Source organism: Prionailurus bengalensis, chromosome B2 (genome assembly GCF_016509475.1).
Source record: "Prionailurus bengalensis isolate Pbe53 chromosome B2, Fcat_Pben_1.1_paternal_pri, whole genome shotgun sequence".
Taxonomy (NCBI): Eukaryota; Metazoa; Chordata; class Mammalia; order Carnivora; family Felidae; genus Prionailurus; species Prionailurus bengalensis.
Genome location: NC_057349.1, coordinates 89894877 through 89966965, shown reverse-complemented (window position 1 = coordinate 89966965; position 72089 = coordinate 89894877). Strand labels below are relative to the sequence as shown.

General features: G+C 39.1%; 1 protein-coding gene and 1 non-coding gene across 2 annotated transcripts; one reads left to right on the top strand and one right to left on the bottom strand.

The window, feature by feature from the left end:
- Window positions 1-17373: 17373 nt before the first annotated feature.
- LOC122490739 lies at window positions 17374-17513 on the bottom strand. The gene has a single exon (XR_006299253.1). It is a non-coding gene; the product is annotated as a U4 spliceosomal RNA (small nuclear RNA).
- A 15048-nt stretch (window positions 17514-32561) lies between these two features.
- Window positions 32562-58397, top strand: MCHR2 (melanin concentrating hormone receptor 2). The gene is given in 6 exon segments (XM_043590522.1): window positions 32562-32763; window positions 41811-42020; window positions 49341-49535; window positions 51928-51955; window positions 51957-52048; window positions 58008-58397. Coding segments are annotated over 6 exon segments (1023 nt in total). The 5' UTR covers window positions 32562-32581; the 3' UTR covers window positions 58324-58397.
- The last annotated feature ends 13692 nt before the right edge of the window (window positions 58398-72089 follow it).

Below are 72089 nucleotides of genomic sequence, written 5' to 3'. Positions count from 1 at the left end.
AGCCAAAGACCAAGCTGACAGCAAGTGGATTATGGAGAGAAGTGACATCCCAGTCCCGGCCAGGGTCCTCAGAAGAAAGCCATGGCAGGTCGGTACAGAGACATCCCTGAACATTCCCTTAATGAGGAAGAATAGACACCAGGATGCACTGCATGCCCTTGCCACCCACAGGGCATGCCCTTGCCACATCTGTGCACGTATGTGGACCACAACAGACCTCGTTCACATCAGCAGGTATGGTCAGTCATCTCATTCATTCCTTTTGTTGCTTTTATAAGACCAGAATCAATGAACCCTACCAAAAATTCTTGAACGAGACGAAAGTTTATCTGATAAGCACAGTCAGAAATCTGTGTCCAGTGTGAGAAAAACCAGGCCAGCAGAAGCTTCCCCCCCACACACCAGTAACACGGAAGTAGCTTGTCTCACCCTTGCCCTCCCCCCAGTCCAGTTTCCAGCTGAGAGAAAAGGGCACAGATGTTTCAGAGATTGGGCTTTAACTCTGAATTCTAGCTCCCCTGGTGCTCCCTAAAGCAGGTGACATCTTCGAAAGAACTCATGATTTAGGGTAAGAACTGGATGGGATTCTGTTCCTGGATTATGCCTCTACCCCACTGCCTGTTGTTTATCCCCACTCTGACCTCAGCTTTGTATCATTGAAATTGGATTAAAATCATCCTATACATCTTCCAAAGTTGTTATAAGCATGTGATGACACTTTTTAAAGTATATATAAAAGTGCCACCACAATAGGAGAGGAGGCAACATATCCTCCCTCAATGTCTATGAAAACTGTCAAACACAGACAAGGATGCAATTCGATCTCATCTGGTGACATTTTCCTGAATAGTGATCTCTAGCACAGGCCTTTCCACTACCTATGCCTAGGTGACACACAATGCAACATGCTGGAGTTAGGAACACAAAAACTGGTTTCTTCACTTTTACAATATGGCAACAACAAAAAGAGATTTATTCAGCCCTCCTGTAGCGTGTACACAAGTAGATAGGATTTGACTGTTGTCATCATTCTCAGTCACTGGAACAAAGGATTGAAGTGGCAAAAATTATTACTGCAGAGAGCCCTGCCTTCTTTAAATGGATGCCTCCAAGGTAAGAACGGCAAGACAAGCTCCCCCTTGAATTTACTTGGAAAAGACTGAAAATCTGGTCTGGGATAATAATGTTAAAAGCTTCAAGAATTTAATCTGGAGAACACATAAGATGTATGAACTCAGTAGACTGTGTTGTTATATTAACAGAGAAATAGTAAAGGCTTTGAGACAAGGGCATTGTAGTGGAAGTTTCCATAACAGGTAAGAATCAGACTAAGAGACAGGTGGGGTGGGATTTTTTTTCCTCTTTCCTCAAAGGTGCTGTGATAAAATCTCAGGTATCACATTTGCTAATAATCACACACCCTTCTAGGATCTTGGCTGCGAAGTCTCCCACCCTGCACTCCCTTTAAGTTCTCTTTAAATTTCATTTCCCATACTCATCCTCTCGGCTTTTGTGCAAAAGATTTTATAGCACACACTCATTTAGAGGCAGTATCTTTTTGCATAAATACTAAGGTAACTTCCAGTTCTAAACTTTATGATCAATGACTCCATACTTGCTTTTAAAAATGCTGGTCTGTTGAATTTTTTAATCTTTCAAGGTTTCTTAATTTTTCTAAAATGTAAATACATGACATTCACCACTGCACACTCACCACTCAGGTTATAGAAGGAAGGGGGATTCAGAAAGGTGCTGTAATCACCATTAATTATCATTGGGACTATTTATTCAACACTTACTACCTGCCAGGCATGGTTTAAGTACTTTGCATTTGCCATCACAATGAAGCCTCCCAGCATGCCTAGGAGGGAGGTACTTACAACCCTCATTCTACCCAAGGGGCAACTGAGGATTGACGACATTAACAAATCTGCCCAAGGTCATATGCCTAATAGTCAATGATAAGGCTGGGACAGAATCAGGGCTCTCTCTTCATGACCCTGTGTGACTCTCTTGGGGAAGAAGTGATCCAGGTCCAGCTGTATAAATGTCACCTTATTTGCTAAGTAGCAACTGGTCAGATTTGATCAATAGGAAAGCATGATGTTCCTGGTTACTATCAAGCAGCTTTGTTGGGTTGGGTTTACAGTTTGGGGGATACCAGATTTAATCAGGCTAAGCCAAAGTTCCTGAAAAGAAACTAGCTCCTTGGTGATATTGTAGGTTTCTTCTCCCTCCTTCCCTCTGAATCTTTGGGACATCAATAAACATTGTTGAAATACAAAGAAAGTCAGAATTCTATTCTTTCACTCCTTAGCTGAAAACACCTACAAATGTTCACAGGAACCTATGTGATTACCGGTCACTAGAAACAACAACAGCTCCGTGAAGAGCAGAGGCGTTTTAACTTTGTTAGGGCCTCCCAAGCTCCTATAAGCTCTCAAGGCACACCAAAGGTGCTCAGTAAAGGTGCTGATTGAATAAAATGGCATTAAGTGGTAAAGGAAACCCCCGTTTGGGGCTGCGGCTGTTTTTCTCCTGACACGCCGTTTGGAAGTAGAGGTGGGTTTGGCTCCAGACCTGTCTTAGACCGCGCTCCCTCCCACTCCTCCCCACCTTCCCCCAGCTGGACCGCTGGCTGCTGGCGGCTTTGCATCAAGGACTTGTCTGCGAGGTCTCCAGTCCCGCACAGAAGGGCACTCGGGCCGCTTGACGGCTTGTCACTCCATGGGGAGGACAGTGAGCACTCAGGTGACGTTTCAGCTGGCCGGAGCTCGAAGGCACAGGTGCGGAAACTGGGAGCGCCCAGGGTGCAGCCGTCTGCGTCGGGGGTGGGGGGCGGTCCCTGCCGGCTCCACCCACCCACTGCTCCTCCCAAGGGGAGGGTTCACCTACAGGTGTCGGATCTCTGTGAGCATCTTCTCTCCGCGGAAGGTACAGAGTGTGCTTCTACGGAGGCATCTGCGGGACAGAGGGGGAGGGCGGCGACTAGTTTCATACTCGGTAAAGAAAATGGAAACAAAAATGGGAAAAGAAATGCAGTATGGCTTTCAGGGAAGCGTCAGACTCAGCTCAGAGGGATGGAGTGCAAGGAATTTGTGCACCTGCCTTTCTGGCAGTAAAAAGGATGGAATAGAGTGGCGACGGTGAGGAATTGATCACTGGGTTGTTTTCCTAACCAGGAGTTCAGGCATGCCTTTTCTGAACTAGAAAAGCCAAGTACAATTCCACACCCTTGGTAGATCTCCCTCTCTCCCTCTGTGTCCATGTTCACTCGCCCCTTTGGGCAGCCTTCTGTGAAGTCCCCGCCTCACTTGGTTAACTTTATATTACTCATTGGTCACATGAGGCATGCAGGGTCATCTGAACTCCTCTGATGGCCTCCCAGTTATCAGGGAACTGGGGTGAGAGGGAAGGAGGTAGCGTGGACTTTTGCACATCAGCCTGGGGCTTCTTAGAGCCGTTGAGAAATTCTTTCTGAAAGTTCTTTCTTTAGCAATTGAGAGAGCTATGTGCTTTCTTATGCTTCTTAATAAGGTTTTGCCCCAAAGTCTGGTATCTTCATGTGTAGTGGAATCTTATTAAAATGCCCCTGAAACTACTAGTAAAGAATCTGACATAAACATGAAATTGTTTTCACTTGAGGTATGCACAGAAATTTCACTGAATTTAGCCCAGCATAGATTTGGGGGTGGGGTGTTTTCTACCTAAATATGTTTGTTAGTATAATATAGTGGGTAGAGATGTGGGGAGGGGGGCGCTGACTGGCTGGTTATGACTGGGTTGGGTTGGTAACCCATTATTTGTATTTCATTTGGATCATGACATCTGTTTAAATGTCACAATTGAAACGGCCTTTTGCAGAGCAGACATGCCCTCATCTATTGTCTCATGCCATGACAAGATAATTACAAAGGCAATATTGTTTGACTCTTAGCCTGGCACTGGTTGTTAAACTGCCCAGAGCAATCTCATTCCAAGAAAAGAGTTTTTCTAGCCTAGGGAATAAAGTACCATCGACACACAGGCCACCTAATGTTTCTAGAATGTTAATGTAGGTTGTTAAACAAAGATCAAGTTGGGAAGGTAAACCACCAGGCAGTTTAAAGAGAAGCCAGGAATAGTTCTGTAGGTCCAAGAGGCTATGACAGAACAGATTTCATTTTTAGTATCAGCTCGGCTTTTCCCAAACACCAGAAATGGATTTGGGGAGGTCTACTGCAGTATAGTGCTGAGTACAGGCTCAATCAAGAAGTGAGCCTATAGCACTTAACACAAGTGATGAGCTAAATGCATAAGGTGCAGCAATGGTCCTCTCAGACACCCCAAACTCCCCAGCCTACTATGTTAGTCATAGGGTAGGACACAAGGCTTTCCCTAGACAGGACTTTTGGAAGCACATTAGATCTCATGGATGGGGCAGAGGCCATAGGTGCCTTGGGAAGGACGGCATCCACGGCACCCACTCCACAAAGGACAGAAGATGGAAAATGGTCCTGTGCCCTGAAGACACCCTACCTTTCACCATGACAGCCTCTCCAGCACTGTAACACTCCCTTCTGCAGCCCACAGGGAAGGAACCAGAGGCTGTCACTTATCTTCTGTCTCATACGTACTCACCCCCAAAGCTTTGCACACTTATTTTTAACATTCTGATCCTCAGAAGTGAAATGTTATACATATAGGTGGGGAAAACTGAGGAAAGCTGGAGATGGTGAAAGATCACGATGGGACAGGGTGGGAAGCCTTCTTAGTACTTCAGGGGAGGAAAAAAGAAAAGAACTTTTGTCAAGAGCCAACTTTGTGTTAAACAATGTCTGGATACTTCATTTCATTAAATCTTCACAAGAACTGTGTAAGATAGAGAGTATCCCTGTTTCACCAATGGGGAAACCATCATTGGGAAAAAATGAGGTTTGGAGAGGGTGGTGACTAGTGGGAGTTACACAGGTAGGAAGTGATAGGACTAAACTGGGCCCTAATCTGCCTGATTCCTCCAGAAAGGTGAGCATGTGAGGGCTGGTGAGAAAAACCCAAGTGGCTCTGTTCTCCTGGCTTATGCATCTCCCAGCTTTCTCCAAGAGGAAGAGTTATGCCCCAGGGACATGTATGGACACAGGGTCTCTCACAGAGGTAGTGGACCCCAGAGGCTGCTCTACTCACCTCCCTTCCCCCATCCTTTATCTCCATCACTGTGCTCATTCCTCTTGCCCCAAACTGTCAAATGCGTTGGCACATACCCTCTCTCTCCCTGTTGTACCACGTTCTCACCCCGTGAGAGGTTTCTTCTTTCTGTCCCACACCAAAATATGGGGATGTCATAAAGATCCCTATAATAAAGCAGGAGATGTACATTTAAGGGCCCAAACGAGGCACAGCTTCAAGATCTGCAGAATCCAGGGCCTGGCATTTCCAAGCAGCTGGATCCCTGGATGAGGATGGGAAGGGGGAGGGAATGATGAGTGGGAATGCTGAATTGGGGGTCAGAACTGGGGGACCCTTCACCTTAGGAAAGGGCAGTAGAAAAAGCAAAAGGAGACAGAGAAGAAGGGAGAGAATGATTCTTATCCAGGGAAAATTGTATGATCATAGAGAAGCTTTTAGAAACTAGATTTGACTGTGTAAAATTAGTGCTGACAAAAAATTCATGCTGGCAAAATGACAGTCATTTTAAAATTTCTTATGACTTGCAGCTAATTACCATGCAGCACAGTAACAATTGTGTATTGCGTTAAGTACACATCAAAGTAACTTTGGTACATTTTATTTCATTAAAATAATAAAATTCTTAACTCTCTCTATACTCAAGTATTTTTTATGTTTTCATTTAAATTCCAGTTAGTTAACACACAGTGTAATATTAGTGAAGGGTGTAGAGTACAGTGATTCAACAATTGTGCATATTACTCAGTGCTCATCAAGACAAGTGTGCTCTTCATCCCCATCACATATCTCCCCCATCCCCCCCCCCAACCTCCCCTCTGGGAAGCATCAGTTTGTTTTCTGGAGTTCAGAGTCTGTTCCTTGGTTTGCCCTCTCTTCCCGCCCCCCCCTTTGCTCATTTGTTTTGCTTCTTAAATTCCACATGAGCAAAACCATATGGTATTTGTCTTTCTCTGACTGACTTATTTCACTTAGCATAATATGCTGTAGTTCCATCCATGTCATGGCAAATGGCAAGATTTCATTCTTTGTTATGGCTGAGCAATATTCTATTGTATACATATACACCACTTCTTCTTCATTCATTCATCTATTGATGGGCAGTTGGACTGTTTCCATAATTTAGCTATTGTAAATAATGCTTCTATAAACATCAGGCTACTTTTATCCCTTTGAATTAGTATTTTTGTATTCCTTGGGTAAATAGCTAGAAGTGTGACTGCTGGATGGTAGGGTAGTTCTATTTTTAACTTTTGAGGAAACTCCATACTGTTGTCCAGAGTGGCTATGCCAGTCTGCATTCCTAGTAATGGAGGGAGAGTTCACCAATATCTGTTGTCTATTGCATTTTTGATTTTAGGCATTCTGACAGGTATAAGGTCATATCTCATGGTAGCTTTCATTTGCATTTCCCTGGTGATGAGTGATGTTGAGCATTTTTTATGTGTCTGCCAGCCATCTGTATATCTTACTTGGAGAAACATCTATTCACCTCTTCTGCCCACTTTTTAATTGGATTATTCATTTTTTGAGTGTTGAGTTTTATAAGTTCTTTATATATTTTGGATACTAACCCTTTATCAGATATGTCATTTGCAAATATCATCTCCCATTCATAGGTTGCTTTTTAGTATTATTGATTCTTTATTTTTTATTTTGATGAAGTCCCAATAGTTTATTTTTGCTTTTGTTTCTCTTGCATCAGAAGACATATCTAGAAAGAAGTTTCTATGGCCAATGTCAAAGAAGTTACTGTGTAACACAGAAGTTACTGTGCCTGTGTGCTCTTCTAGGATTTTTATGGTTTCATGTATCACACTTAGGTCTTTAATCCATTTTGAATTTATTTTTGTGTATGGTGTAATCAAGTGGCCCAGTTTCATTATTTTGCATGTTGCTGTCCAGTTTTCCCAACACAATTTGTTGAAGAGACTGTCTTTTTCCCACTGGATATTCCTTCCTGTTTCATCAAAGGTTAATTGACCATGTAGTTGTGGGTTCATTTCTGGGCTTTCTATTTGGTTCCTTTGATCTGTGTCCATCTTTGTGCCAGTACCATACTGTTTTGATTGTTACAGCTTTGTAATATAACTTGAAGTCTGGTATTGTGATGTTTCCAACTTTGCTTTTCTATTTCAAGTTTGCTTTGGCTATTCAGGGTTTTTTGTGGTTCTAGACAAATTTTAGGATTATTTGTTCTAGTTCTGTGAAAAATGCTGGTGATCTATATATTCAAGTCTAAGAGAATTGCTCACGAATCCAAATATTTGGCATGATCATCCATTACAATAAATTTACACATATGATAGTGTGTTTATTTTGTGACTCTAACATTCTGAGAGACCTAGATGGAAATCATGCTTCCTAAGAAGTTTTATCCTTAGGGATTTATATAAAGCATGTAAAACACTGGCAAAGCTTTTGCTTAGAGTATGTGAACTCTAGTCACATACATTTAGCAGCTCATTGCCATAATTTTAAAGCATGTAATGTGAGTACTATTGGGTTGCAAAGCCATCAAATACAGGAAGTCTCATCAACTAGTTCCCACTTTGTCCTAAATGTACCTGATGTCCCAAGCCTTCTAAAAAGGTTGAGCTACGGGGCGCCTGAGTGGCGCAGTCAGTTAAGCGTCCGACTTCAGCCAGGTCACGATCTCGCGGTCCGTGAGTTCCAGCCCCGTGTCAGGCTCTGGGCTGATGGCTCAGAGCCTGGAGTCTGTTTCCGATTCTGTGTCTCCCTCTCTCTCTCTGCCCCTCCCCCGTTCATGCTCTGTCTCTCTCTGTCCCAAAAAAAAATAAACGTTGAAAAAAAAAATTAAAAAAAAAAAAAGTTGAGCTACTCATTTTACAATCCTCTGATCACTCAAGTTCATTAAGATGGTAGTTTGGGGTTTTTTAAGCCTATGAACTTGCAAATAAACTGGCATAAAAATGCCTTTTAATCTTAATTTTTTAAAATAAATTCATGTATTGAAGCTCTTTTTAAAGTCCAGGTGAATATTTTCCTCCAACAAAATTATTCATAAATTTAAAAGAAAGGCTGCACTCTTTGGTGGAGATTATTTCATAGAACACATATGAAAACAACATCTTTTCAAATAGAAAATGGCATAAAATTATTTACTACTAAAGCATTTCATTGTATAAATTTTACCTAAAATATTTTATATTTTCAAAATCTAGAAGGGAATTTATACAGTTTGTTCTTTATATAGAGCTTCTATAGGAGATATGTGTAATTTTCTCAAAGTGTTTCTTGATTCTTTTCAAGCAGCAATGATCATGATAAGCTATTAACCCAGTGTCCCAGAGGCTCTTGGGAGCAGTTTGGGCTCCTAACAAGAAGGGAACATTTCAGGGGAAGTGTGTCTATTGTTCACCATCTTTTCAGTAGACGTCAAAGACCAACCACACAGCTTTGGAAGCCAACAGAAATAGGTTTAATTTTTGGCCCTACCACTCATTATCAGGGTGAACTGAGTAATGTCCTTGTCCTCTTAGTGTCAGTAGTCCCATTTGCAAAATGAAGGTAATAGTAGTATCTGCCATGAATGTGACTATAAGAATTAAGTAAGATAATATATGTAAGGAGCTAAGTACAATATCTGGCACATTATACATATTCTATACATTTGCTTATTATTATAATTGACACTTTACTTCTCTGTGTTCGTTTTCATGAAAATCTAGGCAGTAATTTTAAATTTGGGGTATATTTCTGTACATACGATATTGGACCCTCTTCAGCCATTGGAAATGCTTGTTTTTAACATGTACCTTATATTTATTTTTTCTCACTGGAGTCATAGGTATGTTTGTAGATATGACTACACATATGTGTATTTGTAAATATCCATTTAGATCATGCAGATACTAAGCTTGGTCTCTTCACTGACTCATAAATACCTTGATAATTTCACATTAGGGGTGCCTGGGTGGCCCAGTTGGTTGAGTATCCAACTCTTGATTTCGGCTCAGGTTGTGATCTCACAGTTCATCACTTTCAGCCCCATGTCAGCTTTTGTGCTGACAGCACAGAGCCTACTTGGGATTCTCTGTCTCCCTCTCTCTCTGCCCCTCCCCCACATGCTCATGCAAGCCCGCGCTCGCTCGCTCGCTCTCTCTCTCTCTCTCTCTCTCCCTCCCTCCCAAGATAAATAAACATTAAAAAAAGAATTTCACATTAGTCATGGGTAAATATTTATTATGGCCATTCTTGGAAACAAATCAGTATGTCATTCATTATATTAAAAAATTATAGAATTATAGACCTAATAATAGGAACTTGTGCCCCAATCAGCTGTTGCAAGCAAAAAAAAAACAAAACAAAAAAAAACATGAAGTTGTATGTCTTCACCCAGCCCATCCTGATCCTCACTGGTACTTGAGAGTCAAAAATGAGAGGCAGACAGGTCAAAAGGAAAGGGGAAAGTCTTTCTAGTGTTTCTACCTATGACAAATGCTGTTGGTTGATTATGCTCTTCTCCTTGCATTGGGTTTGCATGGCTGTGTGCTTCTGGTGAGTTTATGTCCATCCCTAGACCCAGGGTGGACAGAGGGAAGTCTAGATTATTTTAGACCAATCACTGTAATTGGACTCCTCTTACTGTGTATGAGTTTATCAATGAGCAAATGGCACATTTCCAGCCATTGATACTTGTGGGGAAGTCTGCAGGAGAGGTTGCTTGGAAAGGACTGCACATTCACCAACATGTCCACAAAAAAGACATGGTTTCTTTTCTGGTCTTTGTGGTTATGTGAGGATATGGTGTTTGGAGATGCTGCCTCCTTCTTGTATCCCTGAAGGGACCAGCCTTGGAGAAAAGCTCACCTGATGAGGGGGCTGCAGGGGAGAAAGATGGAAAGGACCTAGAACCTGATGTCAAATGAGATAAAATAGGTTAAATACTTGGCTAGAGTCTATAGCTGCCTTTGTTCAAGGAATGTAGATTACCTCTAATGATTTTTAACCTATTTTAATGCCTTTAAAAATATTAACCCTCTCTAGGCTTATTAATCTCTTGTTTGATTTGATTTTACTTTATTATTGGCTTGTGAATATCTTATCAAAATATATATATATATATATAATCATGTGTACCCACATATAATTTGTAATAATTTTTATTTTTACATGTTTTATGCCAGTGAAGTGAATTTTAATCTCTTTCATATATCTATTTCTATTTTATCATGTTTCTTTTTTATCTGTTTATATTTTTGCTTACTTTTCCCATGTACTATGTTGATCTCTTTTGCTTTCAGTATAGTTTATCCTTTATTTTTTTATTGTGTGCTTATTTTTTGAGAGAGACAGAGTGTGAGCACGGGAGGGGCAGAGAAAGAGGGAGAAACAGAATCTGAAGAAGGCTCCAGGCTCCTAGTTGCCAGCACAGAGCCCAACACGGGGATCGAACTCAGGAACCACAAGATCATGACCTGAGCTGATGTTGGACGCTTAACCAATTGAGCCACCCAAGCACCCCTGTTTATCTTTTAAATATATGTTTCTCTTTTCAAAAGAAGTGGGATGTAGTAGGAAAAAAAAACACAAAAATTTGTGTCAAACTTTGGTTTAAATACTAGCCCTGCCATCTACTTTTTGTAGGGCTCTTGGCAAATTCCTCACCTACAGCAAAGGAATGGCAGGAGGCCCAGAATGTGTTAAACTGTAGAACCAATCCTAAAGTTGAGTATAAGGATTAGAATGGCACACTGTATGGCCTGAAAATTTTTAATTGCACACCTATCAAAAATTGGAAGAGGAAGGGGGAGAGAAAATGGGAGGTTTCACATGTGATACATGTGAGTCAAAGGGTAATATACTCAAGTGGGACAAAATGAGAATCCAAAGGGGGCGCCTGGGTGGCGCAGTCGGTTAAGCGTCCGACTTCAGCCAGGTCACGATCTCGCGGTCCGTGAGTTTGAGCCCCGCGTCGGGCTCTGGGCTGATGGCTCAGAGCCTGGAGCCTGTTTCCGATTCTGTGTCTCCCTCCCTCTCTGCTCCTCCACCGTTCATGCTCTGTCTCTCTCTGTCCCAAAAATAAATAAACGTTGAAAAAAAAAATTAAAAAAAAATGAGAATCCAAAGTATAAAAACACTAAAAATGTACAAAGCTAAAAACTAAGAGTATAATATGTGGACCAAAACGGAGTAAAGAGGAGAGGCCAGATACTTAAAGGCAAAGGGAAGGGAGAGTGTCAAGAGACAAAGATGAAGCCGTTTGTGGAAGGCTCCAGGAACTGCACAAACACTGTGTGAGGAACAGGTGCACACGCTGAGGCAGAAGAGAGAAGCACATGTGTGTCATGTAGCCACACTGAGGTGGTAAGTCTCTGGCCTGCAGTCAGCGTGGAGGCACTGAAGGGTATTTAAGCAAAGCGTATCATCTGTTTAGTACCGGCTGCAGAGGGAGCAAGACAAGAAGCAGGGAGATCAGTTATGAAGCTATTACAGTGACATAGACGAAAGTAGCATCAATCAAGGTAGTAGCAATGAAGCTAGAAAAACATGGTTGGATCTGGGGAAAGGAAGAGAATGGAGAGAATCTGCTGTCTGATTAAAGAGCAGGTGAGAATGAAGGCAAAGAGAAGGCCGGCTGTGCAGCTCGGCCAAATGGGGGGAATTGGTGCCATCCTTGACATAGGGGACACAAGAGCAGGAGCAGTACGTGCAGGATGGTAAGTTTAGTTCTTAATATATATTACTTATTTGAGGTGCCTGGGTGAAATCCAAGAGTGATATTCTGGAATAAGGACAGAAGCGTAAAACTGAAAGAGGCAGTGCAGGGTACTGAATAACAGCGCATGATCCAAGGCCAGACGGTTTGGTCAGCTCCTAACTCTGCACTTACCTGTAAAACAGGATTAATAATCATTCTACCTCATAGTCTTACTGTGATGATTAAATGACTTCATGCAAACGAAATCCTTAAAGTGCATATAATAAGAACTCAGTACATATCATCTTCATCAACACCATGATTATCATTTGGGCAGCAACACAGACACAAACGCACACAGTCACTGACATCAGGAAGAGATAAGACCTTGCAGGGGATGAGGAGGGCTAAGAGGTAGTGGCTTAGGACCCAACATTAGGGAGTGTCAACAATTCAAGGACTGGCAAGCAAAGAGAAACCAGCAAAGGAGACTGAGCAGGACATTCAGCCAGTAAAAAGAGAACTAAGTGATATTAAGAAAGTCAAGAGCAAAAATTGTTTTAAGGAGGAACTATGCAATGATGCTAGCTATTGCCTGGAACTCAACTAAAATAAGAATTCACTGTATTTAGCCAACCATCAGATCATGTAAGCCTGACAAGCATGGTTTCATTGGAGTGATGACGCAAAAGCTAGAACGAGGATCTCAAATTCTCTTTTTGGAACAACCAGGAGAAGGCTTGCTTCTAGAAGTACAGAGTAGCAGACACAGCTGTGTAATAAAAGAGGAGAGGGTCCTAATTACAGGAAGGATGGGTGCCATGCATATTCTGCTGGCTCAGATGGTGCTTTGAGACATAATTCTCTACTCATGACATCCTCTATGAACAACATCTAAGCATGAGGACCCAGGAGCGAGAGAAATCCTTTTACCAAGCAGGGTTGCTAACATCTACATAATGCTACATACACCTTGAGAAGGACCACTGTCACCACAAAGCACCTTTTGAGATGTCACATTTGTAATATGCATTGGTACTGTTACATTTCTAGACAGCCATCCTGAGTACAGTTGAAGAAAGATGAGTTGGGGTGAGTCAGAAACTAAGACTTAACTTAGGAGGCAGCCTTGACATGGACTATGAAAGACTGAGGAGGGATTCTGCTGAGGTGGCTCCGAGGAAGCTGCCCTAACTGAAGGAAGCAGTGGGGCTATGAGAAAGAGAACCCAAAGAAGGCCCATCTGAATAGAACACAAAGATGGGCGGGGAGCTAGGGGTCTCAGGGGCCATGAAATTAAGAGTCCAGAATATGAAAATAGATGCAAGGTATATGGGAAGTGGTCAGGAGGAATAAGGGTTGGAGAGAGAAACTGTTAATTCAGTAAAGGGTGGATGTTGAACATATGCCATGTGTTTACAGTAACTTACAGTTTGGGGGGGGGGGGACATGTGAACACAGCACTAAAAATCATGAGCACGTACAAAACCTGACAGCATGGAGGCAGGTGAGACTCACAGCACTGGAAAAAAAATCAGAGGATAGTTCTCCAAGAAGGTGAGCCATTCCTAAAAAGAAGAGTCCTCCACATCATCCAGGAGGAAAAGGTACATTCATGCAGAGAGAACATGAGCAAAGGCATAGGTAGAGAATTAATAGTAACAACAGCAAGAACCAGCACTTATTTCACGGTTACTGTATGCCAGGTGCTTCATCTGTACATCTCATTTTCTCAAAACAATCTGATAAGATGGGCTGTATTATTCTCATTGAACAGGTAGGAATCTAAAATTAAAAGGAGTTAAGTAATTTGCCCATGTTCTCACTCCTGGCAGGGCAGAACCTGGATTCAGTCCCAGCATCCCCAGTCTTATACCCCCAGCCACTGGCCAGGTCCCATCGAGGACAAGGATTTTTCCAGAGGCCAGACCACAGTTTTGAGGAAAACCACTCCAGTCACAGGCTAACACCCAGCATTAAAACATCTTTTCTTTATGGCCACCCTCTTCTTTGTTCTTGAAACTCTTACCTCTGCAGGCGAGTGTTTAGCAGAAAAATACCAATCAATTTCATCTCAACTCTAGTAAATAAAACAACTATCAAACCTCCTAAATGTCATTCCCCAGCAATTTCCTAGATACACAGAAGAAGGAATTACAGAAGATGGTGATGGGGCAGGAGATGCTTATTTAATTGACTAGTCCCTTTTTGCCCTCTGAAATCTTAAAGCAACACAGTGTACTTGTGTAGGGGCAAGTGTGACTGAGTAAGAGAGGAGGCAGTGATGGTGACAGCAAAAGGAAGGCAGAACCCCAAAGTTTGGAGAAAAGAGGGGGCCACTATGACAACAGATATCTTCACATCATTGGAAATGCAGCAGATTAAGAACATGTTACGGAAATATATTAAAGAAACAAATAGTTGTCAATTTCATTTTCTGCACAAATACTTTAAAGACTTGGGCATAAAGCAGTGAGAAGAATTAAATTATAGTTAATATTCATGAGCACTTACTCTACATCTGGCATGGGGCTTTAAATGCATTATTTCACTCAATTCTCGAAACAACCCTTATGAGGTAGGTACTATTATTATTCCCCAACTTACAGATGAAAATTCTGAGGCATAGAAAAGTAAAATGACCTGTCCAAGGTCACAGATAGTGTCAGAGTCAGGTTCAGTCTCAGGCATTCAGGCTCCAGAACTTTTAATCATGACACAAGACTCTAAATCCTCTTATCCTTTATGAAATTATTTTAATAGGTCAGTGGCTTCAGGCTACAGAAATGTTTCCTAGGCTGTGACTAGGTTCATATCAGGAATTCTTTCCCATAAACACCCCTTATCAGGGGGCACCATTCAACTCACTCTAGAGAGAGTAGGGTCCAAGTCTTAAAAAGCGGGGATGAAAATCAAGTGTGTGCTAAACAACAACAACAACAACAACAACCACTATGTTCATATGAATCTACTTAAATAATGCTAGCAGATTTTTAGCAACAAGCAACTTTTTTTTTCTTTCCAGGATGAGGGCTCAGGTGCCTGAGATGGGGAGGTTAGGTGCTCATGGTTATTATTTTATTGTTAAATAAAATATCTTTGTTTTCTGCCTTCAATATAGAATAATGAGTGATAGATATATGAACTGCTACCTTTTTATTTGGACCACAGCTTAGGGAAGTCTGTACTTTTGAAATTAAAAATAATAACAATAATAAAAATAAACAAGCAGATGAAGCATTATCTTTGATGACCAAGTAAGGATCAGCAGTTAGGAAGACCCTTGTTTTTACTGTAGTAGATTTCCGATTGTCAGACTAAAATGTCTCTTCTTCTATGAGCACTTGACCTATTTGAAAGAAGTGTAAATTTTTTTTAATATATGAAATTTATTGTCAAATTGGTTTCCATACAACACCCAGTGCTCGTCCCAAAAGATGCCCTCTTCAATGCCCATCACCTACCCTCCCTTCCCTCCCACCCCCCATCAACCCTCAGTTTGTTCTCAGTTTTTAAGAGTCTCTTATGGTTTGGCTCTCTCCCACTCTAACCTTTTTTTTTCCTTCCCCTCCCCCATGGGTTCCTGTTAAGTTTCTCAGGATCCACATAAGAGTGAAAACATATGGTATCTGTCTTTCTCTGTGTGGCTTATTTCACTTAGCATAACACTCTCCAGTTCCATCCAAGTTGCTACAAAGGGCCGTATTTCATTCTTTCTCATTTCCACGTAGTACTCCATTGTGTATATAAACCACAATGAAAGAAGTGTAAATTATCTAAGGGTTTCTTTTGTTAAATTCACAACCCCATCTTAACATCTACTCAAATACGTAATAACTTTTTATCCTAAAACCTAAAGCAGAAACGAATACTAAATATTTCATGCATCCCTTCTGGGATTGTACCATCTGAATGAACCTATCTTTTCTTTGATGTTTTGGAAATTAGTGTTAGGTGAGCAGTACCTATATGTGGAACACTGAATACTGACACAATAAAGAATTCTTCTACATTGTCATTTCTGCTACACACCTCACTCCCAATTTTTAGGACAAGCCAGGGTTTGATTCAATCCTGAAAGTCCCAATATAGATGATGTTTTATTGGTGCTAATAGATAGTCCTTAGAAAGATTATATCAGAAAGTTCTCTTTCTCTCCCTCTCTCCCTCTCCCTCTCTTCTGTTTTCCTCATCCAGTTCCTCTCTCTCTCTCTCTCTCTCTCTCTCTCTCTCTCTCTCTCTCTCACACACACACACACACACATACACACACACACACACACACACACACACACACACACACACACACAAACTTCCACACAAAAGCAGCTTCAATCTCAGCCTGACCTGGCCTGGCCTGGCCTGGCAACCAGATACTCCCAGGCAAGGTTATCTCTACTTAGCATGAGACCAGTCCAGATTCAATGGAGTATATTGACGTTCCTTTGGTCCATCTCACTCATGCCCTTAGGAAAAGCAGTGGTGCTGAGGAAAAGTCACATATCTAGAAGCTACTATTGAGCAAAGATCCCTAGTTGGTTGAGTAAAGCTGGCTAGTATGCTTTTACAATGCTTACTTTCTCATCTTATAGATAAACTACAAAACAAACTATTACAAAATAATACAACTGTAAAACCATAATCAGTATATAAATTGAAGCGATCAAATTAAACAAAAATCTTATACCAAACATGAGTCACTATGTTCATATGAGGCTACCTAAATAACGCTAGCAGATTTTCAGGAACAAACAACACTCTTCTCCAAATAAAAGCTTGTAATTATCTGGGCAAAGTGCCAAGCCATAAAAAAAATGATTTTTTTTCCTTTTCAACTTAACATCTTTGCCATGAAGAAACATACATTTTTCAGAAATGTTCTTCTTTAACCCTGTTTAAGATTATGCCTCATGTAACTCTTAAAAATAATATGAAGTGGATCAGAAAACTATTAACTAAAGGGTACTAAATTGGAGATAATGTAAATGATTATTGTATAAATTATTACCAAGGATTTTTTTTCTAGTCAGCCTTCTAAGGCAGAGCTCTGTACAGCAGAAACATGAGCCACCAACGCAAGCCACATATGTAACTTAAGTTTCTTGTAGCCACATTTAACAATCTTTTTATTTTTTAGAGAAACAGAGCACACAAGTACACACACAGGAGGTAAGGGGGGGTAAGAGAGCAAGAGTGAGAGAGCAAGAGGGCGAGAGAGCGAGACAGAGAATCTCAAGCAGTCTCCACGCCTAGCACAGAGCCAACATGGGGCTTGATCCCAGTGCACTGGGTTCACAACCTAAGCGGAAATCAAGAGTCTGATGCTCAACGGACTGAGCCACCCAGGTGCCCCTCTAGTAGGCACATTTAAAAACTAAAAATAAACAGGTGAAATTAATTTTAATATATTTCATTTAACCCATTATATTAAAAATTATCATTCCCATGTATTTTCAATATAAACTTGTCATTGAGGAACTATTTTATATTTTTCACACTTTGTCTTAAAAATCCAGCGTGTTTTACACATACAGTGTATCTCCATCCAAACAAGCCATATTTCAAATGCTCAACAGTCACATTTGGCTGATGACTACAATGGTTCTTGGGAAAGTTCAATTTCAATTAGCAATAATCACGCCTCGGATAGACCTCATTGGCTACAATACTGCCACTGCACAAAGCTTGGGGAAAGTTCAATTTCGTCGGTAAACTGTGCTCCTATATTATGTGATAGGAAAAAAATCATGGGGGCGGGGAACAAAACAAAACAGGACTCCTGTCCTCAATGAGAACAAAATGCAGGAATTTTTTCAAGCTAAGGAACTTCCTGAAGGGGTACAAGGATACTAAACAAAATGTGCCTTTCTGCAATTTAGAGACTCTCTTCTTCCCATCTGTCAGAAAATGGACAAAATATGCCAATTTAATTAAAACAAAGTACTCTACTACCATAAGCCAGAAAACTGTTTTAATAAATACACAAACTTATGATGTCTACAAATAAATAAACCGCCCTCCCTTAGATGTGGCACCCTTGAGCTGTGCACAACCTGCACAATTGTACCAGGAGCCCTGCTGGTTCTCTTGGCCTAATTTTAGTCATGGCACCTTCTCGTCTCCACAGTCCTATCCCAGTCTACACTCCAACCAACATCAAAAGACCAGGACTCCCTAACACTGCTTTAGAAAGTCCACTGCCCTCTTACTCTGATTATAGTATCAGTTGTGAAGAAGGGTACTTTTCCCCCTTTGTATCTTCCCCATCCCACCCCCACCACGCTATCTTCTTCCTTCAGGGAAGGCCAGTGGATGACCTATGCTTCTAACGAACCATCTTGAGCTCCCATAGCCTCTTCTAGATTCTAAAAGCTAGGCAAAACCAGAACATTTCCCCTCAACACAACCTGCTTTCAGAGAAAGTTCAGGTGGCGATCTTTAATTCTGCATCATGCATTTAGTACAATACTTCATTTTCTCAGGAGTTTTCACATTATAAGCAATATTTTAACTATGGATTTGAAAGTCTGCATTCTCAGTTAAATTAGTTTCCAGCATCATCAAGCAACTAGGTGGAGGGTCATCTTCCTGAGGCTGCTGAAACGTTGCCTTTGGTTGTGGCTCATCAGACAGGCTGTCCCATTGCTCTTTCGTCCTTCACAAATCTCCATACCTTTGTCACATAACACTGGAATCTGCTGAAGTTGATTCTCAGAGTGTGTTTTTTTCCCTGCCCACTCAATTTTTGGCTCTAATTATTGAGTTCACCACATATTAGAAGTGTTTACATTCAGTTTATATTTATTTCCAGAAATAAACCTATGATATGGCCCAAGACTGAATGTTAGCATTATAAATTACACTCATCATCTAGTAAGCTTCATGGTGGCTCCATGGACTGGTTATAGCCTTGCTTTTAAGTGAGTCGTCTTCATTCAAAGCTGAGGGAATAGCATGACATTTTGAGTTTCTAAGTCAATACTTTGTTGTATTTTTTTTAAATATAAAGATAAGTAGAAATGACTCATCCATTAGGCACAGAAGCCACAATGCCCAGGGCCTACAAAACTTTTACAGGCCAATGAAAATGTTTTTATTTCTTATAAATTCAAAAGGGAAAAATAAATAGAATCCAAACTGGATTATATTTGTATTTATACCAATACAATTATAAGGTATAATTTTAAGTTTTTATGGAGGAAGGGGCTCATGAAAGCAAAACTAGGTCCCATGAAAGTATTGACAGAGCCCTATTCTGGCTGATCCCACGCCACAACTGCCAACAATGTCATAGATACTCTGTTCTTCCTAAGCAAAGAGTAAATTTCCTTCAAAATGTATTTCCAACAATTGTTTAAAAAAAAAGAAAAGAAAAGAAAATCTTCTCTGGCAAAATGATAAACTGGAGTTTTCCAAAGAATCTAAAGAGTTTATAAAACGAAGGGCTAGAATGTAAGAGTCTGGACTTTCTAACCTGTTTTGAAATCTGCAAAGAACATTCCCTTCCAGCTAATATAGTTCAAGGTCAAAGGAGATTGTGAACGTGCTAATTAAAATGTTAGATAATGCTTGAGCAGAGGAAGACTAATTTTTATTCACACATTTGGAGAGTGATTCATGAATGAGTGGGATAACATGTCAGAATGCATCCCAGACCTTAATCACTTATCAAAAGTTAAGCATTTACTTACATCAAACCAAGTTCACTAAATGTAACTCCATAATAAAAGTGAAATTAAACTTCAAATCAGTAAGTCAGTAAATGATTAGCATTATGGTCTCTATAAGCCTAAGATCGCTTTTGATATGGAATATGTGAGTAGCTGACAAAGAAATGTGTGTGGCAAGGGGCCAACAAGTGTATGAGGCGAGAACACTAGCAAAGAAAGCAAATCCCTTAAATTAAAGGTAAAACAAATTTGAGCAGCAGGCCTTGGATCCCAGCCAGCACTCCTTACCTTGGCCAGGCTTGAGCAGTCCAGATGCAGAGACTGAAAGGTGCCGGTGCAAAAGAAGCTGCCAGAAAGTGAGCTCAGGTAGGACCCAGGAGCTTGAAGGCAGCTGGAGGTCAGGTAGGGGCATCGGTAAACATGAGGTAGGTGGGGAGTGCTGTCAAAGAGTTACAGGTGATGCTTCATGAAAGATGAAAGCCTTGGCTGGCTTGTAGCAGCCACACCTGGGGTAGTGTTTTGGAACAAAAGCATGAGCAGGTGCTGGTTTGAAGGACTGAGCTGTGGAGCAGCTGGGCTACACGAGCAGCACCTCTAGAAGCCAGCCTCCCACACGCCAGTCACCACCATTAGTGGCTGCATCTCCTAGAGCCCCGAGGCCAACCAGAGATGCCCCAAATCCGTGCACAGTTGGTGCCCACCAGATGATAACTGGTTTTTCCTTAGGCTGAAAAAAAACATCAGACAGGGGTGCTGGGGTGGCTAAATTGGTTTAGCATCCAACTCTCAATTTCGTTTCAGGTCATGATCTCGTGGTTTTGTGGGTTCGAGCCTTGCATCAGGCGCTGTGCTGACGGTGCAAAGCCTGCTTGGGATTCTCTCTCTCTCCTTCTCTCTCTCTCTCTCTCTCTCTCTCTCTCTCTCTCTCTCTCTGTCCCCCCCCCAACTCACACTAGGTCTCTCTCTCTTTAAGTAAATAAATAAACTTAAAAAAAACTCAGACATAAAAAGTTGAGGCTTATGCAAAATCACATAGTTTCCTAAGGCTATAGATTTCGAACTGTGACACAGATGATATTTAATATGTGTTGTCATTTGAAGAGATAATTAAAGATTATGCAACCAAAACATGTAGGAGAAAAGTACTTGTTAGGCAATTAATAAAATATTATGTTATTTTCCTGGATTTTGTGTTTAGGGTATTTTTAGCTTTTTAACATTTGTAATGTGTCGTGTCTTTTCTCATTCTAAAGAAACATTTGCACTGAAATTTGTATTTGTGGCTTGTTTTTTTCTTAAAGAGCACCCCTCCCCACTGTATAAGCTAATGGACCCACAAATCTGCATCTGCTCCTGACTGTCAGACCACTAGATGTGAGATCCAATTCCTTCATCATTCCAATGAAGAGAAGCTTCTCTCTGGTTACTTAGAAAAAGAATTCAGATGAAAGATGGCATGAATGTTTGAGATAAAAAGTGAAATGCCTTTGTATCATTCAACTTTGAACATAAAGTTCAGTTGTTTAGGCTACGCTGATTACAGTGTTCAGCTCTACTTATTCAAAGTAGATGAGAGGCAGAAATATAGAGGCAGGTATGTTTAAAACACACCCTCAGCCTATCTGACCATAATTTTTCATCATCAACACCAACTCATGGTATATTCATTAGGATAAACTCTGTTAGTCCCTTCTCTCCAGCTTCCTTTGTCACTTAGAGATATATGGGAAGCTGACAAGTGAGAGTAATCCCTAAAAGGTTTTCTTTCTAGCTGTAAATGGTGACGAAGCCTGGTTTGCCATGGTTAGATCAGGTCATTGTAGCTGCTGTCTAGTCAACAGATAGAGACGGGGTCATGGGAGTGATCCCCTTTCTTCTGCTTCTCTTTACGGTCTGAAGTGTTTTGAGCTAAAACTGGTACTATGTTTTGTTCAAGTAATTAAACAAGGAGGCCATTAGACCGAAGTGCCCCTAATGCTTTGGTACCCTATGTAAGCAAATGAAACCCTATGCTGAAGTCTATGCCCTTGAATCGGAGAAAAATAACACTTAAGAACAACCAGGCACAAACAGCCAACTAGGCTTTCCCAAATAGGACAAGTGTAAGCTAAGCCAATCAAATAATTTTCTTGTGTTGCTTCTGCACCTTCTCTATAAAAACTTTTCCCCTTGTCCCTGTCGATGGGGCACTCCCAACCACTTTCAGTTTGGTGTTACTTGATTTCAATTGATGTTCATTCAAACTCTTGAAAAAAATTTTAATGTGCCTCAGTTTACCTTTTAACAGTTTCTAAAGGTGCTCACTATAGATTAAAGATTAACTGGAGGGGCACCTGGGTGGCTCCATCAGTTAAGCGTTTGACTTCGGCTCAGGTCATGATCTTGCAGTCTGTGAGTTCGAGCCCCGCATCAGGCTCTGTGGTGACAGCTCAGAGCCTGAAGCCTGTTTCAGATTCTGTGTCTCCCTCCCTTTCTGACCCTCCCCCACTAGCACTCTGTGTGTCTCTCTCTCAAAAATAAATAAACATTAAAAATACATATATAGTGTATTTCTTACTCATCAGTGTGGGGGGTATGGAGCAGGAGTATAGCAGGTAAGTGTAAGTGTTACATTTTGTGCTTTATGGCTATTGAAACATCCTTATTAATTTTGCTAGGTATTAGCAGCAGGATTTTTCCCCATATAATTTTTTCCTGATATTTAACTTGAAAGTATTAATGAGACAAGTAGCCATAAAGCTGGCTCATTAGATCCTCTTAATCCCATCAACATGATTATGTTCATTGAAAAATAGTTGAGGATTATTATGTTAGGATTTTTTTTTAAATAATCAAACTTGTGTGAAATATTGCTGCAATGTAAGTGAACTCATCATCTGTTCTTTTGATTTATTCTCTACATCATGCTCTTCTTTGCCATGTACGTTTTCTTATCACTTTTCAGACTTCTTAACACTCTTTTTCTTTAAAAAAAAACATCTAATTTCCTTTATATTCATTCCTCCATTTGCTTGTCCTACCCATCATGAATAAATTGTGTATGTATGAAGATGTCAGTGTATATAGATGAACAATGTGAATCAGAATACATTAAACTGACACTGTCAGTCTTCTCTCAACACCAACCTCACAAGCATAAATTTTCTTTTTTTTTTCTTAAGAAGAAAATCTTCCTACAAAAAGATGTCTTCAACTATTTAGGATCAGTTTTCTGGAGTTATATTTCAAATAAGCATCAAAACTTGCAATTTAGTAAATGAAAAATAGTTTTATGCCTAGAAAATTCAAGGGGGAAGTACTTTCATGTAATACCTGGGTGGATGGGTTCACCCCAGAAGTACCATGAGGGTTGATAGAGATAATGTAGATAGTTTTCTGCAAAGGAGTATTTATTAATTTAATCTTATTTAACACTGGTTTTCTTTTTTTTAATTTTTATTTAAATTCCAGTTAGTTAACATACAGTGCAATGTTAGTTTCACGTGCACAATTTAGTGACTCAACACTTACATATACAATACCCAGTGCTCATCATGACAAGTGCCCTACTGAATCCCCATTCCTATTTCACCCATCCCCTCACCCACCTCCCCTCTGGTAACCATCAGTTTATTCTCTATAGTTAAGAGTCAGCTTCTTGATTTGCCTCTCTTTTTTCCCCCTATGATTGTTTTGTTTATTAAATTCCATATATGAGTGAAATGCACCCCAATGTTTATAAAAGCATTATCTACAATAGCCAAATTATGGAAAGAGCCCAAATGTCCACCAACTGATGAATGGATAAAGAACATGTATACATGTACAATAGAATATTAGATAAAGAATGAAATCCTGCCATTTACAACATGGATAGACCTAGAAAGTTTTATGCTAAGTGAAGTAAGTCAGAGAAAGCACTGATTCTCATTATAACCATTAGAGGGAGTTGTCCTGGATGAAAATGGCGCTTAGATATAATGAAATGTTACCTAAGAATTGAGAGATTCTTGGGCACCTGGGTGGCACAATCAGTTAAGCATCTAACTCCAGCTTACGTTATGGTCTCATGGTTTGTGGGTTCGAGCCCCATGTCAGGCTCTGTGTTGACAGCTTGGAGGCTGGAGTCTGCTTCAGATTCTGTGTCTCCCCCTCTCTCTGCCCTCCCCTGTTCGCGCTCTGTCTCTCTCTGCCTTTCAAAAATGAATAAATGTTAAAAATTTTTTAAAAATAAATAAGAGGGAGTTGCGGCAAGATGGCGGCTTGGGAGGACGCTGGGCTCACCACACATCCTGCTGATCACTTAGATTCCATCTACACCTGCCTAAATAACCCAGAAAACCGCCAGAGGATTATCAGAACAGAGTCGCCGGAGCCAAAAGCAGACGAGAGGCCCACAGAAGAGGGTAGGAAGGGCGGCGAGGCGGTGCGCGCTCCACGGACTGGCGGGAGGGAGCCTGGGCGGAGGGGCGGCTCGCCGGCCAAGCAGAGCCCCCGAGTCTGGCTTGCAAAAGCGGAGGGGCCGGGCGGACTGTGTTCCGACAGCAAGCGCGACTTAGCGTCTGGGAGGTCATAAATTAACAGCTCTGCTCGGAAAGCGGGAAGGCTGGAGGACAAAGGGAGGGAGAGCTGCTGAGCCCCCTGACAACAGAGCTCAGTTTGGTGGGGAACAAAGGCGCTCGCCAGCGCCATCTCCCCCTCCCATCCCCCAGCCGAAATCCCAAAGGGAACCGGTTCCTGCCAGGGAACTTGCGCGCTCCGCGCAAACACCCAACTCTGCGCTTCGGCAGAGCCAAACCTCCGGCAGCGGATCTGACTCCCTCCCGCTGCCACAGGGCCCCTCCTGAAGTGGAGCACCTAAGGAGAAGCGATCTAAGCCTGCCCCTCCTGCCCCCGAGCACCTTGCCTACCCACCCCAGCTAATACGCCAGATCCCCAGCATCACAAGCCTGGCAGGGTGCAAGTAGCCCAGACGAGCCACACCACCCCACAGTGAATCCCACCCCTAGGAGAGGGGAAGAGAAGGCACACACCAGTCTGACTGTGGCCCCAGCAGTGGGCTGGGGGCAGACATCAGGTCTGACTGCGGCCCCGCCCACCAACTCCAGTTATACACCACAGCACAGGGGAAGTGCCCTGCAGGTCCTCACCACGCCAGGGACTATCCAAAATGACCAAGCGGAAGAATTCCCCTCAGAAGAATCTCCAGGAAATAACAATAGATAATGAGCTGATCAAAAAGGATTTAAATAATATAACAGAAAGTGAATTTAGAATAATAGTCATAAAATTAATCGCTGGGCTTGAAAACAGTATACAGGACAGCAGAGAATCTCTTGCTACAGAGATCAAGGGACTAAGGAACAGTCACGAGGAGCTGAAAAACGCTTTAAACGAAATGCATAACAAAATGGAAACCACCACAGCTCGGCTTGAAGAGGCAGAGGAGAGAATAGGTGAACTAGAAGATAAAGTTATGGAAAAAGAGGAAGCTGAGAAAAAGAGAGATAAAAAAAATCCAGGAGTATGAGGGGAAAATTAGAGAATTAAGTGATACACTAAAAAGAAATAATATATGCATAATTGGTATCCCAGATGAGGAAGAGAGAGGGAAAGGTGCTGAAGGGGTACTTGAAGAAATAATAGCTGAGAACTTCCCTGAACTGGGGAAGGAAAAAGGCATTGAAATCCAAGAGGCACAGAGAACGCCCTTCAGACGTAATTTGAATCGATCTTCTGCACGACATATCATAGTGAAACTGGCAAAATACAAGGATAAAGAGAAAATTCTGAAAGCAGCAAGGGGTAAACGTGCCCTCACATATAAAGGGAGACCTATAAGACTCGTGACTGATCTCTCTTTTGAAACTTGGCAGGCCAGAAAGAATTGGCACGAGATTTTCAGGGTGCTAGACAGAAAAAATATGCAGCCAAGAATCCTTTATCCAGCAAGTCTGTCATTTAGAATAGAAGGAGAGATAAAGGTCTTCCCAAACAAACAAAAACTGAAGGAATTTGTCACCACTAAACCAGCCCTACAAGAGATCCTAAGGGGGACCCTGTGAGACAAAGTCCCAGAGACATCACTACAAGCATAAAACATACAGACATCACAATGACTCTAAACCCGTATCTTTCTATAATAACACTGAATGTAAATGGATTAAATGCGCCAACCAAAAGACATAGGGTATCAGAATGGATAAAAAAACAAGACCCATCTATTTGCTGTCTACAAGAGACTCATTTTAGACCTGAGGACACCTTTAGATTGAGAGTGAGGGGATGGAGAACTATTTATCATGCGACTGGAAGCCAAAAGAAAGCTGGAGTAGCCATACTTATATCAGACAAACTAGACTTTAAATTAAAGGCTGTAACAAGAGATGAAGAAGGATATTATATAATAGTTACAGGGTCTATCCATCAGGAAGAGCTAACAATTACAAATGTCTATGCACCGAATACCGGAGCCCCCAAATATATAAAACAATTACTCATAAACATAAGCAACCTTATTGATAAGAATGTGGTAATTGCAGGGGACTTTAATACACCACTTACAGAAATGGATAGATCATCTAGACACACGGTCAATAAAGAAACAAGGACCCTGAATGAGACATTGGATCAGATGGACTTGACAGATATATTTAGAACGCTGCATCCCAAAGCAACAGAATATACTTTCTTCTCGAGTGCACATGGAACATTCTCCAAGATAGATCATATACTGGGTCACAAAACAGCCCTTCATAAGTTTACAAGAATTGAAATTATACCATGCTTACTTTCAGACCACAATGCTATGAAGCTTGAAATCAACCACAGAAAAAAGTCTGGAAAACCTCCAAAAGCATGGAGGTTAAAGAACACCCTACTAACGAATGAGTGGGTCAACCAGGTAATTAGAGAAGAAATTAAAAAATATATGGAAACAAACGAAAATGAAAATACAACAATCCAAACGCTTTGGGACGCAGCAAAGGCAGTCCTGAGAGGAAAATACATTGCCATCCAGGCCTATCTCAAGAAACAAGAAAAATCCCAAATACAAAATCTAACAGCACACCTAAAGGAACTAGAAGCAGAACAGCAAAGGCAGCCTAAGCCCAGCAGAAGAAGAGAAATAATAAAGATCAGAGCAGAAATAAACAATATAGAAACTAAAAAAACTGTAGAGCAGATCAACGAAACCAAGAGTTGGTTTTTTGAAAAAATAAACAAAATTGACAAACCTCTAGCCAGGCTTCTCAAAAAGAAAAGGGAGATGACCCAAATAGATAAAATCATGAATGAAAATGGAATTATTACCACCAATCTCTCAGAGATACAAACAATTATCAGGGAATACTATGAAAACTTATATGCCAACAAATTGGACAACCTGGAAGAAATGGACAAATTCCTGAACACCCACACGCTTCCAAAACTCAATCAGGAGGAAATAGAAAGCTTGAACAGACCCATAACCAGTGAAGAAATTGAATCGGTTATCAAAAATCTCCCAACAAATAAGAGTCCAGGACCAGATGGCTTCCCAGGGGAGTTCTACCAGACGTTTAAAGCAGAGATAATACCTATCCTTCTCAAGCTATTCCAAGAAATAGAAAGGGAAGGAAAACTTCCAGACTCATTCTATGAAGCCAGTATTACTTTGATTCCTAAACCAGACAGAGACCCAGTAAAAAAAGAGAACTACAGGCCAATATCCCTGATGAATATGGATGCAAAAATTCTCAATAAGATACTAGCAAATCGAATTCAACGGCATATAAAAAGAATTATTCACCATGATCAAGTGGGATTCATTCCTGGGATGCAGGGCTGGTTCAACATTCGCAAATCAATCAACGTGATACATCACATTAACAAAAAAAGAGAGAAGAACCATATGATCCTGTCAATCGATGCAGAAAAGGCCTTCGACAAAATCCAGCACCCTTTCTTAATAAAAACCCTTGAGAAAGTCGGGATAGAAGGAACATACAAAGATCATAAAAGCCATTTATGAAAAGCCCACAGCTAACATCATCCTCAACGGGGAAAAACTGAAAGCTTTTTCCCTGAGATCAGGAACACGACAAGGATGCCCACTCTCACCGCTGCTGTTTAACATAGTGCTGGAAGTTCTAGCATCAGCAATCAGACAACAAAAGGAAATCAAAGGCATCAAAATTGGCAAAGATGAAGTCAAGCTTTCGCTTTTTGCAGATGACATGATATTATACATGGAAAATCCGATAGACTCCACCAAAAGTCTGCTAGAACTGATACAGGAATTCAGCAAAGTTGCAGGATACCAAATCAATGTACAGAAATCAGTTGCATTCTTATACACTAACAATGAAGCAACAGAAAGACAAATAAAGAAACTGATCCCATTCACAATTGCACCAAGAAGCATAAAATACCTAGGAATAAATCTAACCAAAGATGTAAAGGATCTGTATGCTGAAAACTATAGAAAGCTTCTGAAGGAAATTGAAGAAGATTTAAAGAAATGGAAAGACATTCCCTGCTCATGGATTGGAAAAATAAATATTGTCAAAATGTCAATACTACCCAAAGCTATCTACACATTCAATGCAATCCCAATCAAAATTGCACCAGCATTCTTCTCGAAACTAGAACAAGCAATCCTAAAATTCATATGGAACCACAAAAGGCCCCGAATAGCCCAAGGAATTTTGAAGAAGAAGACCAAAGCAGGAGGCATCACAATCCCAGACTTTAGCCTCTACTACAAAGCTGTCATCATCAAGACAGCATGGTATTGGCACCAAAACAGACACATAGACCAATGGAATAGAATAGAAACCCCAGAACTAGACCCACAAACGTATGGCCAACTCATCTTTGACAAAGCAGGAAAGAACATCCAATGGAAAAAAGACAGCCTCTTTAACAAATGGTGCTGGGAGAACTGGACAGCAACATGCAGAAGGTTGAAACTAGACCACTTTCTCACACCATTCACAAAAATAAACTCAAAATGGATAAAGGACCTAAATGTGAGACAGGAAACCATCAAAACCTTAGAGGAGAAAGCAGGAAAAGACCTCTCTGACCTCAGCCGTAGCAATCTCTTACTCGACACATCCCCAAAGGCAAAGGAATTAAAAGCAAAAGTGAATTACTGGGACCTTATGAAGATAAAAAGCTTCTGCACAGCCAAGGAAACAACCAACAAAACTCAAAGGCAACCAACGGAATGGGAAAAGATATTCGCAAATGACATATCGGACAAAGGGCTAGTATCCAAAATCTATAAAGAGCTCACCAAACTCCACACCCAAAAAACAAATAACCCAGTGAAGAAATGGGCAGAAAACATGAATAGACACTTCTCTAAAGAAGACATCCGGATGGCCAACAGGCACATGAAAAGATGTTCAGCGTCGCTCCTTATCAGGGAAATACAAATCAAAACCACACTCAGATATCACCTCACGCCAGTCAGAGTGGCCAAAATGAACAAATCAGGAGACGATAGATGCTGGAGAGGATGTGGAGAAACGGGAACCCTCTTGCACTGTTGGTGGGAATGCAAATTGGTGCAGCCGCTCTGGAAAGCAGTGTGGAGGTTCCTCAGAAAATTAAAAATAGACCTACCCTATGACCCAGCAATAGCACTGCTAGGAATTTATCCAAGGGATACAGGAGCACTGATGCATAGGGCCACTTGTACACCAATGTTCATAGCAGCACTCTCAACAATAGCCAAATTATGGAAAGAGCCTAAATGTCCATCAACTGATGAATGGATAAAGAAATTGTGGTTTATATACACAATGGAATATTACGTGGCAATGAGAAAAAATGAAATATGGCCTTTTGTAGCAACGTGGATGGAACTGGAGAGTGTGATGTTAAGTGAAATAAGCCATACAGAGAAAGACAGATACCATATGGTTTCACTCTTATGTGGATCCTTAGAAACTTAACAGGAACCCATGGGGGAGGGGAAGGAAAAAAAAAAAAGAGGTTAGAGTGGGAGAGAGCCAAAGCATAAGAGACTGTTAAAAACTGAGAACAAACTGAGGGTTGATGGGGGGTGGGAGGGAGGAGAGGGTGGGTGATGGGTATTGAGGAGGGCACCTTTTGGGATGAGCACTGGGTGTTGTATGGAAACCAATTTGTCAATAAATTTCAGAAAAAAAAATAAAAAAATAAAAAAAATAAAAATAAAAATAAAAAATAAACATTAAAAAAAAGAAAAGAAAAGAATTGAGAGATTCTTTGTATGAAAGATTGTAAAAAAACTTTCTATGTAAATATTAACAATATTTAAAATACGAACATAATTTAAATAAATAATGCTTAAAATTTCTAATAGCTAATATTTATCAATGATCAGTGAATTAATATTTTGTTTCTGTATATTTAACTAACAAGCAGTGTCTACTAAGGTGTAAGAATAAGAAATAAGAATGAGAAAGATAAGATTATGGTATTTTCTAAGCCTTATGAAGCACAAAATATTGTTAACAGTAGCTTTTCATGTTTAGCTTTTTTCATGTTCACATACCTAGAGGGAAGGAAGGCAGCTACCTGCCACAGCTAACAAGACAAGGTAAAGGACAAGAAGGTTATTTTCATTGATAGGAATTTATTATTCAATGGATGAATTTCTCAAATTGGAAATTAGGCGAATTAGTAAAGCAAGAAACTTCTTATAAATATGACCAAAGGATTCATAAAATTTCAATTGTATAGAATTTTTACAAATACACCCATTTGCCTTTACTTTAAATTGCAACATTTACAGGAGATGCTCAATAAAGGTTTTAATCGCAGTAACTGCCAAGGTCACAGGGTTCTTACCTTGTGTCTGGTTTGTAACGACATGAACAAAGGTTTTAGATTAAAGGTTACAGTTTACTTTCAGGGTTCTTTCCACACATCGTATTCTTTTACAGATAACTCCTTTTCCCACTCTCTTAAGTTCCTATCTTCTTCAGAGAATTCAAGAGCCAGGAGATGAATAAAGGAAAAGGTATAGGGAGATGGAAAGGTGGAGCTGAAGAGATTTGGGTTAAAACTTTAATAGCCTAGGAATTGTCAATCACAGGCGAGCCTTCTGACTTAGCAAAATTTTTTTTTTGTTAAACGTTAAAAAAAATAATAATATTTAGCCTTATCTATTATACTCCCAATCTTAGACATAAAGCCATTAGCCTTAGAAACATACTTATTAGCATGACTGTTGACTAAAACTTAGGGAGTCATATACCTATAGATTATATTTGGAGAAGAGATATTTAAATACATAAATGATTTGGGAGGTAACAGATATTGCTATACATAATTCATTGAAAAATGTTTACCTATGTCTTAAACTTAAATCATCATTTCCAAAAATGCATATATGTGCCCAAACCTATTATTCTGAATATGTAATCCATATTTTCCTTATTGACCTTGTGGAAATGCTTAAAAAGCAATTGTCATAAAAGTTCATTTTTACCTATTAAACACTATTTTTGTGTATCCCCCAAAATATTAAGCATTGGTTTTTCATGATCTAAATAACAGAATTAAAACTGAAATAAATTAGTCATCTTGGCTTTTTCAAATAGCCACATTTGTTGTTTTTAAAACAACACAAGGTGCCTGACTGTGAATATGTTTCTCTGTATGAGATTATTCAATGAGTTCAGCCAGTCATATATAACTGTTTTGCCTGAAAATGGCTCTTTTGCAAGATTTTTGCATATATTTTGACATCGAATTTCAGCATAACAGAATCACAATCAAATTTAACATTTATATTAGCTGATTTTTAATGTTTGAAATAAGTGGATGAAAAATAAAAGAGAACAGAACCAAAGTAGGAAAATTAAGCATAAGGTAAGAATTACTAAAGAAGAAAGAACAGAGATTTGGATAATTGTCTTCAAACCATATGATTAGATATTGGACTGCATTTTTAAAATTTTTACTGTTAATATAACTGGCAGAACCATACATAAAAGCCTCCCATCTTCTGACTTTTCCACTTATCACTCTTTTGCTTTTCTTTCTATTTTTACCATGATTAAATCTATCCCTAATAATATAGATTAGTTTTGCCTGTGTTTTTAAATTCCGTGTAAATGTAGTCATACTGTATGAAGTGTTGCTTTTGCCTAACCTTAAGTCATTAGATTCATCCATGTTACTCTGTGTACTTGTGATCTAGTATTGTGAAGCATTTCGTTGTATGACTATATCACAATTGATTTATCCATCCCATTGTTAATGGGCATTTTGACTATTTTCAGCTTAAGACATTTAAAATAAACATTTCTGTGAACACTCAGGAGCACTCATCCTGGTACATATAAGCGTGTATCTCTAGGTATATCCCATCTTGGGGGGAAGTCTGTGGGTCATGGGATAATATGTATTCTATTCAACTGTAATAAATAATGCCTCCCCGTGTTCCACAGTGGTATATCAATTTACACTCCCACCAGCAGGGGTTTTTTCTGGGCTCCAAATCCTCACCAACACTTGAAACTCTCAGACTTGAGACATCATCCCCTACTGGCTACAGTACTTTCCCTTCCTACATTGTCCCTTACTGAGCTAACTCTTATTCATCCTTTCAGATAGTCCAAGAATCATCTCAGGAAGTCTTATTGCATTCCATTCATAAATAATCAGAGTTGGTGTTCCCCATGCACTTTATTGCAGCGACGATGTATTTAACAACTTAAGTATTGCAGGGGTTCTAGCCAATACGAGTAGATACACAGACCAATAAGAACAGATACCAGCTGTAAACAACCAGTACCAGGGAATACTGAGTAAATATCAGCAATGTTCAAAGAATGCACCACAATAAGGCATGATAACATATGCATACTATCACAGTACACTGTTCTGTAATTTCCTATTTACATATCCCCTCTGGTAATCTGTGAGGCCATTATGGACAGGGAGTAGTAATATTCACCTGAAATCTTATGGTGCATCAATTCTTGTTGCAAACAAGGCCCCAATAAATTTTTTTAAATTAAGTGAAAGAAAAGCTGTGTTCACGGAACTGCCTCAACAATTCATTAAATAAATCACGTCCTATTCCTTCATAGGTTTAACCACTGGAAATTCATGAACAATGAATTCACTTTACTCATCCTGTTGGAACACCTCTGCTGAACTTTTGAACAAATCCTGCAATAAAGAGACTGCTTATCAAACCCTCAGCATTGTGGATACAATTATCCTCCCTTCTATGATTGGGGTTATCTGTTCACTGGGGCTGGTTGGCAACATCCTCATTGTATTCACTATAATAAGGTAAGATCTTCTTATTCTTTTCTGTAATTTAGGCACATGCTATACTCCCTAAATGAATCTCTTTCCCTCTATAGGATTTTTCTTAATGAAATCGGTTTGGAAATATTTGGTTAAGATAATTAAACAGGATTCTACAGATATTTTCATCATGTATTAAGTAACATCTGAGTTGTAAAACTCAAAATGAAAAGGCCTAAGCCAATGCTTCCTGCTGGGTTAGGGAATTTTCTCAATCTTAGCACCATATCAGATCACCTGAGGAGCTTTCAAAAATCTTAATAGAGGGGTGCCTGGGTGCCTCAGTCAGTTAAGCATCTGACTCTTGGTTTCAGCTCAGATCATGATCTCCTGGTTCATGGGTTCAATCCCCATGTCGGGCTCCATGCTGACATCATGGAGCCTGCTTGGGATTTCTCTCTCTCTGACCCTCCCCTGCTCATTCTCCCTCTCTTTCTCTCTCTCTCTCTCTCTCTCTCTCTCTCTCTCTCTCTCTGTCTCTCTCTCTCTCTCTCTCCCTCATTCCCTCCCTCTCTCAAAATAAATGAACTTAAAAAAAAAACTTCAATACATAGTTTCATCCTAGACTAACTCAGAATCTCTAGAGGTGGAGCCCAGGCATGGAATAAAACTTCAATGCAACCATTCTATTTTCTGGCAATAAGAGTTATCCTAACAAGTTGCCCTGGTCGGTTGATGAAAGAGACTCTTTTTCACTCATTTAAGCAAGAGAGATACTCTCCCTGATCACCCAAAGATTCAGGCAGTCATAGATGGTAGGCTCTTCCCTTCAGTGTAGACTACCCCCATGTAAGCCAAACTGAGAGACATCTGCTCCCTAGTACCTCCTGCCTTTGCTTCTCATCTCCCACCTCCTTCAGGTAATTTCCTTGTTCCTCTCAAACCCAGGGCATAAGGTTCAGCCTGGAAAATAGGAATAGGTTACTTATTTCCTATGGGTTTTGACACAAGGATTCAGAGCCCCATCACTACTTGATATTTTTGCTATCCTGATTATTTTCACATTTAAGTTTTACTTCTTTTAATCAATATAAGATGTTAAATGTAATTATCCTGGTCTCCAATCATGCTTATAACCATCATAAAAAAAATTGTCCATGTTTCTATATAAGAAAACACTTTTGAGAGTACCACTTAATAATAGTGTTTTCAGCATATTAACACAAATTACACCAATCTTTTGTGTAGCATATTACACTTACAAAGCACAGTTGTAAACCCACTTAATCCAAAATAGCAGTACAATTACTATACCCATTTAGGCAGAGACTTAGGAGAGAAAATAACTTGCCCAGCATCACACAGTCAGTGACAGTCCTGGCACTGAACTCAGATCCCAAGATTCAGAATTCCCATGAACTCAGATTCCAAATTCTAGGTTATTTTCTCCACATTAATAAAAACAAACAGAGGAGCCTGGGTGGCTCAGTTAGTTGAGCATCTGACTCTTGATTTTGGCTCAGGCCATGTTCCCAGGGCCATGAATGGAGCGCCGTGTCAGGCTCCATGCTGAGTGTGGACCTGTTTAAGATTCTCTCTCTCTCTCCCTCTGCCCCTCTCCCCAACTCGGGTGCTATAAATATATATAAAAATAAAAACAAAAAGGGGCTGCTGGGTGGCTCAGTCAGTTGAGCATCCAACTTCAGCTCAGGTCATGATCTCGAGGCTTGTGAGTTTGAGCCCCACTGGGCTCTGTGCTGACAGCTCAAAGCCTGGAGTCTGCTGTGGATTCTATCTTCCTCTCTCTCTGCCCCTCCCCTGCTCACGCTCTGTCTCTCTTTCAAAAATGAATAAATATTAAAAAATAAATGAAAACATATAAACAAGTCATCAAAACTAGAAAGATGGTTGGATTTACTATGTACATAGAAGAATTTTCACAGAATCAATTAAGAGCAAAAGCAACCCAGAGGATGGTGATGCAGATGACTTTCACTATTCCGGAGAAAGTTCATAACTGGTCACATTCCCCAGGTGGCTTCCTATCAGCCAGCCCACTTGCAATTTTTTTTTAATGATTGCCTTTTTTTTTAACTTTATTTACTTATTTTGAGAGAGAGAGAGAGCGAGAGAGAGAGTGCAAGTAGAGAAGGGACAGAGAGAGAGGGAGACAGAGAGAATCCCAAGCAGGTTTGGCACTGTCAGCAGTGTGGAGCCTGACACAGGGCTTGAACTCATGAACTGCAAGATCATGACCTGAGCCGAAATCAAGGGTCAGATGTTTACCAATGGAGCCACCCAGGCACCTCTCAAATTTTTATTGTCATTATCTCTGCAGTTAAGTGTAGCACATCAACGGTATTTACACCATCCATAATTGAAGATTTATTTGGTATATTAGAATTCTACTCTTAATGAATTCAAGCATTTCTTATTGTGTCCTGTAAAGCCATTTGTGAACATCAAGCATTTTAAAATAATTTTTTAAGTGCCGTAAGTAGTTCAACTCAATACATATTGCTAATACCTATTGGAAACCCAGCACTAAGTGTTATACAAATACCAAAGAAATGCGGTAGCGTCTGACTCTAAAAAGTTCAAAGACTAGTAGAAAAGCTAAGATTTAAACACATAAAATAATTTGAAAAATAATACAAGACATTAAAAACAATCAAGTGAAAAAAAAAAAAGATGCTTCAAATATTAAGTTCCAGGAAGGAAAACAGAAGTAATCAGATATTCTCCGGAAGCATCAAGGAAGCAATAGTGCCAAGTAGAGAGTTTATAGTCAGAAACGGGAATGTTTCTCGCTCTCCCCTGTTTGCCTGTTGCTCCTGCCCACTTCTCCTTCCATCTTCCCTCATACCCCTCAGGATCTTTACTGTCCTCTCCCGGAGATACATATAGGATGTCTCACATCCATAGAGCCCCACTGGTGAGAAATCAAGTTATCATGTGTTGGCCCTACAGAAATGGTTGCATTTTTTACAGGCAATTTTTATATGCAGAGACTCTTCAGTGTTAGATTTCAGGCCCTGTGACAAGCTGTTGAAGAGATATTTGGGGCTGGAAAAAATTCTTGGTTCCCCTCTAATTACACCAATAGACAATGGCCTGATCTTATCTACTTAGCTGGAGACAAAGCTGGAAAAAAGAATAAATGTGGAATGTGAACTCTTCTAAAAGTCAGTACTTGAGCTATAATTCCTGGAAACAGATTCTCAACATAAAGCAAGTAGTCATTTAACTGGAAAAAAAAAGAAAACCTGAGCCATCATACTGACCAATTTATTTGCAATGGTTGTGAAAAATCTGTCCTTTCTTCTTATCATTACCATTTTATAGATAATATGTGAGAAGATACGTTAATGGAGCTTTTAAGATGAATCTTTTAATCTTTCAAAAAAAATTTGGGAGCAACTTAATTTTAATTTTTATTACTAGGACTTTAATATTTTTCTTTGTAAATTGCTGTCCAAAAATGTATTAGTCTTTCAAAAATCATTTGAAAGTAAATTAATTTTAATTTTTTTTTGGCTTGGAATTTATCTAACACTTTGTTTTTGGAAAATTGCTCTCTAAAAATTTTAAGGCAATTTGTATTAATATTTTCATCATGCCTTGCCATGATCTTTTATTTGTTACCTTCTTAACAGATGGGTGGCTTAATTAAAATATTAAGATTACACTAAAAATAAGGAGAAGTTCCATTTATGATGAATATTTGTATCAGAAGAGGATGAACAGAACTGAAAGTCAGTAAGATCATTAGCGATACTAGGAAACAAGAAATGAACTAACTTCTGACTTTGCCAAAGGAAGACTAAAAACATATAAGAAAAAAAATAAGTTTAAGAAATATGGATTTTCCAGAATAAGAGGTTCTATGTGGCCATTTTAAAGAGTAAGAAGCAAATTGTGCATTAGGAAGGTGACTATAAAGTAGTGAAGCCAGATCATTATTAGTTGGTCACACTTTAAATTCACAGCAGGTCAAAAGAAAGCCAGATTAGAAAATGTAGGAGGGAAACTGGGCCAATTATAACACAATCATTTCCCACTTTTATTCTTCAGTGGGAGACTAGTGAACTCAATCCCATTACACAACTCTGCTCCACAGTCATAGTGGGCCCTGGGAAGCTACTTCCATAAAGGGGAGGATGTTCTTCTCCATCAGATCCCTACCCCCACCTCCTGAACACATCTTTCACCTGTCGACTGACAGTCTACTGACAGAGACTCTCCAAGGGATGCCCTGTTTCCTGATAAATAAAAAGTCCTTGTTCTGTCATTCCCTGACACTGTCAAGTCAATGAATTCACACTAAACCATGAATTCTGAAACACCTTACTTTTAGCCCTCCCAGTGGTATCTACATTTTATACAGAGATTACAAGAGGGTCAGTACATTAACCTGAAGCAATATTAAGAATCTAATACTCTTTTTTTAATGTTTATTTATTTTTGAGAGAGAGCAAGAGCACATGCACATGAGTGGGGAAGGGGCAGAGAGAGAAGGGGGACAGAGGATCCAAAGCAGGCTCTACAATGACAGCAGTGAGCCCAATGTAGGGTTCAAACTCACAGGAGATCATGACCTGAGCCAAAGTCTGACGCTCAACCCACTGAGCCACCCAGGTGCCCCAGGAACACAAATGATCTAATGGTGGAATACCAGTTGCTAAAACAGACAGGAAGATTAAAAAGTTAGAATAAGACCCCTTCATTTTTTCTACCCAGCTTAAATCATAACTACTGGTTCCCTCTGACCCAGCCCTCAGCCATTCTCAGAGTGTCAGCCATATGTAAGTTCTTGTTGGAGTTAACCATACTCTTGCTGCACACATATCCTATATTTCAGATGCTATAGAACCTTTCAGCCACATCTGTTCACCCAACGTGGAAAGTTGTTGGAAGAGCCTCATTGCAATGGTCCAATGAGCCAAGAAAACTCTGGAACTAAAGGGGTTGAATGTCTTTTCCTAGGACATAAGGAGGGCATAGAAATGAAAATGGAATTGCCAGTTAGGTTCTCTTTCAACTGTATCCCACTATGTATCTAGAGCAGCATTGGCAAGTATGTCATTCTACTCTCCCATTCCAAACTCTCCCATCCATACCAGTCATCTCTAATCTGTGCACAGATCTGTCCTGTAAGTAGTGACTGTGCAAAGATTCAGAATTCTTCTCATCACAGTGCTTCACAAAATCACTACTAATCCATTGGGGTTTTTCCACAAGTGGGATTTAATTCAACTAGAGTTAAATGTCAGACATCAATCCGAAGATACACAAAAGCAGGAAGCTTTGGGGGATACCTGGGTGGCTCAGTCAGTTGAGCATCCAACTCTTGATTTCGGCTTAGCTCATGATCCCAGGGTCCTGGAATCAAGCCCTGAGTCAGGCTCTGCACTGACAGCATGGAACCTGCTTGGATTCTCTCTCTCTCTTTCTCTCTCTCTCTCTCTCTCTCTCTCTCTCTCTCTCTCTTTCTCTCTCTCTCTCTCTTTCTCTCTGCCCTTCCCCTGCTAGCTTACTCTCTCTCAAAATAAATAAACATTTAAAAATAAAATAAATAAAATTTTTAAAAATCAGGAAGCTTCTACCATGTCCTACCACCATCTCCCACCCTAACACCACCACCCTTCTCCCAGTCCTGAGCTGGATGGAGAAAAGAAAATAGGTAGTTTTATAGACCCCAGGAATCTAGACTGCCTCGTGGGAGCTGTAGCCATAAAGGGATCTGGGATAATGGAATTGAGGCTATAGGAGGAAGATGGGGCCATGGAAGATGTGCATCCACTGCCAGAGATGCCAATAGCTTAAAAGGATAAGAAAATACCTTGACCCCTCCTCTCCTCCCACCCTCCAATTTCCCTCCAACAGTGCTTCCTACTGGCCAAAACCAACCAAAAGCCAGTTGGCTAGGACACCTAGGAACAAGGCTGGAGAAGAGTGGGAAAAGGATTTGAAAGCAAGTTGATCAGCAAAGCAGCCTCCCACATGTGTGGTGTTATGTGTTTTATTTAATCCATAGCATATGTTGTTATTTATGACCATAAAATGTAAACATGTTATTAACAGTCATACTATTGTTTAAACACAAATAATAGTTATACTACTATTATCCAGTAGATAATCATTGTAATCACTTGGCATGATTCCAGCATATTTCTAAACAAATGTTGAAATAAATTATTTAAATGTTAAATAAATGTATGCTATATACATAATTGGGACTTTTTTACTTAATCAGTATGTTTCCCTTTTGATTAAATATTCTCACAAACTATGATTTGTAACAACTACATAATTTATTGTAAGGCACTGTGCAATACCATAATTTATTTTATCATTCTCCAAATTAGTGAGCATTAGATACGGCCATGTTAACCATATGGAAAACATGTTAGCTAAAAGGATCACTAGTCTACATTTTTTATTTTAAATGTTTGAGTCATGACAGAAATTTAATGAAGTCTGGCAACAGAGAATCTGGAGATGAATTAGACCTAAAAAAAAGAATGCAAGTTGTATAGGTAGAAATTTTACAATTTCTCCTTAATTTTTTTAAAATTTCTATGCTGTCACTCTTACCGCAGAAAGCAATGATAAATATAATGTGTTATTTTTATTGCCCTATCTATCATCTTTTGCCCAGATCATCATTTGCTTCAGAATTCTCCTTTTCTATACAGAATATCACCTAGAAACACTTTATTTAATTCATTTTAATTGCCACTTAATGGCTTGTACTGTCCTCCACAATGGTACTAACATAATTCATTATCAGTTGATGATGGGTACCTGTCTAGAGAAGAGCAAGGGCTGTGAATCTAATTGCTGCAATTAGACCCTAAGCAACCACTTAGAGTTTATATCCTAATTCAAGTGGAAATAACATCTGTTTATAGGCTAAAATTTATGGGGGATTTTATGGTGTTTTGCTTTGTTTTTTGTTTTTTTAATGTGGAACTCTTTCTACCTGACCTCTGGGAGCTATTCTCCTTCCCTGTCCCCTCCCCATCTCCCACTGCCAGTGGCCTGGTGAGGACAGAGGATGAGAGACCAAAGACAGTCACTTAGCTGATCTTTTGGTTGACATCATCTTTTCCTCAAATCTCTTCTCATTCTGGATCTTTCTGACATGAGTCACCATGTAAGTAGCTGTGTAAGTATTCGATGGCAGTAACTTCCCACACAGTGTGTGCTTGCCAGGATATGGAGAAAGCATCCTCTCTGATTTGTTTCACACAAGGATTTTATGGCTTAGAAATAAAGTTCACAGGCTGTAGAATTTTCAGCTCATGGATAATAAAGACACACATTAGCTTCCAAACCACAGAGCAAAGCCGTGTATTCAGAGTGAACTAGCAATTGTGGCATAATCTTAGGGCTAATTTTTATGTGCTCTGTACAGTCTTATTTGTCCTCAGTTCAGATGCCACTTCTGCCAAGAAATCTGCTTTGACTGTCTCCAGGGGAGGGTGCAGGGGCCCCTTTTGTGTGCTCCTTGCGCTTGCTCTAGCTTTCTCTCACCACACTGCAGTGATCTTTATTTATACACATCTAGACTACAAGCTCCTTGATGTTAGAGTTTATAGATTATTTATCTTTGCAGCCCCAGAGCACAATATGATGCCTGATACATAATTGGTGCTCAATAAAATCTTCGTTGAAGTAATGAATAGCATCTCCCAAATAAAGATGTTACCTTTTTATTACTGAATGTCCTAACGCCTTGAAGATAGGGACCAAATGAATTTTTTCAATGTTTATTTTATTTATTTTGAGAGCAAGAGAATGCACACACATATGGGAGGGGCAGAGAGAGGGAGAGAGAATCCCAAGCAGGCTCTTGCGCCATCAGCTTGGAGTCCGATATGGAGCTCCATCTCATGAACTGTGAGATCATGACCTGAGCCAAAATCAAGAGTCAGAGCCTTAACTGACTGAGCCACCCAGGTGTCCCATGGAATCAACTAAATTTTAAATTTAAATTTCTGCCCTTAGAAAAGTCTTTTGCCTACAGAGAAGAGAGCCACATCTAGACAGCATTGAATGCACTCCCCCAGCAGGGGTCATGAGATTATTCTCCATGCCCTCTAACAATTTACTCTTCAGATTTCTTCTCCACACTGTCTGGATTTCATGATCTTAATTTATAGTCTTTGCTATTGGGTTAGATATTATTGGAATATTTCTAAGTAATGGTTGAAACTTTTTAACAATGATCTGTTAGTATATGACTTAAGCTTCAGTGGGGAAAAATGCATTGTATAATGCAAACCACTTATTTTCCCTGTTCAGCTGTTTTTGGTGGCAGGGATAAGTAAGGAGTAAGCCTTTTGCCTGATGGAGCTTGGAACTGGTATAATTTGTTTCTATGTAGAAATTACCCCCCAAAACTTAGTGGTTTGAAACAATCAACATTTATTATCCCACACAGTTTCAAGGGTCAAGAATCCAGAAGCAGCTTAGCTGGGTGGCTCTGGCTCAGGGTTTCTCATAAAGTTGCAGTTAGCTGTTCTCCAAGGCAACAGTCATCTTGGTGGGAGCTGAAGCATCTACTTCCAAAGTAGCCTACTCACATACCTGGAAGACTGATGCTGGTTGTAGGCAGGGGGCCTCAGTTCCTCTCCATGTGGATCTCTCCAGAGTTGCTTGAGTATCCTCCCAAGATGGTAGCTGGCTACCCCAGAAAGTGATCCAAGAGAGAGCAAGGAGAAGGCCTATAATGCCTGTATGCTCTTATGTTACACATTATCATTTCCACCATATTCCATTTGTGAACAGTTGGTTACTAAGTTTAACCACACTCAAAAGGAGATAATTAGGCTCCATCTTTTGAAAGCAGTATCAAAGAATTTGTGGACATATCTTTAAGCCACCACAGAAAGTTATCAGGTATATAGTTCAAAATGTTTAAGTGCACACAAGACTAGACATTCATACATGAATTTGTGTAGGTTTTCCTTTAATTTCTTTTAAAATTCATTTAGACAATTAAAAATTTGTAAAAGGTGGCATAAATTGAACAAGGTGCATAATTTCAATATCAATCCTCAGTTTCCCTGCTTTTCTTTCAGGTCCAGGAAAAAAACTATTCCTGACATTTATATCTGCAACCTGGCTGTGGCTGATCTGGTCCACATCATTGGAATGCCTTTTCTTATTCATCAGTGGGCACGGGGAGGAGAGTGGGTGTTTGGGGGGCCTCTCTGCACCATTATCACATCCCTGGATACTTGCAACCAGTTTGCCTGTACTTCCATCATGACTGTAATGAGTGTGGACAGGTAAGTGATGAAACTCTGAAATGGCTTAACATAATTCAGAAGTGCTTGTGCTTTCCCATGTTTATCCCAGTTTAAGCAACATCTGCTGGTTTGTAACAGCAAAGTTCCTCTTACTTTGCTTGTTTCATTGTAGGACTTCAGAATATTTTTTCCAACTTTCATAGAATTATATTTTTAATGGAAATTTTAAAACACTAAAATCTTTTTCCTATTCATTCTTTACTTCAGTATTATTTCTAATTCACTGCAAGATAAAGATATCTTGAAATCATGAAATGTTAGAAACAAGAATGAGTGCCCCCCATCATTCTTGCATTAAGGAAACTGAGGCCCCAAGAAGTGAGGGTATGTTCTGAAGGCACACAGGAAGTCAATGGCAGAACTGAGAACTGAAGTATGTCTCCTTACTCTCTGTCCAGGGCTATTTTTGGTATGTTCAATGTCTCACAGACTCTTGTTATCACCTGGCAGTTTGAAGGAATCTGGGAAATAAATTTGGGCTCCTGGATAGCTATGAAGAGACATTGCGGTACCAGGAAGACCATATTTTACATCTTTTACACTCATCATTATATGAGTTAACACAAATGCTGATATTTAATTAACATCATTAGAAATGCATTAGACTGTGACCTGGAATGTACCATAGCCATATTCACCAACCATTAAGCTAATGTTATTCGAGGAGATGACAGTGATGGTGAGGTACTTATGGAGCCAGGGAGTGGTGGAGCCCAGTTCCAAGCTGTCTCTAGAGATGGCAGATGGCTCACAACAACTTTATCATCTGACCTCGTCAGGAAGCAGGCAAGCTAGGATGTCCCTGCATTATCTAGATGCAAGGACCTCCAGACTAGGTCTTAGCAACATTCCCCAAATAGAAACAAGCCCTAAAGATACAGTAACATGCAAAACGGGAATGGTCTCAGAGAACAACTCACTTAAAATCTCCATCCATCTTCTTCCCATACCAACCCCAACCCAGCATACTTGACCCCCTCTTGCTCTGATCTACTTTTTCTTTCTCCTTTGTTTCCAATATATTATATAGTATAATTTGCTTTTTGTTTGGATGTGTGTGTGTACTGTTTATTATTCAGTTTCCCCTACCCCTCAAATGTAAATTCCATGAAGTCAGGGTCTTTGATCACTAATAAATCCCAAGTGTCTATGTGACAGTGCCTGGCATATAGGTGCTCAAAAAATACTGACAAATGAATGACTGTCAGTCTTGAGTGCTATGTTAAATTTCCCTGGGTTCTTCCAGGACCTCTTCCTGAGCTCTGCCTCTTTTTCCACTCCATGTGTGTCTTTGGGGTGAGGACATGATGATCAGTTTTTCAAATGAAAAAACAAAGGAATAGTGAGGTTCATAGAAATCATTCAGTGGATCATTATTCAGACATGAATAATGATGGTGATGTTTAATGCATTTTTTATATCCTACTGCTTTTCTGCAAAAGAATTCTCAAAATATAGACTGTGCTTCTCAATTTATAATTAACAGCACATTTAAAAATCAATGTAGGTCTGTTTGGTTCATCTGATGCCAGCCATTGCTGACAATGTCTTAGGTAAAGCCTGGTGAGCTTGGCCGGTGTTCCAACGCAGGGTGAGGGCTCAGCAGAGGACAGACCCACTGAAAGAAAGCAATCTAAAGCACAGGTATTACCAGTCATAAGCACAGGTATTCCCAATCATAATCCCATTCTCAGAGATAATAAAAGCTTATTCATACCCTGTACCCTGAAGGCAGGAGAGTTTTTGGCTTTTTCTTTAAAGAAAGGAAATTGTACCTCTTCTGTAAACCTCTTACTGCAAATAAAGTGAATGGACGTGGTCTGCACTGGAACAGACCAACTGCATACATTCCCTAATGTTCACCGGTTCTTTTCTGTGAGTGTATGTGTACATGTGCATGTGTGTCATATATATGAATGTCACTTTTTAATTTTTTCATTCTTCTTTTAATGTTTACTTAGAGAGTGAGAGAGAGAGAGAGCAAGTGGTGAGGGGCAGAGAGAGAGAGAGAAAGACAATCCCAAGCAGGCTCCACGCTCAGCACAGAGCCCAACATGGGGCTCAATTTCACGTCCATGAGATCATGACCTAAGCCAAAACCAAGAGTTGACACTAAACTGACCGAGCCACCCAGGCACCCCTTAATGTCACTTTTTTAGTTTAATGGACACAGTGTGCTAAAATTTTATTTTAGAATTAAGGCACTTGAATACTTATCCTTCTCTCTGTCCTCACTCTAGAGATTACATGGCCAGAGAGAAATTAAGAGTCTGTAAAACTGAACCTTTTCCTTCTTGGCATTTCTTATGGTTCCAACTGTACTAAATGCATAAAACTTCAACAAAATCTGAGATTTTGTAAAACAGAAATGGAGTTTTCTTTGCAAGGCCATAACCATGGCATTGGCCATGTCAGTGCCAAGAGTAAGCCTTATCACTTACACATTTAAGTCATTTTAAATGTTTATTTATTTTTTGAGAGAGAGAGAAAGCACATACATATGCACATGCAAGCAGGGAACATTTAAGCCATTCAAGTATTGCCAATTTAACAGGTCAGAAATTTCAAATGCATTTGATAATTTCTCTCCTTCTTTCTCTGATTAATAATAACTACAGGTGTGTGGAATATTTCAATAGTAGGTTTCTACCTCCAAACAATACCCATATTTATTCTTCCAATCCATGAGCACAGAATTTTTTTCCATTTCTTTATATCTTCTTCAATTTCCTTCATAAACTTTCTATAGTTTTCAGCATACAGATCTTTTACATCTTTGGTTAGGTTTATTCCTAGGTATTTTATGATTCTTGGTGCAATTGTGAATGGGATCAGTTTCTTTATTTGTCTTTCTGTTGCTTCATTATTAGTATATAAGAATGCAACTGATTTCTGTACATTAATTTTGTATCCTGTGACTGCTGAATTCATGTATCAATTCTAGCAGACTTTTGGTGGACTCTATCTGGTTTTCCATGTATAATATCATGTCATCTTCAAAAAGTGAAAGCTTGACTTCATCTTTGCCAATTTTGATGACTTTGATTTCCTTTTGTTGTCTGATTGCTGATGCTAGAACTTCCAACATTCTGTGAAACAACAGCGGTGAGAGTGGACATCCCTGTCGTGTTCCTGATCTCAGGGAAAAAGCTCTGTTTTTCACCATTGAGGATGATATTAGCTGTGGGCTTTTCATAAATGCCTTTTAGGATGTTTAAGTATGTTCCTTCTATCCCAACTTTCTTGAGGGTTTCTATTAAGAAAGAATGCTGAATTTTGTCAAATGCTTTTTCTGCATCGATTGACAGGATCATGTGATTCTTATCTTTTCTTTTAGTAATGTGATGTATCACATTGATTGATTTGTGAATATTGAACCAGCCTTGCAGCCCAGGAATGAATCCCACTTGGTCATGGTGAATAATTCTTTTTATATGGTGTTGAATTTGATTTGTTAGTATCTTATTGAGAATTTTTGCATCCATATTCATCAGGGATATTGTTAAAATGTCAATACTACCCAAAGCTATCTACACATTCAATGCAATCTCAATCAAAATTGCACCAGCATTCTTCTCAAAGCTATAACAAGCAATCCTAAAATTTTTATGGAACCACAAAAGACCCCGAATAGCCAAAGTAATATTGAAGAAGGAAGACCAAAGTGGGAGGCATCACAATCCCAGACGTTAGCCTCTACTACAAAGCTGTAATCATCAAGACAGCATGGTACTGGCACAAAAACAGACACATAGACCAATGGAATAGAATAGAGACTCCAGAATTGGACCCACAAAAATATGGCCAACTAATCTTTGACAAAGCAGGAAAGAATATCCAATGGAAAAAAGACCGGCTCTTTAACAAATGGTGCTGGGAGAACTGGACAGCAACATGCAGATGAAACTAGACCACTTTCTTACACCATTCACAAAAATAAACTCAAAATGGATAAAGGACCTGAATGTGAGACAGGAAACCATCAAAACCCTAGAAGAGAAAGCAGGAAAAGCCTCTCTGACCTCAGCCACAGCAATTTCTCACTCGACACATCCCCAAAGGCAAGGGAATTAAAAGCAAAAATAAACTATTGGGACCTCATGAAGATAAAAAACTTCTGCACGGCAAAGGAAACAATCAACAAAATTAAAAGGCAACCAACGGAATGGGAAAAGATATTTGCAAATGACATATCGGACAAAGGACTAGTACCAAAAATCTGTAAAGAACTCACCAAAATCCACACTCAAAAAACAAATAATCCAGTGAAGAAATGGGCAGAAGACATGAATAGACACTTCTCTAAAGAAGACATCCAGATAGCCAAGAGGAACATGAAAAGATGCTCAGCGTCACTCCTCATCGGGGAAATACAAATCAAAACCACACTGAGATACCACCTCACACCAGTCAGAGTGGCTAAAATGAACAAATCAGGAGACTACAGATGCTGGCGAGGATGTGGAGAAACAGGAACACTCTTGCACTGTTGGTGGGAATGCAAACTGGTGCAGCCACTCTGGAAAACAGTGTGGAGGTTCCTCAAAAAATTAAAAATAGATCTACCCTATGACCCAGCAAAGCCCTGCTAGGAATTTACCCAAGGGTTACAGGAGTGCTGATGCATAGGGGCACCTCTACCCCAATGTTTATAGCAGCACTTTCAACAATTAGCCAAGTTATGGAAAGAGCCTAAAATGTCTGTCAACTGATGAATGGATAAAGAAATTGTGGTTTATATACACAGTGGAATACTACTTGGCAATGAGAAAGAATGAAATATGGCCTTTTGTAGCAACATGGATGGAAATGGAGAGTGTTATGCTAAGTGAAACAAGTCATACAGAGAAAGAAAGATACCATATGTTTTCACTCTTATGTGGATCCTGAGAAACTTAACAGAAGACCATAGGGGAGGGAAAGGGGGAAAAAAAGTTACAGAGAGGGAGGGAGGCAAACCATAAGAGACTCTTAAAAACTGAGAATAAACTGAGAGTTGATGGAAGTTGGGAGGGAGGGAAAAGTGGGTGATGGGCATTGAGGAGGGCACCTGTTGGGATGAGCACTGGGTGTTTCATGGAAACCAATGTGACAGTAAATTTCATTTAAAAAAAGAGAGATACATTAAAAAATCAATACCAAAAAAATTTTGTAAACATCCAAAATATTAAATGTATATACCTCCAGATGAAAGCTGCCTAAACTCTCATAGATGGCTACTTTTATAAATATATTCTCTAGAACATCAAAAGTCAGTAAGTAGGAGCCAAATCCCCCATTCAACAAATATTTATTGAGTATGACCATAGGTCAGGAACTATGCTGGATACAAATGATACAAGAGCATTAAACTAATAGTCAAGGTTCCTGCTTTCCTGGGGCTTCCATTCCCAAGATGTAGACAGACATTAAGTGAAGAGTCACACAGCAAATGTGTATTTCCACACAGTGATACATACTAGGAAAGAAAAGCAGAGTTCACCCACCATCTGCATTTATAGTCATGGGCCCTTGTATAGAGTAAGTAGTCAAGGGAGGCTTCTCTGAGACACACAGAGTATTTTTTTTAAATAATATTTTAAGTTTATTTCTTTATTATTGAGAGAGAGAAAGAACACAAGCTGAGGAGAGGCAGAGAGAGAGGGAGACAAAATCTGAAGCAGGCTCCAGGCTCTGAGCTGTCAACACAGAGCCCAATGTGGGCTCAAACCCACAGACCCACAGACCATGAGACCACGACCTGAGCCGAAGACAGACACTCAACCGACTGAGCCGCCCAGGCGCTCCGAGACACACAGACTATTAAATGGAGACTCAAAGGAAAAGCAAGAGGAAACAGAGGGAGATTCTGCCAGGCAAGTAAGACAGCATGCACCTGGCCTTGAAAGGGGAGAGAGCTTAAATGAAGGCCATAGTGAGACTGGAACAAGCTGCAGCCTGAGTGACAGGCAGGGCCAGGTGAAGAAAGACTTGGCAAATAATGGTAAGAATTCTGAATTTTATCTGAAAGGAGATGGAAAACCAGTGAGGGGTTTTCAGGTGGGAGAAGGAGGGTGTTGGGGTGAAGATATAACCAGAGAAGATTCCCTTATCTATTGATGCCATGACTCTATTATCCTTTCATCCCAGACAAAATGATGGTTGGGCTGCTGTACAATCACTACCTCGTGGTTGTACACAAGGGAGGGAGGGGTCCTTCTCTCCTCAGCCACAGGTAATGAAGGTGCAATGTGCAGGAGAGGAGCAGCTGGGGTACCCTGGGCCACAAACGTCTCCCTGAATGCCAAGGGGTCCCTTAACTAAGTGTCCCTTAAAACGTTCTGCCTCTCATGCAAAATTGAAAGAACAGGGGACAAGCAATTTTTTTTATTTTTAGAAATCTTAAGTAGCTCTACAAAAATTAAATAACCACCAAAACATATTTTACATTTATTTGATGTGTATGGATACTGCCTTCCAACACCCCCACCTCCAGCAAAACTGTGCTTTCACAGATAACCTTCCTTCTGGGTCTAGGCTGTTTCTCACCTTTTAGCTTTCAGTTGGCTCTAAAACATTCTTGGACTTGCTTGAGAACCAAATATATTTAATATGTCAGGACTTCAAGCTTCATTAATGATTATGCTTTTTTTCTGAATTAAAAATGGGGGGAAAAAAGAAAAGAAAGAAAAACCCCTTCCCCATGAAATTAGCCCATTTCCCCTCTTTGGCCTGCAGCCTAAATTGCTGGATATCTGCATTGTTGCACTAGTCATGTTGGTTTATCCTCACTGTGATTCCTGTGGACTGCTTTCCAAGAGCCTGGGGCCCCCACTGGAAAGTCATCTGGGCAGAATGTCTGTCCCCATGGGCCAGAACCTCATCCTGCCTGGGGACTCTCCTACCAGCCAGTGCACTTGCCTCCTTCCTGCCTCCATGTCAGTAAATCCTACTGGGAAGAAGGCCCCTCTCTCCTGGAGGAAATCCCTGCTCAGAAGCAAAGTTTTCCAGAACCCAGCCTACATGGGAAGCACTTTTGTAAAGACAGAGTTTGCACAGGGCAGAATTTTACCATTATCAGTGTGTTCGGGGAAGTGACAGCTATTTCAGTGAGTGGTTTATTCAGACTTGCAGGGTCAAGAGTTGTTTTCTCTACAGGTACCAGCCAGCTCTTAAAAAATAGAACTTTCTTTTACCCTGATAGAGGTGTGCTTCAGGGAAGATAATAATACTAATAATTTACTCTTGTCATGAACCTTTCATCCTGGCAGCTCAGCGTTTTATTGATTGTTCCCAAACCCTTCTTAACTGGCTTTGCAGGTACTTGGCTCTCGTCCAACCATTTCGACTTACAAGTTGGAGAACGAGGTACAAGACCATCCGCATCAATTTGGGCCTTTGGGCAGCTTCCTTTATTCTGGCATTGCCTGTCTGGGTCTACTCGAAGGTCATCAAATTTAAAGACGGCGTGGAGAGTTGTGCTTTTGATTTAACATCCCCTGACGATGTACTCCGGTAAGTTGTTAAAACTTAAGAAAAATAGAGTTGAATTAAGTTGTGAAGTGCTTCATCCTCCTTGTCAACACGTGGGCAGCTGCACACAGTGTCCTTGGGGATCCTCTAAGGGGCAGTCTCCCCGCTTCGCTTTCTGCTTTCCACAATCAAGTTGGTAGCCTGATTTTAAGGAGAGGGTAACCTTTAGAAAAAGATTTGGAGTTTAATTATGTAGCCTCAGTGGACACAAGTATATTTAAATATGGATTTTAAAGATCCATGGCAACCGGACACAGCAGGAATGCAAAAATCAAGGGAGGGGCAAAATTTCCAAAAGGGTCTAGGCGTTACCAAGATTCCAACCTTAACAGTGTGCCACTGGAGTTTGGTTTAAGTTTGCCCTCCCTCCCAAAAGATATATTCAAGTCCTAATTCTTAGTACCTATGAATGTGACCTTATTTAGAAATAGGGTCTTTGCAGATATCATCAAGTTAAATGAGGTCATACTGGATTCAAGTGTGCCTTAAATCCAGTGATTGGTGTCCTCAGAAGGAGAGTGAGGTTTGAAGAGGCACAGAGAGGAGAGAGCCTGTGAAGACAGAGGCAGGGATTGGAGTGATGTGTCTACAAGGGAAATAACACCAAGGATTGCCAGAAACTACCAGAGAGGCATGGCATAGATTCTTCCTCAGAGCCTCCAAAAAAAAAAAAAAACCAACCCTGCCAACATCTTAATTTCATACTTTTTTTTTTTGAGAGAAAGAGAGAGAGAGAGAGTTGGGGAGAGAGGAAAAAAGAGAATCCCAAGCAGGCTCTATGCTCAGCAGACCCCAACTTAAGGTTTGATCTCACAACCGTGAGATCATGCCATGAGCTAAAATGAAGAGTTGGACACTTAATTGACTGAGCCACCCAGGTGCCCCTTAACTTCTACCTCCACAACTGAGACAATAACTTTCTGTTGCTTTAAGCTACCCAGTCATTTGTTACAGCAGCTCTGGGTAACTAACAAGGCAGCCAATACAGATTATTTCTCACATTTTAATTTGAAAAGAAAAATTAAGTCAAAAATTTTTGTTCGAAATTTTGAATACATCCTTGGAGTCTATGACTAAAATTTTTTGACCGCCTACTACAGGCTATGTATTGTGCTAGGTGCTTTTCACATACATTATCTCCAGTCAATTTGGAAGATTCCTTTTTCCCATCTACCACTTGTCAAATAGGTGAGTCATTTCTGCATCATGTACTCACAGCCCAAGAGGGATGGAGGTAGAGGCCCTTGCAAGGCTACAAATCCAGTAACAAAAATCTCCAGAGGACCAGAACATCAGTAGGAGTGATTGTTAATTCATTATTTTCTCCCACCAGCACTGGCAGCACTCACAGACAAAAACCATCTGCCAATCTAAAGGTGAAATGATATTTAATCACTGGTGGCTGACAGATTATTAATATGAACCCCAACCTGTCTAACAGAGCAGCACAACCTGAGATGTCTAGAGGACTCAGCCTGTGTCAAAGAAATAATAATGATTATTTTGCACCAGCAGCTGCATCTGCTGGTTTTGGTTGGTTATCATAAGGGCAATCCTGAGGTTCTAGCCTCTGTTGTTACTCCCCAGAATTAAGTTCTTATGGTGAACTGAGACTGGAACCAATGTGTGGCTTTCAGTGTCCCTCTGCTCCCAGGTGCTCTCCCTGCGGCACCCTGTGCACACCCACCCAGTGTGGGCTGCCTTCATTCACCAACACCAAGCTTCTTCCAGGCAGGAGGATAACTGGAATCCATGCAAAAATGGAATTGGCTTACCTGAGAATTTTCCCCAGGGGATCTCAAGGAAAAGACTGGCTCATTTCACAACAGGCCCTTTGAGAGGCCATCGGGGTCTTGATTACAATAGTGGGCTGTGCAACTCAACTCTCTTGTGGATTCAAATCCCACCTCTCCTACTTACTAGCTGGATACCCTCAGGCAAGCCACTTAACCCCTCTGTGCCTTAGTTTGCTCTTCTGTAACAGGAGAATACTAATGGCAATTGTAATCAGGCATTGAACAGATTCAATGGATTAAAATATGTCAAGTACTCAGATCAGCATATACTATATAATAAATGCTACTTGCTGTTCCATATTGTAGATAACACTAAAGATAATGGTAATAATATGTATTCTCACCTGTTTGTACTCAGTAGTGCTGGGCTTGGCTAGAGAACAGATGAGCACCATTGTTGGCAAATAATGAAGAGCAAGACTTCTCTACATAAAAGCAGCCAAGATCCTTAACTTTTCCCCCAAAGACTTTTATCCTGAGCCCTAAGAAATTAGAAAATCATGCCTCATAAACTGTAAAAGCCAGTTCCTGGCAATGTGAATGTAACAGCCGTGTCTTCTCTCTCTCTCATTTTACAGGTATACACTTTATTTGACAATAACAACTTTTTTTTTTCCCTCTGCCTTTGATTTTGGTATGCTATATTTTAATTTTATGCTATACTTGGGAGATGTACCAACAGAATAAGGATGCCAGATGGTAAGTATTTACCCTATTTTGTTTTATTTGTTGAAAGAACAATTCAGAGATCCTAAGACATCCACAACAGAAATTTAAACAACAATCACTTGAAACATACCACATTTAGACATACGGGCATTAACGTTTATATGAGGCATTTTCTGAAATAAGATATGTTCTGAAGCAGCTATTTGAGGACCTCCCAGTGATAAATCTTGCAATACTAATGTTATAGTTTCATAAAAATCTAAACAGAACTCAATATACTATTAAAAGAATATTTTTATATTTGTTATCAACGTTACTTAAATGTTTCGTTTGTACACTTTGAAGAGTTGTGTACATATGTAAATATCCTAGATGCCGTGTATAACTTTCTAATTTTGTGCTTAATTTTTTAATTTGGAGGAAAAGAATCTCATTAATACTTGAATATTTAGGACAAGATTAATTAGGAATGAATAAAACCAAAGATTTACCTTAAGACAATAGACTTGGGAAGAAACTTTAAAAATAGTTGTCAGTAAAACTGTATGAATAAATCTAAATTATTTTCTACTTGAAACTGTCTATATCAAGTTAAGTAAGTCAGTGAACACATAACATGTTGGATTTTAAGACAATATTAAATTTTGTCTTTAGAATAGATTACTGTATTTTGGAAAGACAAGATCACTAGATCTCCCACACATCACCCCCTCTTAATCCTATTTCACCCATCCCCCCACCCACATCCTCTCTGGCAACCAACAGTTTGTTCTCTATATTTAAAAGTCTTGGGGTTTTTTTTCCCCCTTAAAAAAAAAATGTTTACTTGTTTGAGAGACAGAGAGAGAAAGAGAAAGTGGGATAGAGACAGAGAGAGAGGGAGAGAATCCCAAGCAGGCTCTTTCACTGTCAGCTTGGGGCCTGATATGGGGCTCACAAACTGTGAGATCACAAACTGTGATCATCACAAACTGTGAGATCATGACCTGGGGCCAAAACCAAAAGACAGATGCTTAACTGGCTGAGTGCCCTAGTATCCCAAAGATTTGGGACGACTGTGTTATCATTTTTATTTGTGTCCACATTTTTTTATTTCCTGTTTGATTTCTTGATTGACCCACTCATTATTTAGTAGCATGTTATTTAACCTCCATGTATTTGAGCTCTTTCCAGGTTTTTTCTTATGGTTGATTTCTAGTTTCATAAGTATATGGTTAGAAAAAGATGTATGATATGACTTTGATCTTTTTGAATTTGTTGAAACTTGTTTTATGGCCTATTCTGGAGAATGTTCCATGTGCACTTGAAAAGAATGTGTTTTCCACTCTTTTAAAATGGAATGTTCTGAATATATCTTAGATCCATCTGGTCCAGTATGTCATTCAAAGCCACTATTTCCTTGTTGATTTTCTATCTGATCTACCCATTGATGTAAGTCCCCTATCAGTGTATTCCAATCAATTACTTCCTTTATGCCTGTTAATAGTTGCTTTATGTATTTGGGTGCTTTATGTTGGGTGCATAAATATTAACAATTGTTATATCTTATTGGATTGTTCCCTTTATGATTATGTAATGTCCTTGTTTGTGTCTAGTTACAGTCTTTGTTTTAAAGTCTATTTTGTCTGATATAAATAATGCTACCCCAGCTTTCTTTGTAGTTTCATTTGCAAGGTAAATGTTTTTCCATCCCTTCACTTTCAATCTGCATGTGTCTGTAGAAATGAAATGAGTCTCTTCTATGCAACATATAGATGGGTGTTACTTATTTATCCATTCAGTCACCCTATCTTTGATTGGAGCATTTAGTCCACTTACATCCAAAGTAATTATTGATAGGTATGTACTTACTGTCATTTTCTAATTTTATGGTTGTTTTTGTACTTCTTTGTTCCTTTCTTCTCTTGCTCTCTTCTCTCATGGTTTGATGGCTTTCTTTAATGATGTACTTGGATTCCTTTCTTTTTTAAATTTTGCACATCTATTACGGGTCTTTGATTTGTGGTTATCATCAGTTTATATATAACATCTTATGCATATAGCAGTCTATATTAAGTTGATGGTCACTTAAGTTTGAACCCATTCTAAAAGCACTAAATTTTTACCCCCACCTCCCCAGTATTTTACGTATATGGTGTTATAATTTACATTCTTTTATTTTGTGAATCCCTGGGCTGGTTTTTATAGATATACTTATTTTTTCTGCCTTTCTGCTTTCTACTTTTCTTATTCCTACTTTCGGTTTTTCCTTTACACTCAAAGAATCCCCTTTAATATTTCTTATGAGGTTGGTTTACAGGTGATGAATTTCTTTAACTTTTGTTCGAGATATTCTTTATCTCTCCTTCTACTCTGAATGATAGCCTCACTGGACAGAACATTCTTGGTTGCAGGGGCTTTTTCTTTCAGCACTTTGGATATATCATGCCACTCCTTTCTTGCCTGCAAGGTTTCTGCTAAAAAATCAACTGATAGCCTTATGGCACTTTCCTTATATGTATGTTTTCTTTTCTCTTGCTGCTTTTAAAATTCTCTCTTTATCACTGTTTTTACCATTTTAATCATTATGTGTCTTGGTGTGGATCTCCTTGGGTTGATTTTGTTGGGAGTTCTCTGTGCCTCCTATGTCTGGATGTCTGTTTCCTTCCTCAGATTAGAGAAATTTTCAGCTATTGTCTCTTAAATAAATTTTCTTCCCCCATTTCTCTCTCTTCTCTTTCTGTGATCCCTGTTAATACAAACGTTATTTGCATGCTTGACTGTGTCGTTGAGTTCCCTCATTATTATTCTTTTTCTCTCTCTCTCTCCTATTAAGCTTGATTGCTTTCTATTATTCCATCTTCCTGATCACTGATCCATTATTCTGTTTCCTCTATTCTACTATTTTATACTCACTTTGGTAGCACAAATATCTTCATTCTGCTATTAATTCCCTCTACTGTTTTTTTTTAATTTCAGTAATTTCTCAAGTCCAGTGAGTATCTTTATAACCATTACTTTAAATTCTCTATCAGGCATATTGCTTATCTCCATTTCATTTGTCTCTCTTGCTGTGATTTTGTCCTGTTCTTTCATTTGAGATCTATTCCTCTGATTCTCATCTTGTCTAGCACTCTATGTCTATTTCTATGTGTTGGGGAAATCAGCTACATCTCCTGCTTTTGAAAGTGATGTCCTAATGAAGAAGGGGTTCTATAGTGCCCTGCAGTGCAATGTTCTCTGTTCATCAGAATCTGCTGCTTCACGGGTGTCTCCTATGTGTGTTGCATGTGCCCTACTATTATGGCTGAACTGCATTTGACTTCAGTCCAGTCATTTGCAATGGCTCTCTGTCGGTGGTGGGCAGAGTTGGGTCCTGTATTGTTAATGGATCAGTATGGGGCTATTGTGGGCTTGAGTTGGGTCAGACCATGCATCTGCCAGAGATGCAATAACATCAAACTACAGGGGACTCTCCCTGTGTTATCTCCCGAGAAGCTTTCATTGGTGGTCAGGGACTATAGTCAGACCAGATGTCTGCCCCCAGTCCACTGCTGGAGCCACAGTGAAACTTCTGTGTGTGGTTATCTTCTTCTCTCTCCAGGACAGAGTCACTTTGTTTTTGTTTTTGTTTTATTTTTTAATGTTTTTTTTTTGAAGACAGAGAGACAGAGTGTGAGGGGTCAAGGGACAGAGAAAGAAAGAGACACAGAATCCAAAGCTGGCTCCAGGCTTTAAGCTGTCAGCACAGAGCCTGATACTGGGCTAGAACTCACGAACCACAAGACCATGACCTGAACCGAAGTCAGACACTTAACCGACTGAGCCACTCGGGCACCCCAGACAGGAGTCATTTTGGAGTGACGCTGGCCACTGTCAGGGCTGCTTACACACTGCCAAGCTTGTGGCAGTGCTTTGGATGGGTTCCAGCCAAAGGCATATTGGAGGAGGCAGGTCTGCAGGAGAACGTGGGGGTGGGGTACACTTTTAGCAAGCTAGGTAGAGAGTGTTCATGCTGGTTCCCCAGGTGTCCATGCTCTTTTATTCTTGGATAAGTCTCCTAATGATTTCTGCCCCTCCAGTACATGTTCTGAGATTAATAAATAAATCACAGATATTTTTCAAACTGCTGCTTCTGTGCTGTATCTACAAGGGACTGTGGTTGTGTTGTCTCTTTACGGGTGGGAACTCAGTTTCCTTCTACCCTTTAACTCTCCCAGAGATGAGCCTGCTGATTTTTAAAGTTCCAGGTATTAAGCCTCACTGATTGTAAAAACTTGTGAAGTTAAGCCCCTCTGTTTTTAAATCCAAATGTTGTGGAGATTCGTCTTCCCAGTTCAGATCCCCCCTGCCTAGGATGTCTAGTGTAGGCTCTGCTCTTCTGCCTTCTTCATGCTTGCAGCTTCCTGCCCTCCTGTGGACAGCCTTACATGTCAGTTTTGCTCCTGACCACACCTTTGCCCTTCCTGCCATTTTTGATGTGGCCTCTTCTCTATGATTAACTATGTAGAGTCTGTTCTGCCAGGTTTTGGGTCATTTTCTGGGTTATTTACAACTGAGATATGGGTGTTATCTAGTTGCATCTGTGAGATGAGATGAGTTTAGGATTCTCCTAACCCACCATCTTCCCTGGAAGTCAAATAGGCGATCAATTTAACCATGAGTCAAAATCTGTGGCAAACTCTGGTGCCAAAGGTTTAGGTGTTTTATTGACCCATGACATTTTTTCCCACTTAGCTTCCTGAAATTCTCTGGTAATGTTGCATTCCCATTTAGAATGGGAAAGGGAAGCAGCCACAGTTATGGAAAAGTAACTTAGCTTCTAGATGTATCACAGGCAGCTGAGCTGGGAAGACAGTTGAAATGGAATCACATGGAGGGAGTATTAAGACACTGACAGTTGGAGAGGATGCTTGAGCCCTTTTAAGACCATTCTCCAAAACAGATCACTTTGTTCCCAGCACTTTCCTCAGAAATGCAAAGAGCATCTTATGAAACAAATCTCATACTGTCCAATTACCCCTCAAAATGCAAATAATTAGAGGAATGATGGTGCCTACTCAGATAAGCTGCAGAAGAATCATTATCTTACAAAGATTTTCAGTTGCCGTGCTTTTTTTTTTTTAATCATTCCCTGGGCTTTTTCATCTGCTTCAACTACATCCCTGGGACATTTCTATTAAATATCTAAATATAACATGATAAAACTTGGGAAATTTCAAATTTTATCTGGAATAATTTTTTTTTAATTTTTTTTCAACGTTTATTTATTTTTGGGACAGAGAGAGACAGAGCATGAACGGGGGAGGGGCAGAGAGAGAGGGAGACACAGAATCGAAAACAAGCTCCAGGCTCTGAGCCATCAGCCCAGAGCCTGACGCAGGGCTCGAACTCCCGGACCGCGAGATCGTGACCTGGCTGAAGTCGGATGCTCAACCAACTGCGCCACCCAGGCGCCCCATGGAATAATTTTAAATTAATAGAAAAGTTCCATAAATAGTATAGAGTTCCTATACAGTCCTCACTTCGTTCCTCCATGAATATACTACCCTGCCATGATGCATTTGTCCAAGCAAAGAAAATGGCATTGGTACATTACTACTAACTAAACTCTACCCTTAATTGGATTTCTCCAGTTTTTCCATTAAAGCCTCTTTCTGGTCCAGGATTCAATGCAGAATACCACATTGCATTTAGTTGTCATGTGTCCCCAGTCTCCTCTAGTCTATGAGAGTTTCCTGCTCTTTCCTTGTTTTTCATGACCTCGAGGGTATTAAGGAGTACTGGTCAGGTATCCCATAGAATGTTCCCAATCTGGACTTGCCTGATATTGTATCACAATTAGACTGTAGTTATGTGTTTTGGGGAAAGATCAGTTCTTCTCATCACAACACATCAGGGGGCTCATGGTAACTGCATGGCATCTCTGTTAATGAAAGCTCTAGGAAATCATTGCCCCACAATTTCTATGGTTGTTTATGTTCTGTCTATCCTAATGCTTCCTTTGTAGTTATAATCCCAGTGTTCCAAAGCAACGAGTGATGAAGCTGACAAAGATGGTGCTGGTGCTGGTGGCAGTCTTTATCTTAAGTGCTGCCCCCTATCACGTGATACAACTGGTGAACTTACAGATGGAGCAGCCCACACTGGCTTTCCATGTGGGTTATTATCTCTCCATCTGTTTCAGCTATGCCAGCAGCAGCATTAATCCTTTTCTCTACATCGTGCTGAGTGGAAATTTCCGGAAACGCCTGCCTCAAGTGCAAAGGAGAGTGACTGAGAAGGAAATCAACAATATAGAAAATACCTTGAAATCCAGCTTTTAGGAGAGCACACGTATCACCAAAAGTCTAGATAGGCTTGTCTATGTTATTGGTATTATTAGAAAGAGCAGGTGAAACAGTGTGCTTATGTCCATCCTTCCTGTGTATTTGTGACTCTCAGTAGCATGGAATGGAAGTGTAACCATTCAAATGCAATGAGTTTAAAATGCTAACTTTAGTAAGATGTAAAATATTTGTTTATGTTGGGAGTATAGAAAGGGATAGTCTAAGATCCCTGAGCTCCATGGTTATGGGTGTTACTTCAGCTTATTATAAACTAGTCACTGATAAAAGGGCCATGACTATTGACTGAAAATTCACCAAGGAATCTGGCCTTGCCATCCATACTTTGGCTTCACAGCAATAGTGCTCTTGAGATTCCTAGGAGGGGAAAACCTTATCATGAAGTCTTAAATTTGGCCATTTTTTATCTACAAAATTTCATATGATTCAATCTAATGCCTTCAATAATCAGCTCCATCTGTTAGCATAACAGTTACCATGTATTGAACATATGCAATATGTAAGGTTACATGTAACAAACCCATGAGGTAAGTATCAACCCAATTTACTTAGGCTCAGAAAGGTTAAATGATAGGCTTGATGTTGAGCAGCTTCATAACAGCTGGGCTAAAATCCAGGTCTGCCTGTTTCTGTACTTTTAAAGCACACCCTGGCAACCTGTACTATCATACTGGAGAGTGTCAATTATTTGGGAGGGGGGAGGATTTGCTTTCTCCTACAGTGCCATAAGAAAAGAACTGATTAAGAAATTAGTTGATGGTTTAAGAATATTCTTTTGCATTTAGCTTTGTTCTCATGCTTATGAATTACAGAAAGCAGTACATGCGTTTCAATAATAGTATTCTTCAGGATGTGAGGCATACACTCAGATACATTCTCTTTAGGTTACAGTATATGTTTGCTCAAGAGTACAAAAGTAATTAGCCCTTAAATATGTAAATGTTCATTATAGCTACCTTTTCTTCTTTGGGTTTGTATAAAACATGCATTTTGTACAGAAAGAAAAGAAAGAAATGATTTTAAAGCCTGTATTCTCAACAAAGGTAAACACTGCTATTTTATTTGTGGATGAAATCTATAAACCCACCCACTTCATCTAAATTCATAGAATCACTTGCTCCATGAATGTCTTAAACTCACTTTTACTCAACCCTTTACATGAAAGAGTCACAGAGACCAACTTTTTTAACAATCTGATTTCCATTTTTGTATCTCAATTGTCAAGACATATGACTTTTAACCCAATGTATTTGGTTCTAGATCTTTTAGAGACCATTTTGAAACAAGGGAATATATAAACGCATATCTCGATGAAAGTTCACATAAACAACGTGATACATATAGGTCACATTGAGGCATTTTAGTTCTGTAATTGAGCTCTGCAGAGCTACACCCAGAGCCTAGATGCTCCTTTACAACTTCAGAAAAAGCTGTATCATGGCTACAATTCCAGGGGCCTTTATTCTCACGTTCCTATGGTGCAACAGTCAGGGTTCAGTGAGTAACCCTGACATCTGAAGACCCAAAACCATGGGTCATCAACAGATGTTGTCATTTGGTAATTGAAAAATAGTTGAAGAGTTTATCTCCATCATCTTTTTTATTACAAAATATATTATGATTTTAAAGTTTAAAATTATTTTAAACCAACATACATTTTTCTAATAGCATTTCCAATAGATATCAAATAATTCCAATATGTAAATTGGTCAGTGATTTCTTTTAATTTACATTTATTAAGAGTTGTAAAGAACTTTAGCATTTAAGCAAAGTACAAAATAAAAAGGATGACTATTAAATTCATTTTTGTGCTTTACATACTTTTTCTATGTATAAGTAAACACACACACACACACACACACACACACACACACAAATTTGCTAAGGTTGTTTGACAGAGATTCTCTGTCTTGTATTTTTTGCCCATGATATGTATACATGTTTATTTTCAAGACAACATAATGATCAGTTTCCCATATCTAATTAATACTTGGGTATTTGTTATTACTTACAATCATAACTGCATCCCTCCTCTATGCTTATTCAATTTTAGGTACCTCATTTAAATTTTGACCAATTAATATAAATCAGTGAATGCTTGAATATTAATTTACTTCTAGCCTACAGCTTGTATTTTTTATATGAAATTTATTGTCAAATTGGTTTCCATACAACACCCAGTGCTCATCCCAATAGGTACGTATTCCTAAGGATTTCATATTTCCTTAATATAGTTTCTCACGAACAAAGCATAAAGAGCTCAGAAGTAGTAAAATGTACCCTAAATATGGCTAATAATTAAAAGGCACCCATCATACCAGATTCTCAGAAATCTAGGCACCTGAAGTCTAGATATTACTGTTTTTCATGGGTTATGATGTCACAGGGGTCATGGAATCTGGACTTGAAAGATGCCTTAGAGATTATCAGATGTTACAGATGAGAAAAATAATCCCCAGAAAGACCAAGTTATTTTTAACACAGTCCAGTGTGTCCAGAGACCCAACCCCAATGGGCTGCTAGAAACCAGCCCTGAGTTCTTGCCACCAAACTTCCCTCCCTTGTGGGGACAGTAAAAAACTGCTAGTAAGAAAATTAAAGTTAACACTTAATGGCTATACCAAATTCCTGAGAGTTCAGTGAATAAATCAAGATCATATGTTTTAAAAGTTGTAGTTAGAAAAAAAATAGCTGATTCTTCATAATTTGCTTTGACTTCTTTGTCAGGATGGCAGAGATTAATTTTCCATTTATTTAACAGAGTTCTTTTTTTTAAATATTTTTGAGAGAGAGAGCGGGAGAGAGAGTGAGGAGGTGAGGGGGGAGGAGCAGAGAGAGAGGTCGACAGAAGATCTAAAGTGGGCTCTGTGCTGACAGCAGGGAGCCCAATGTGGGGCTCTCGCACCCTGAGATCATGATCTGAGCCAAAGTCAGAAATTTAACCAACTGAGGCACCCAGTCATCCCTTTATTCACAGAGTTCTATGGAACAAGCCCAAAGCAAAATATAGAAATTAACAATATATTTTTTTTTACTATCCCCAGGTTTTGTTGACAGCTCTCTACACCAAAAATTTAGTTCATTGTACAGATAGCCTCCTCCTTTGCCTAAGGCTAGGAACAATCCTATAGCTATGAATCCTTTATGACTTCACGCCCATAGAGATAGTATTGTTTCATTTGCCCTTTCAGTAATTAGCTCAAATACAGCAATGTCCATCCAAAAACCTATGCTAAATTGGTATCTTGGTTTTTGATGTTTGTATATTCATTATTTAACATACATTTACATAACAATATCTCCAAGACATTATTCTGGGCTCCACTGGGGGGAAAAAATAAAATTTAATGCCTAAAACATTACCCAGTCTCAAGAATTGAAAATCCATTGTCTCCTGTGTTTCCTATAGATCAATTCTACCTACTTAGGTGAACCAGAAAACAATCTCCAGTGATTTCTCAATTCTAAAGTACAATTGATGGTAAAATGCACAATGAATTTAGAGGCATCTGGATGGCTCAGTTGGTTAAGCATCTGACTTCAGCTCAGGTCATGATCTCATAGTTTGTGGGTTCAAGCCTCACATCAGGCTCTGTGCTGACAGCTCAGAGCCTGGAGCCTGCTTCAGATTCTGTGTCTCTTTCTCTCTCCCCCTCCTCTGGTCATGCTGTCTCTCTCTTTCAAAATTAAACATTTAAAAAATGCACAATTAATGTAATAACTTCCTTTGGGAACCAAAAATACAACATTAAATATTCATATTAATAGTAAGGCACATCCTAGTTATTAGTTTAAAAACTAACATGTGGATAAAGTGCACATCACTGAATTGAGGAAAAAATATACTGACAACTCATCGTTGCATTTTCTTCTAAAATTAAATGTACCCATCTCTATTATTCAATGAAACAAGTCTCTACCAACTGACTTCCTCCCTACTAATAAATGCCTAAATCCAAATACATAAATGAATCATATAGAAGGATCAAAATTAACTAAATACCTCACAAAATGTTTTACTTTTTTTCACACACAGGATTGAGAAAAAAATATACAAATAATTTTGAAATAAATTGTATGTTGCAGGATTTTTTTTAACCTTAATACCTAGGATTTGTTGTATTCCCACTTCAAAGAATGAAGAGGTGGGCACAAAATAAAATGAGCAGCAGGCAACAGTTTATTAGAGTATACAATCAGAAAGGAAGAACAGTATAAGAGCTTTCTAAACTGAATAAAAGAGGATCTTTTTTCAGCTATATTAAAGTATAACTGACGAATAGGGATAGTATTTTTTAAGGTGTACAACTTGATGTTTTGATATATGTATACATTGTGAAATGATTACCACAATCAAGTTAATTAACATACTCATTTTATTTATTTATTTATTTATTTATTTATTTATTTATTTATTGGTGAGAACACTTAAGATCTACCCACTTAGAAAGCTTCAGGTATACAACACAGTATTGTTAATATAATCAGCATACTGTACATTAGATCTCCAGAACTTACTCACCTTGAAACTTTGTACTCTGACCAACATCTTCCCCATTCACCCTTCCTCCTGGCCCCTGGCAATCACCATGTCATTCATTGCTTCTATGCATTTGACTATTTTAAGTTCTACATAAATGAGACCATGCAGTATGTATCCTTCTGTGTCTGGCTTATTTCAGTTGGCATAACGTCCTCCAAGTTCATCTACGCTATCGCAAATGAAAGGATTTTCTTCTTTTTAAAGGCTGAATAGTGTGTGTGTGTGTGTGTGTGTGTGTGTGTGTGTGCGTGTGTGTGTGTGTGTGTGATCTGTGTGTATCACATTTTCTTTATCCATACATCTGTTGATGGACATTTAGGTTGTTTCTGTATTGACTATTGGGAATAATGCTGCAATAAACATGCAAGTGCATATATCTCTTCAAGATAGTATTTCATTTATTTTGGACATATACTCAGAAGTGAGATCACTGGGGCGCCTAGGTGACTCAGTTGGTTGAGCATCCGACTTTGGCTCAGGTAATTATCTCACCATTCATGAGTTCAAGCCCCATGCCAGGTTCTGTACTGACAGCTCAGATCCCGGAGCCTGCCTGGGATTCTGTGTTCCTTCTCTCTCTACCCCTCCTCCACTCATGCTCTGTCTCTCTCTCTGTCTCTTTCTCTCTCTCTCTCTCTCTCTCAGAAATAAATATTAAATAAAATTTTCTTAAAAGACGTGGGATCACTAAATCACACGCTAGCCCTATTTTTAATTTTTTGAAGAACCACCATACCATTTTCCATAATGGCTACACTGATTTACATTCTCACAAAGGCTCTCTTTCTCCACATCCTTGCCAACGCTTATCTTTTGTCTCTGTGATGATAGGTATTCTAACAGATATGAAGTGGTATCTCATTGTGGTTTCAATTTGCATTTCCCTGATGACTGGTGAAGTTGAGCAGCTTTTTCCCCACCTGTTGTCCATTTGTGTATCTTCTTCAGAGAAATGTCTATTCAGATCCTTTGCCCCAATTTTAATTAGGTTATTTGTTTTTGTGCTATTGAGTTGTTTGATTGAGTTCCTTATATATTTTAGATATTAACCCCTCATAAGATTTATGGTTTGAAAATACCTCCTCCCATCCTATAAGATCTTTATTCACTCCATTTATTGTTTCCCTTGCTGTGCAGGAGCTTTTTACTTTGATGCAATCCCACTTGTCTATTTTTGTTTTGGTTACCTGTGTATTTGGTGTCATATCCATGAAATCAATTCCAAGACCAAAGTCAAGAAGATTTTTCCTTATGTTTTCCTCTTGTAGTTTTACATGTCAGATCTTACATTAAGCCCATAATCCATACTGAGTTGATTTTGTACCAATTATCTCACTTTTTACATGGTGTGGGATGAGTCCAATTTCCTTCTGCATGTGGATATTCAGTTTTTCCAACACTATTAAAGAGACTATTGTTTCTTCATTGTGCGTTTGTGGCACCCTTGTCAAAGATCAGTTGGCCAAAAGTGCATGGATTTATTTCTGGACTTTCTATATCCCATTTCATTGGTTTGCATGTCTGTTTTATGCAAGTACTGCACTGTTTTAATTACTGTAGCTTTTTAAATATATTTTGAAATCAGGATGTATGATGCCTCCAGCTTTGTTCTTCTTGCTCAATGTTTCCTTGGCTATTTGGGGTCATTTTTATTTCCAGGTGAATTTTAGAGTTCTTTTTTCTATTTCTGAAAAGAATTCCATTGGGATTTTGATAGAGATTGAACTGAATGTATAGATCACTTTGGGTAGTATGGACATTTTAGCAATATTATTTCCAATCCATGTATGAAGGATATATTTCTATTTATCTGTGTTTTCTTTAATATCACTTATCCATATTTTATATTTTCAGTGCATAAGCCCTTTACCTCTTTGATTAAATGTATTCCTATTTTATTCCTTTAGTTGGTATTGCAAATGAGATCATTTTATTAATTTCCTTTTCAGATGGCTTATTCTTAGTGTATAGAAATGCCACTGATTTTTGTATGTTGATTTTATATTCTGCAACTTTACTGAATTTATTTATTAGTTGTAACAATTTTTTGCTTAGTCAGGGTTTTCTGCATATATATATATATATATATATATATATATATTATCATGTCATCTGCAAATAGTGATTAATTTTCCTTCTTCCTTTCCAATTTGGTGTTTTTTTATTTCATTTTCTTGTCTAATTACTCTGGCTAGGACTTTAAGTAGTATGTTGAATAGAAGTGACAAGAGTGGGCATCCTTGCCTCTTACTAAATCTCAAAAGAAAAGCTTTTAGTTTTTCACCATTGAGTATGATGTTAGCTGACAGCCTTTCATATATGGGCTTCAGTGTGTTGCAGTAAGTTCCTTATAAACCTATTTTGTTTAGAGTTTTTATTTTGAATGGATGTTGAATATTATCAGATGCTTTTTCTGTATCTATTGGAATGATCCTGTGGTTTTTATCTTTCATTCTGTTAATTTAGTATATCAAATCAATCAATTTATATGTGTTGAGTCATCCTTGAATCCCAGGGATAAATCCCATTTGATCATGGTACATGATCCTTTTAATGTGCTGTTAAATTCAGTTTGTTAGAATTTTATTGAGGACTTTTGCATCTAATTTTATTAGAAATATTGGCCTGTACTTTTCTTATTGTATCTTTGGTATCTGAGGATACTGGCCTCATAAAATAAGTTTGGAAATATTCTCTCCTCTTCTGTTTTTAAGGATGATTGATATTAATTCTTCTTTGAATGTTTGGTGGAATTCACCAGTAAAGCCATTTGGTTCTGGGCTTTTCCTTGTTAGGAATTTTTTGCTTGTTTGTTTTTTGTTTTGTTTATTGACTCGGTCTCTTTACTCATCAATGGTCTGTTTAGGCTTTATATTTCTCTTGATTCAGTCTTGATAGGTTGCATGTTTCTAGCAATTTCTTTTAGGTTACCTAATTTGTTCGCATATGATTGTTCATGTTCATTGTTCTTATGATTCTTTGTATTTTTGTGATATCATTTGTAACGTCTCCTTGCATTTCTAAATTTTTTTTTTCATTTTTTATTTTAGAGAGAGAGAGAGAGAGCTTGAGCAGGAGAGAGGGGCAGAGGGAGAGAGAGAGAGAATCCCAAGCAGGCTCAGCATGGAGCCCAATGTGGGGCTTGATCCCACGACCTGAGATCATTACTCGGAATCATGACCTGAGCCAAAATCAAGAGGACACTCAACCAACTGAGCCCCCTAGGCACCTCACCTCTTTCATTTCTAATTTTATTTGCCTTCTCTCTTTTTTAAAAATGTGGATTCTGATTTAGCAGTTCTAGGTGCAGTCTGAGATTCTGCATATCTAATAAGTTCCCAGTTGAGCCAATATTGCTAGTGCACAGACCCCATTTTGAGCTGCAAGGAGTTATGTCCAATGGAAATACAAAGGAGGAGACAGACAGGAGAAACTTTCCAAAAATAAAGTTGGTTATGCAGACTGAAGAAGAGGAATTGTTTTGAGATTTCTAGCCTATGGGAAATTTACCAGCTGAAATGATAACCCAGGAGGAGGACCAGCTGCAATCTGTATTCATTAAATAGAGTTTCTGCCTGTCTGTTCTTAAATCAATTTTAAAAATAAAAAAGGCTGAACCCATTCTTTTAGCAATTATGAAAATCAGGCTACCAGTAGTAGCTAACAGTGCTAACAGTAGTAGCTAACACATCAACTTATTTATTCAACTCTATCGTTTATTAGCAATCCACTGAAAACAATCATCTCTGGTTACTTAAATCAGGATTGGTGTTGACATGGAAAGACATAACACAGACAGCAGGGATTAATTATTTCATTAAGAGTTCAGAGAAAGGGAAAGGGAAGGTGTAGGGGGGGAACTACAGGCTATAAAGTTAATCAACCTGTGTTTGCATCCCTAAATTTCTGCTTACTAGCTGTAATACTTTGAGCAAGTTCTTTAACTGTTCTAACGCTCAGTTCCCCATCTATAAACTGAGAATGATCATATCACCTAATTCACACTTTTTTGTGTGTGAGCCGTAAACAGCGCACTTAGAACACTAGTTAGTGTAAATATTTAGTACTTTTAATACCATCATCATCTTCATTATCATCATCACTTTTAAATACTCTAGAAATTGAAAAACACATGAACCACATTTTACAACCTCTCCTGTTGAGAAGTACAGTCTATTTCTCCATCCCTTTAAGCTAGGTTGATCTTGTGACTGCCTTTGACCAACAGACTAGCAGAAGTGACATTGTGTAAGTTCCAAAGTGTAGGCCCTCACGAGCACTTGCAGCATCTACCTGTGCCCTCTCGAACCCTGCCGTAAGACACCATGTTATAAAGCCAGTCTAGCCTACCAGAGGATGAGAAACTATGTGGAAGAGAACTGAGGCACTCCAGCTGGTAGCCAACACCAACTCCCAGATGTGGCTGAGACCATCTTGGACCTTACAGTCCAGCTGACTGTCCAGCATTCAGTCACTTGAGTGACCCAGGTAAAAGCAACAGAGGAACCACCCAACCAACTGGGAATTGGGAAAAATTAAAAATTGTTATTTAAGCCATAAGCTTTGGGGCAATTTGTTCCACAGCAATAGGTAACTGAAATAGCATCCATGAAGGTAAAAATTAATAAAATGGCCTTGGATGGGGCGCCTGGGTGGCTCAGTCGGTTGAGTGTCCGACTTCAGCTCAGATCATGATCTCGCGGTTCGTGAGTTCGAGCCCCGCGTCGGGCTCTGTGCTGGCAGCTCAGAGCCTAGAGCCTGCTTCGGATTCTGTGTGTCCTTCTCTCTCTGCCCATCCCCCACTTGTGTCTGTCTCTCTCTGTCTCAAAAATAAATAAATAAATGTAAAAATAAATAAATAAATAAATAAATAAATAAAATGGCCTTGGTGATTAAAAAAAGTTGTAAGCCTCTAAAGTATTACAACTATTATGAACCTTGATTCCTTCCTTTCTTCCTTTATTCTATAAAGATTTATTGAGCATCTAGCATATTCCATATAGTATATTAAGTTTCAGTTATGGATTGATGAACAAAACATTTTCCTGCCCTTACAGAGTTTATGGTCTGGTTAGCATCACAAATGTGAACACAGAAATACATATATAATTATAAATTGTGATGAGTGCCTAGAGGAGACAATAACAGAGACAAACCTTAGTCCTACTGGAGAGTTTTTTATCAGTGCTTAGACACAGAGATGCTGTGAAATAAATTCTTCCCCATTGATTTTATTCTAAAGGAAATGGCTGTTGCATCAAACTCAAAATGCTTAGACTATGAGGAAACTGTTGTTCCATCTCTTTTCTATTTAAAATAGTAGATATAAATAAACTATCTCCAGAGATGGAGAAACCAGATGGATTTGAAAATTCAAGCTCACACTGAATATAATTAACTTGGAAAGGGAGAGAATCTAATGACGCCTGAGATTATAGGTGCCCAGGAGACAGGCAAAGGGCTAACTTATTTTTAACACTACACTAGTCTCAGCAGTAAGGAAAATTCAAACTTGATTAAAGTCTCTGAGGAGGTGAAAAAGCAAATGAAGAGAGAAAAAAAATGTGGCTATTGGAGAGTAATTAACATTTTGACCCAGTTGCCAGCCTGAGTAGGTGTTCACTGCTTATTAACAAAGCTGGGTTTCCTGGGTCATTGCAAATGAGAAGGTCTCGTGAAAGCACTGTGGGTGTTGTTTACTATTTGTTTCTAAAGAATGTATACCTGAAAAGATAAGTAAGTTTGGGTAAAGCACTTCCTCAGCAGGAATGGAGGATTGCTTTCTGCACAGAGGAGGCCTTATTTGCATTCCCAAATGGAAGCTTCTCGGATAACTGGATCAGACAGATGACAAAATGACCCTTAACCCTGAAGGGCTTGATAATGGTCATGTCCCAGGTGACTGTGATTGAGACTTAAATATAGCCTGGTCTACAAAGCCCGTCACAATTGAACCCTAATGGTCATTCCCCTCTACTTACCTTAAAATTTGGTCATATACATAGGGTATACATTCACTTATCCAGGCTTTTTTATGTGCCATTCCTGCTACCTAGAATACCCTTTTGCTCTCCACCTAAGAAACTCTTGTTCTTCAGACCCAATGTAAATGTCATTTCTTTACACTCCTACTCCCAAAGTAAGCCAAATTAATCATTTCTTTGTTGGTACTTACATACTACTCTGTGGTGTCCTCTATTATATGTAGCATAACCAGTAATAGCATTTATGTACTTGTCTTACCCACTACACTTGTAAGCTCCTCCAACCAGAAAAAATCTAACTCATCTTAGTACTGGTGAAACCTCAGTAGCTATCACATAACAGGTGTCCAGGTAACAACTGAGTGAATAAATAAATCAGAAAGGAAAGAAGATAAAGAATACTTTGAAGGGATGTTGGGGTGTCTGTGTGTATGCGTTGTGTATATATATATATATTTTTTTTGAAGTTGCCATGCCCATATATGACTATGGGTATAAATATATGCATACACACATATATACACATATATTTAAACCCATAGTCATATATTGGCATGGAAAGATATATATCTAAATGTTAACATATAGGAAGATTTCTCATATAAACCACGAAAAGACTTGTGATTGAGATACCTTACAAATCTCTTTAAACTTCTCCTTTTCATTTTTTTTTACTTTGAATGTAGCAATAAAGCACTGGCATATCACTTGTGTATTAAAATGCTTGCAGACATTTTGCCTTTACTTAGGTTTTAGCAGGGTTTTCTAAAAGGCATCTGATTTGCATTTCTTAAGATTTAATGTGAATAAAGAAGATTTTATATATATGAATATATATATATGATTATATATATGACTATATATATATGACTATATATATATAGTTATATAGTTATATAGTTATATATATAAACAGTTATATATATATATATATATATATATATATATATATATATATAAACTGAGGGTTGCTGACGGGGTGTTGGGTGGCAGGGATGGGCTAAATGGCCAATGGGCATTAAGGAGGGCACGTGTTGGGATGAGCACTGGGTGTTATATGTAAGTGGTGAATTACTAAATTCTATTCCTGAAAAAAAAATAAAGATTTAATGTGAAAAAATATAAATAAATGAGACAAAAAGATTTAATGTGGTTTCAAATATCTTACTATGAATCTATGAGAACAATATTTGATAAATGTTGCAAGTGCTTACTGTAAAACTTGGACCTCTGTAAACTAATTTCTAAACTTCAAAAAATTGTAGTACATTTTAAGAATATTTGAAAGTTCAAAGAATAATACTCAATTCTATCTTCTTTTCAAATGAATCAAAATCCCATAAATGTTATCAAGCAAATAACTACAGGTTCTAAAGACATCTGGTTGTACCCAGTGTCTTTTCTACCTGAATAAGTTCATCCTTGCTTCCATAGAATTATTATAATTTGATGGGCATTTGAATATATTCTTGCTTTCAAGATATGTTTTTAAATAATGCTTATTTCTTCTCTGAATTTATAAAGAATATAAAAATGCTTAATATAGGGGCGCCTGGGTGGCGCAGTCGGTTAAGCGTCCGACTTCAGCCAGGTCATGATCTCGCGGTCTGTGAGTTCGAGCCCCGCGTCAGGCTCTGGGCTGATGGCTCAGAGCCTGGAGCCTGTTTCCGATTCTGTGTCTCCCTCTCTCTCTCTGCCCCTCCCCCGTTCATGCTCTGTCTCTCTCTGTCCCCAAAATAAATAAACGTTGAAAAAAAAAATTTTTTTTTAAATGCTTAATATAGAGAATTTGGGAAGCAAATATGTAATTTTTTAGAAGAAAATAAAAATCATCCCAAATTCAGCAGGCTGAGATAATTATTGCTAATATTTTATCATAATAATATTTTATTAGAAAAATAATATATATAGAAAATTTAGAAATAAAAAATAAAATGAAAATCACAGTATTTTATATATTGTTTTTTCCTAAGCATATACATTATTTTAACACATATTGGGCCATGGTATACATTTTTAAATGTTTTAAATGTAGATTACTCCCAGTCTTTTTGAGGTTATAACTAATACTGCGGTGGTGGACTTTGAATATAGGTATTTGTCTGAGTTTTTAACTACTTTTTCAGAACATGTTTATAGAAGAGAAAGAAATAGATCAAAGAGTACCCAGTTTTTAAAACTTTTAATATATGCTGCAAAAATACTTTCCACAAAGCTACCACCGTGGAACTCCCTACCTGGAATGGATAAGAGCATTTGTTCCCCATCTCCTCAATAACCCTCGGCATTATTACTATTTGTCTCTGATAAATGACAGGCCAAAGTTGTTTCTCAATAATTTTGCATATTTCTTTGATGATGAGGTGAAGTTAGGCATTTTTCAAACCTTAACTGGTTATTTGTATTTCATTTACTGGGAATTAAGCCCCCGGAGGACAGGGGTGTTTTCCTGTACCAAAATCCTCCATGTCTGCCATACTGTAATCACTTAATAACTGCTGTAGAAAGAATGGTATTTTCCCACACTCTTACCATTCGTTACATTGGTTTTTAACCTTTGTTTTAATTTCCAAAAGCTAAAAAGTATACTAGATGCTTATTGCAATTATTTTCCCCCAATTTCTCATTTCCTTTTAATCTTGTTTATAGTGTTCTTTGATGAACAGTCTTTGATTTTTAGATAGTCATCCACTGGCTTATTTTGTGATTTCCTCCATTGTTTTTACGGCTTTATGAACTCCTTTTCAATTCTGAGATGATTTTCAGTGTAAACATAGTTCTTGTTGGATGGGAGAGGGTATTTATTACTTCTGTTAAGGTATTTAATTTGCAGACAGAGATTCAGAGCCTTGTGAGAATGACTTGAGGAGTAATTGGTGTGTTCAGGCAGTCCCTAAGAAGTGAAAATGTGAGACTTTGGAAAGTATACATATTTCCTTACAAGTATTCTTACTCTGGGGTGAATCACCTGAGCCTATAAAATTCAGTGTGCACTTTTCTGGGTAGGGTCTGAACAGATCTGTGATTCCAAAATGGTTCATAAGAATCATAAGATGTTCTTCAAAGAATTTTCACATTTGACACTATCCCCAACGTTTAAACTTAAACAACTTTTCTTCAAATCCAGAGTTTGACATCCCACAAAAAGAAGAATAGACTGAAGAACAGCAACTGAAGTTTTTAGGTTGAAGAATAAATTTAGCACGAGCTTTTCTGAA